At 45.2% G+C, this 72089-nt stretch overlaps 2 protein-coding genes across 7 annotated transcripts; both read right to left on the bottom strand.

Annotated features, from left to right (window-relative positions):
- Positions 1-38249: 38249 nt before the first annotated feature.
- On the bottom strand, positions 38250-38789 carry LOC136510873 (uncharacterized mitochondrial protein AtMg00810-like). Its single transcript, XM_066505181.1, has one exon. It carries the CDS (start codon positions 38787-38789, stop codon positions 38250-38252), a length of 540 nt encoding a protein of 179 aa, XP_066361278.1.
- Positions 38790-57249: 18460 nt separating this feature from the next.
- On the bottom strand, positions 57250-68666 carry LOC136513363 (putative disease resistance protein At1g50180). Of its 6 annotated transcripts, none has more exons than XR_010773355.1 (7): positions 67565-68666; positions 61921-64395; positions 61728-61844; positions 59001-61591; positions 57943-58871; positions 57709-57848; positions 57250-57566 (listed from the first exon to the last, which is right to left on the bottom strand). XR_010773355.1 is itself a non-coding variant. In XM_066507362.1 (3 exons), the coding sequence occupies exons 1-2, from the start codon at positions 68410-68412 to the stop codon at positions 61947-61949; spliced, it is 3297 nt and encodes a 1098-aa protein (XP_066363459.1). In that variant the 5' UTR covers positions 68413-68666; the 3' UTR covers positions 61660-61844; positions 61921-61946. The 6 variants fall into 6 exon arrangements, 1 of the variants encoding a protein (XP_066363459.1); XR_010773356.1 differs by having other exon boundaries at positions 57709-58871; positions 59001-59345; positions 60582-61591; XR_010773357.1 differs by having other exon boundaries at positions 57709-58871; positions 59001-61173; positions 61306-61591.
- Between the last annotated feature and the right edge of the window lie 3423 nt (positions 68667-72089).

The raw sequence follows: 72089 nt of genomic DNA, 5'->3' as shown, positions 1-72089 counted from the left end.
ATCTCTCCCTAAAAAGGTGTTGATAGAGCTAGTTTAACCCTACTCAAGCTGCTTCAGTAATGGTCAACGTTGTTGAGTCCACGAGACCTCTGAGCCCTTCTCCTTGGCCTCCTGGTTCGCACTCGTCTGATGGATGTGTTGACGAGATGGTAAAAGGGGAATTGCTCTATTCTTTGATCAAGGTAGAAACAGACCTCAGCTATTCCTACATAGATGGTGGCATTAGCAGTATGTGGAAAAGGATGACCCAAGATGATGGGGGCGTTTGGGTTTCGACCGGTGTCCTATCGACAAAATTTGGTTGGTAGTCTACCGAGGGGTATGCCCATGGTAGTAGATGAATCGGTGGAGGTGCGCGTGAGGGAACTAGATGGTGACATAGATGCAAGAGACAATGATTTAGATAGGCTCAGGCCATCAACTCGACGTAATACCCTACGTCCTATGACCTTGTTGTTTGTATTGTATATGATTCGATTAAAATGAGGGGGTCCCTACCCACCTTATATAGCTTGGGGGGTAGGGTTATAGATTGGTTATTTCCATTCTAATCGGTTTACAAGATAGGAAGTTATAGATCATATAATATCTATCATATCCGAGCAGATTTTGTCGATCATCGATAATCTTCACATTGCCTTGTCTTGCGAGCTAGGCCTCGACCGGTGGAGCGACCCGTGCATAGTCTTGTGGGTTGGGCCTCCCCTAGCGGCTCGGCCCATGTGGAGCCTTGTAGGTATCGGGGGTCACACCCCCACAACTAGTCCTTGAGCACCTTGCATCCGCTGAGTAGCACCATCTTGCGTCCATCTGAGCTGTCCAACTTGCAACAACTCATCAGGATCAGTCTTTTGACTAGTTTAAATAGGGGTCGAGTTGTTGAAGCAAGCATCCGAGCAGTTCGAACGAGTGTCTGAGCTGTCAAAGTCAGTGTCCAAGCCACTGAGATAGGCATCCAACCAGTTTAACGGGGCATCAAGCTCGGACTCACTTGAAGTCATGGTTTGCCATAAGGATGTAAGGAGCTCAAGTAAAAAAAATTGAAGTCTTGGTTGGTGAAGTGTACACACTTAAGTGCCAATTGCGATGGTCCTGACAACGTGGTCATCAGGTCAGAGCAGAGGCAAAGACTTGACGAAGTCGACACACCATGAAGAAGAAAAAGTACATGCACTGCAAGGTGCAATGTACACAATGTAGTCCCTGAGCCTGTTGGAAGATGATGAAGGAATCTTGTAGTAGGGTCAAAGAAAATATGTAGCCCCCATCATTGCTAGAAGATCGAGCAATTAGGGAACTGGTACATTCACCGCAAGGTGAAGTGTACACACTTAATCTCTGAGCCTGCTAGAAGATGATGAAGGAATCTTGTAGCAGGGTCAAAGAAAAATATCTAGGCATAGACGCATAATGAATTCTGTTGACCCAGCGCTGAGTCTAGAGATTTGTTTCGTTGTTCTGCATTCCACGTGATTTAACGTCATGGCCCACCTTACGCATTTGGCGGCCCATTAGCGTGCGGTAGTTTCGAGAGGGAATGCAGCGGGTCAGGCGTGGTTTCCCAAAATCCCTAGAAGGCAAAGGGTCAAGGGTAAAACCATTATAAAGTGCCACAGGTCCGGTGCACATTCTCCACCTTGCTCCCACCTCTTTGTCTCCTTCCACGCGCCCACATGACATCACCCGACAACTGCTCCATGATCTTAGCAACCGCAAGCTCGTAATCTCGCACCATTACTTAGATCTGCGAGATGTCCCCAAGAGAAGCTACAGCAGCTCAAGCAGGGCATCACGCGAGCTCAATCATGCCGAGGAATGGGTGAGCTCTGTTAGTAATGAGGCGACGCTCAACCAGTTGGTGGTGGACGACGTGCTGTAGGATAGGGTGATGGCGGGATGGCGTCCTACTCACAGTGAGAGCTTTCCTACCCCCATGGTGATGAATTGGTCATGTTTCAAGATTATTTCTATCATAGATTGATTGAGTGTTACTCCATTAGTCTTTGCAATATGGGCCCAAACTCAATCCTTCATATTTCTATCTTCATCCATTTCTGCAAAGCCTATCTTGGCATTCTCCAATATTTTGATCTCTTCTGCCACTTTTTTGTTTGAAATCTCATACGGATCTGGATCTAGGGTTGTGGGTAGCGCATACTTGCAGCTATGGGATGGGATGGTTGGGTAGTACATTGCTACCCCGTTGAACACAAACATGAAGTATTGGGCACAACGATGGTTCTACATGCCATAGGGGGGACATTTTGTGGCATGCGACATTGATTAGATTCCCATGAGCAATGCCAGGTGGTCAGAGAGACCTAGTGCCAGTGGAATGGAGCAGGTGAGGGAGCTCCTGGCATTGATTGGCCGAAGGAGTGTAGACGGGGTCATAGTGGCAGCGAACTTTACTTTTTGGCAATGTTAGCCTAGCAAGGAGAGGGCACACCCTACATATGAATTCTAGGGGATACTGATGGGACCTGAGAGGTGCCCGAGTCGATTGCCTGAGAGGAAGTCAAGTGGTGGATTGGGGTGTTGTTTAACCTCATAGGGCATTGCAAAGGTTAACAACCAGCAGAGGGCCTTCAATGTTGGGAACCTCCCACCAGCAGTAAGAGTCTTTGTATTAGTTTGGCCTAATTCCTTTTTTGTTGCAATTTACTCACTCATGCTCTTGAAGATTCGTGGGCAGGACTAAGCGGCATACTTCTTAGCCATGCCATCAACGGACTGGCCGAGGGGTGTTGATGCCTGGCCGAGCAGTCCCTAGCGTCGAGCTAGCTTAGGGGATGGTGGGGATAGCTCAGATGATAACGACAATAAAGATGGGGGTGAGCAAACATTAGATGTCCATGAAAAACTTCACAGGAAGTGGCCTACTAGCGAGGAGCTGTCCCTAAAGAGAAGGAAGACGACAGGATCATCTTGTCAAGAAGAGCGACCGGTGAACATTGGTGCTCCCGCTCACCCCCAAAGACAGCGAATGGTGGTTTCAAGCTCATCGAATGACGATGGGTTGGCAGCACCACCATCTCCGAGGGACAGGACGCCACCACCGGCCGTGCCAGCTGGAGCGGAGACCTGTGAGATGCAATGGACGTGGCAAGCCACAGCCACGATGCCTGGCGGTGTTCGAGCGTTGTTAGTGGCAACGTCTCATGTGGCGCTAGCATCAATAGCCTAGGCACCTGCTAAAGCCCCCAAGATCATAGTTACACCTCCTATGGTAACAGCGCAGGCGGCCACTGTAGTCCCCGAGACCGTGCGGATGACTCCAGCGGTGGCGATGGAGACGCCGAGCGGTTTGGGTGGTGGGCCGACAGGTAGCAGGCGAGGGCACCGGTTTTGAGCTGCACAATGAGAGACACAGTTGTAAGTACCTTGTTTACTTGCCATGTTGCCTCTGTATGGTAGTTTGCTTCTTTAACTTATTGTTTCTTGTTGAAGCACGGAGTCGATAGAGGAACTACAGCCATCGATTGCTAGCAATGAAAGGCATGCGGGGGAGCCGGTGGCTCCCCTCGCTAACCTAGCGCAGACAAGAGCATATCCAGTTGTCCCTGCCTTGAAACAATTAATAGTTGTAGGGCCAATAGGTTGTACTACGGGAGAGCCCTCGATAGCTGCACTGGCATCGCCTGGCAATGGGTTGCATGACAAGGGTGATCCTGGTGCAGAGGAGATGCGGGATGCAGCGGTGATGTCGAGTGGCCTTGCGGGGGCAACTATGGAGTCTACAGGGGACATGCTGAGTAGTGCGGTGCAAGGTCTACCCATAGCTACCGAACAAGCACCGTCTATGGGTGCATCAACAGCGGAGGCGATGATCGGACGCACTGCCCGAGCACAGTGGTAGTCAAGGAGGGCATCTTTGCTGTTGACCACCACTATGGTCGAAGAGATAGTACGAGAGCCCACCCTGCTGCCCCAACTCCTCCGCACCATCATTCAACATGGCAAAGAGTTTGAGGTGTTGGAGGAGAGGGAGGCGAGCTCAGAGGCAAAAAAGCTGAGGGTCGATCTGACTTTGAGGCTAGCCTACATTAAAGTAAGCTTGAGGGATTTTTTAGAAAGAAAGGGTCAGCTAATCTATTTGCCTGCTGTAGAATGTGATGAAGGTGTTCGAGCAGCGCTGGTAGGAACTTGAGGAGATGGCCCCGACGCTGGAAGAGAACAAGAACTTGCAGGGATCGGTGGACGACCTCCAGTTGTGCCTGCTCTAAGAGTGCCACCATAGGGAGGACCTAGAGGTGAAGGTTGAGGTGTTAGAGAAGGAGCGCTAGTAGATGGTGGTTGAGGGCCAATCGATGGCCGAGCAGCTTGGCCATAGCGTTGATCGTGAAAAAAGGTTTGGCTCAGAATTTTGCTTTGTTGTTATTAATGTTGTGACACATCTGTCTGTTGTGCGCAACATTAGTGATGGAGCTCAGCCTATCCCAGGAAGCCATTAGCCAGCTTCTGGAGGCGAAGGAGAAAGCAGAGGAGAGGGTTGAGAAGGCCATTGAGGACCATTGTCGTGAGTGTTTTTTCATGCAGTTTTAACTTGAGCGACCTTAGGCATGCATTTAACATGTAGTTGTGTCATTTGCAGAGTATCGACATCAGTCTCAAGTGCAAGTCCAAGTGCTCGTGGAGCAGGTAAAGACTCGAGATGATAAGTTGGAGATGATGATCGCGGGGATCCAGCCTGTGCTGGACTGCATCGGTCTAGAGCAACCCGACAGGGATGTCTACCTAGTGATGAGCCATACTGATACATCGTGGATTGTTGCTAGATAGCATGGGCAGACTTCTAGGAGTTCATGCACAGCGTGGCCCATGGAGCCATTGTCCATACGCTCAAGTAGCTGAGGTCACACTACCCTTTGGTGGATCTCCAACGGGTGGTGACCAGATACGCGCAGGGTACGAATGCGGAGAAGATTGCTAGGCTAGAAGATGAGGCGGAGGAGCCAATGAAGAGGTTGGCTGAAGATGTCGAGTTGTTTATTGAGGGGGAGAGCAATGCTCCATAGATTAGGAAAAACTCGTGTTGGATACTTGGCAATTTTTGCTGAATGCTTGTAGCTATGGTATGTTTATGTTTATATTTGATATAAACCATCCGATCAGTGGTGTGTAGCTAAGTCCCCAGCCCTAGCTAGCCTTTTAACCGTAACGTGAGGTGCTGGGGCCGTGTGCGTGTGGGAAGAATAGGGCATCACAAAGGAACCACTGCTGACCACCCATAACGCAGAGGGCGGACACTCATGCATGTGCAGGGAGAAGTCAGAGATAGGATCATTTCTAGAGGCGTCTGAGCGTCAACGTGTTTGATTGGGTATTAGGCATAGTTGGCATGTCGTCTTTGAGATGTTGTATGCAGAATCAGAATTACTTAGCAAAAAAGTGTGGAGAAGACAATATGTAGAAACATCAGTGTAAAAAACTTTATTAAATACTTAAATATGAAAGGTACATATCTTTGAAATGAATGCTTCAGGGGTAGAAACGTCTAAGCAGGTCGATGTGCCAAGAGTTTGGGACGTCTCTTTCATCCATAGGCACCTAGTCGAGTGACCGCCTTGATGATGAAGGGGCCTTCCCAAGGTGAGGAGGGCTTGTGCATCCCATCTATCTTTTGTTTCCTGTGGAGTACTAAATCTCCGACCACGAAGAATCAGTCATTGACATTGCAATTGTAGTATCTGCACAGGCCATCAAGGTATTTTGTCGTTTGAACATAGGTGACTAGACGTTCCTCTTCTTGGCTGTCTAGTTCAATGAGTCGAGCCTGGTCGGAGTTCTCCTCATTGTAGTTCTCCACCCTAGGAGCTCGTAAGGCAACGTCAGCAGGCAGTACGACCTCAGAGCCGTAAACCATAAAGTATGGGAAGAAGCTGGTGTTATGACTGGTCTAGGTCCTTAGCCCCCAAACCATGGCTGGTAGTTTCTTGAGTCATTTTCCTAGGTGCTTTTGTTCCTTCTCAAAGAGTAATTTCTTCAATGCATCTAGGATCATGCCGTTGCCGCGCTTGACTTGGGCGTTGGCCCTTGGGTGTGCAATGGAGACATACTTGACTGAGATGCATCTTTCATCATAGAAATCCTATAAGTCACTACCGGTGAACATGGACCCAAGGTCGGTGATGATGCTATTCGACAGGCCCAACCGGTGGATTATGTCATCGAGCAGCTCAGCTGCTTTCTTCGTTGTAGCTTGGACCAGGGGTTTGTATTCGATGCACTTGGAGAATTTGTCAATGCAGACATAGACCCAGCGGAAACCTCCCAGCATGAGCTTGAACGGTCCGATCATATCTAGTCCCCAACATGCAAAGGGCCATGATACAGGGATTGTTTGCAAGTCCTAAGCTGGGACATGGATTTTCTTGGAGAAAAACTAGCAGTTCTCACATCGGTGAATGAGTGCTTCAGCATCAGCTACGGGTGAGGGCCAATAGAAACTACCTCAAAAAACTTTTTTGACTAGTGTTCTAGAGGTGGCATGGTTGTCGTAGGTGCCTGCGTGAATCTCCTTGAGTATCTTCTTGCCTTCTTCCACGGAGACACATTTCTATAGTAGCTCACCTTTGGCAATTTTGTGATACAACCTCCCATCAACAAGGATGTAGTGCTTACTGCAGTGGGTAAGGCATTCTCTCTCTATGTTGTCAGTTGGGACATCTATAGTGGTTAGATACCTGATAAAAGGTTGTCTCCAATCGCTGCTAGGAGCAAGGACCGCTATGGCTATCTGCTCGGTAGGGGTTTTTTCTTCAACGGCTTCTTGTTCTTGCTTGATGGAAGGAACCACAAGGTCCTAACAAACACTCTAGCTAGAATGTTAGCCTAGGTTGATCCTATCTTTGATAGCTCATCAGCTGCTTGATTATTGGCCTAGACCACGTGGTGGTATTCGATGCCATAGAACTTATCTTCTAACTTTCTTATCGTGGCACAGTAAGCGTCCATTTTCTCATTGGTGCAATTCCAATCTTTAATGATCTAATTGATCACGAGTGCAGAGTCTCCATACACCTAGAGGCATTTGATGCTGAGCTTGATATCTATACGGAGACCGTGAAGTGCCGCTTCGTATTCAGTGGTATTGTTAGATGCTGGGAAGTGTAGGCGCAGGACATAGCGAAGCTTGTCCCCCGATGGCCAAATGAAATATATGCCTACCCTAGCACTGTCGAGGCTAATAGACCCATCAAAGTACATGGTTCAATGCTCGAGGTGGCCAACTAGGATAGGAGTCTGCATATCCATCCACTCAGTGATGAAATCAATGAGTGCTTGCGATTTGATCGTGTGGCGAGGCCTAAAATCAATGGTATAGGTGCCGAGCTCGACTGCCCATTTGATGATGCGGCCACTGGCTTCCTTTTTGAGACCAAAGGATATGGTCGTGTAGCAATAGGCACCGAAGGGCGTGATGAACAATGCCTTGATTTGGTCTTCTTCCTTTAGCGCGATCTGGTGATATCCAGTGTAGCAATCTAGAAAGCACAGGAGCTCACAACCGGCTATAGAATCTACGACCTCATCGATACGAGGTAAGCCGAAGGGGTATTTAGGGCAGTGTTTGTTGAGATCGATGTAATCAATGCACATTCTCCATTCTTTATTCTTTTTTCTTACAAGAACCAGGTTGGCAAGCCAGTCCGGATGGTACATCTCTTTTATTAAACTGGCGGCTAAGATCTAGGTTATGGCTACCCTAATAGCCTCCTTTTTGTCTAGCGTGAATCATCGAAGCTTCCACTTGATGGGCTTGGCGATCGCCGAGACATTTAAGGAGTGCTCGATCAGCTCCCTTGGCACACCAGGCATGTCCACAGGTTTCCATGCGAACACGTCGATATGCTCCCGTAGGAAGCTGACGAGCGCGTCTTCCTATTTAGGATCGAGGTCGGCCCTGATCCGAGCAGTCTTGGACTGGTCACCGAGGATGAGGATCACTTCTTTGAATTCCCTATAAATGGTTCAACCTCGGGTGGCCTCCAGGGTAGGGATCTCTAGGTCCTCCAGATAGATCACCTGTGAAGTCATGATGCAGTCCAACATATGAATGGAGATGTTAGTTGCCTCGGTGAGCATGAAGCTTTCCTTCTCATAGTTGTAGGCAATGTCGAGGTTGGCACACAGGGAGAGGACCCCCTGCTATGTCAGCATCTTCAACACTAGGTATGTATAGTGCGGCACGACCATGAACTTGGCAAGAGCTGGTCAGCCAAGGATGGCATGGTATGCCATGTTAAAGTCAGTGATGAGGAAGTTGACGTATTCGACACGGAAGTGCTTCGCGGTGCCAAACTGGACTAGCAATACAATCTGTCCCAAGGGGAGGGATGCCTTCCCAGGAATGATTCCCTAGAACAGAGAGTCCATGGGGGTGAGGTCTTTATTCTTGAGGCCTAGCTCCTTGTAACACCCTCAGTGTTACACCATAAATTATTTACTAAGACACATCATGAGCATCATATTTATGTGTTAGTACATGTGATGGAGTGCATAGATGAAGCATTGCAATTAAAACGATCAATAAAAGTGTTAAACAAAAAGTTACTCCATAACTCATACAATTAACAAGTAGGGTTATAAACCAATTTTTATTGAACAAAATCACTATAGAACACACATGTGACACCTAAATAAAGTTTGAAATATGACTTTTAAGATGACAGTGAAATATTTGTGTTGAAAAATGATATTACTAACTAATATTTCTACTAGCCTAAAAATTGCAAATTGAAATCAAGTTCAGCTCAAAAACTTATAAAATTTTCCAAGTTTGTCAACAGCTAGACATTGCTGTGTTTAGCAAATAATTTTGAGAGATTGGGTTAAGGGGTGGTGTAGTGTTATAGCTTGATTTGGTAGTCTCATATACCATCTTGAGTGTAGCTAAGACCATTTAGGTTTTGTTGCAGCGGCTTAGTCTCAGTGGGAGCTTTAAAAAATGTGCACAACACATCCTCGGCCTGTTTCCATGAGTGGGCGCAGCCATCGCTCCTAAGGGGCACGATGTTGTTGCATCGGTGTGTCTTGAGTGCGCCCGCGTGCTGTGCATGCTCGCCTAGCCTTGCCGGTCGTTCAGTTCGTCAGAGGCGCTATGGTGTGGGGCCGTTGCTGCTGCTCGCGCGACCATATGGCGCTGCCCCTATCCCACATGCTGCCACACTGCTAGCCCATAGTGCATCGTGATGCAACCACTGCAGCTGCTATCGTGTCATCCTTGCGCTGCGCCTCTAGCTCGGTTGGATGCTGCACACATGTGGTCGTGCTTGCCATCGCCATGCCATTGATGGCACTACGGTGCATGGGCCACGCTGGTCGTGAACGCATGCGCCTATCTACTAGCGCCTGGACTTGGGTCTCCATGGTCACGCCAACCACATCCAGCCAAGGCACGCACATGTTGAGCCACCGACTGTACCCCACTGCCCTCTCTCTGTTTCTCATCTCTCTACTGCTATCGAGCCGTGCCCATGTGCGAGCCAGAGAGCGATCACCTCTACTCAATTCCGCCCGTCTGCATCTTCGCCCTCCCATCTTCTCGCCGCTCGACCCTGTACAGCCATGATGATGCCCTAGCCAAGTGCTAATTTGGCTCCTTTCCACCGGCGTGCCATTAAGGCCACGCCTCAGCCATGACCGAGGGCAGACCTCCATTCCTCCGCTCGAGCCCAATTACTTGCGCCACTACATTTGCCTTGCCCTCTTCTTAGCCGTGCGCACCCCAGTTTAGTCACTACCACCTCTACTCTACTGCTGACACAACCGTGCCACCGTGGTACGCTGCCGCACACAGTCGGCCTCCCTCCGTCGCTCTCCGCTCCAACCCTCACTATGGCTTGGCTTATGGTAGTCCCTTGATGCTCTAATGATAGCTGGTTGGGACCGTAGCAGCTCTAGTTTGTCCCGCAGCCCCATGTCGCTACTAGGTGTAGGTAGTGGAACCCAGATGAGTGTCGACCCGACCGACGGGCCAGAGTGGACCTCTAGTGGCCGGCGTAGCTTCTCCATGCCGCTGCTCGCAGCGCCGCCATGCGCGGGGTCACAGGGGGGGTGTGCGGGAAAATTTCTAGAATTCTAGGGGGTTAAGCGAGAGTAGCTGTGAGTGATAGGAATAGTGATAGGACTCCGGTGTAGTTTAGGAAGAATCCGAGATGCTGGCCACAAAAGTACCTCACGCGTGGGCTCTCTCTCTGTCGCGGGTCGGCCTACGTTGCATGGGCCGGGTTAGCGCGCCATGCGTGCGCGCGCGCGGCACTGCACATGTGGGCCGTGCGACGAGATTCGTTTTTCATTTTCATAAGAAATTAGAAATAGTTTTCTAATTTAATTTCTGAGTTAATCTTTGGTAATTAATATAAAATCATGTAGGTGTCTAAAAATTATGAAATAAATTTTGTTAGGCTCCTAAAATTGTGCTCTATCGGTTGGTGTATTTAGCTCATGTTTATACGTGTTGACATTAGGAGCTATTAAATCATTTGAGGATTCTTAATAATATTAAGTTAATTATTGTAGGAATTTTTGTGGTAAATTGGTGATACCGTTAGTCCTGAAAATTTTATAGTAGCTTCATTGTATTATTATGTGCCCACTGTAATTTTTGTAGCCTTAGAATTATAACACCCCTGGTGTTATGAGCTTGCTTAGCACCGAAATTGAGGCCCAAGAGGGATTAGCCAATCAAGTTTTCGGGTTTTAAAATTTTAAAACGCAAATAAAATGATAAACGAATCTTATGTGACTCACTTTTGTGGACTCAACTAAATATCCCAAGTTAACTTAGTGCATAAAAGTGCTAATGAAAATCCTATCAAGAAAAATGGGATATGTCGTTTTAATTGTTTGGTATGAAAAATAATTTTTATAAACAAAAATAAAATACGACTTGTATATAGTACTTAAATAAAATTCGAAGTGTAAGTTTAGTAGATCAAAATGGAACTTGGATTTTTTAGAATAAATATTGTTAACTAATATTTTTAGGAGTTCAAAAATCCCAATTTGAAATTAAGATAAACTCTTTTCGTTAAGTCGGCAAATATTTGAACCTATGTTTAAAGTGCGAATTTTGTTAAATTATATTAAACAAACTAATTAAATAGTGCCTAAATATTTTGTTTCCATAAGATTAGTATAAAGTATGGACTATTGCATTAGATGCTTGTTGGGTGAAATAAATAGGGTTTAGACCTTTTTAAAAGTTTAGGCAAAAGTGTTAAGGATTGTTAGTTCAAACTGAACCCTAGATTTCTCTCAAGTCTAAAATTATAATGACAATGCCATTTTAGCATTCAAATCCTGAAAAATGGAATTAAAAACTAGTGTCATATTTTGGCTTGGTGATTTACATCTTGACGAGTGCTTTGCAATGGTATAAGGGTTAGTCGTGTTAGTGATGGTTTTCACTAGTACAGAAACAAGCTGTACTCTCGGTTGGGAAACCCCTTCAGTCCCGGTTTCCCAACCGGGAGCACGAATCCAGGACTAAAGGGCCCCTCCTTTAGTCCCGGTTTCTCGCTCGGGCCTTTAGTCCCGATTGATAATACCAACCGGGGCTAAAGAGGCCTTCCGGCCTAGCCACGTGGGTCGGCCCTTTAGTCCCGGTTGACAACCGGGACTAAAGTTTTTTTTGTTTATATATAACACCATAAAAGGAAAGATCAGCAATAATGATAAATATGTCATTGACAAAACTAGGGTCAACTGACAGCATTTCTTTATATAGGGAACGGTCTTAAAATTGGCACAAAAATATCTCTGTTGCTTAATAATGCATAATAGAAACACAAGTACTGAGAGCTATGTTGTCTTACAAATATTTTGGTGAACTGTGGGCTTCCTTTTAGACAACTTACATGCATCATATTGTTTCCAAGCTCGTTAACAGACAAGATACAATTAAAATAAATAGTGAACCAGCTACAGAAGCTTACACAAGCTAAACAAGTAAACAAGTTAACAGACAAGAGGCATGTCTATTTTACATTTTCCTCCACCACACTATCTTTTGGCCTAAGTTGTAGATTTGCTGGTTGCATACCTACATAAGAAAATAGAACAAAGAATTAACCAAACAAAACAAATGGTTTTAACAGACAGTTTGACATGTACCAAACTAGTAACATACATGAGGTGCTATACTAGTCAGTGCTTTCACAAAAATATCCAAATTATTGCTAAGAAATAAGACATTGTTTCAATCTGTAGAAGCATATAGACCATTTTATTTTAGAGAAAGACATACAACCAATAGAAAGAGATAACAGCAGTCATAAACGTATAATCCATTTGTCCAAAAATTGAATTACACCAACCAGATCAATGTATTGATTTTGTTTGGGTTAAAGAATTAATAAGTGCTGCCCCTAGCTGCTACAATTTGAATAAGCTACTGCTACCATTTGCTGCCCCTAGCTATAATAGCTGAGCAAGATCATCAGCCTATACTCTCAAGTTTCATGATGTCATTTTCATCACAGGCTGAAAAGCAAAGATTTTCATCATTTTAATTCGGAGATAGATGCATGCATCATAATAAGAGCACTTAGTTGCAGCCCAAATTAGGATATCTAATTTTTCTCAAAGACACAGTAGCCGGGGCTCAGAAACTAAAGATATTATATGATATAGTGTAGGACAAGGTTAAGCATAAGGTGCTAAAGTGCAAATAGAACAAAATATCTCAAGTACCAGCTTATAAGGTGCTAAAGTGCAGAAGTTCTCTAATGCAAGATATTCAAGATACTGTTTTCATAGCATCTCACCTAAAAAGCAACCAGGGTAACAAAACAAATAAGTTAAAATTGTATTTTAACTTTGTAGTAAAATCTTCTTATTACATTGCTCCAAGGTATGGAAAATTCAGAGATAAGCATTTTCTCTACAAAGTTAGGCAGTCCAGTTCCAGCAAAGAATGAAATATGATACTGATTCATAGCAGTCATTTGCATGAGAGAAAGGAAAAAGAAAGCAGTGCAAGACCTCACATCATCGCAGATCAGGGTCATCTAAATAAAAAGCTGGACAACTTCTCAACAAACCGACTACACCTTTATCAAGTAGTTACTAGAAAATTTTTAGAGCTCTATCATTGCCCAAGACTACTTATAGACAATCCTAGATTAGTTAATTTTGTGTTCCATCTCTAGCAAGTTTAGTCATTTTTCACTTTAGGAGTTCAATAGACAAAAAATATCTACACATACAGATAGCTAGCAGCTTGTCATACATCTGATTAAAAGTTAATATCAATTTGCATAATCTGGTTTACAAGAGCAAGTGATTGCAACAATTCTAGAACAAAATGTTTTGATTCATGGGTATTGGGCAGTGTATTTCTTACTTCTTACCTGAGCATCTCTAGTTCAAATATATTCTACAAAGCTTAGAGAATGCAAATAGATAGGACACCATTAGCTAAAGCAAGAGGAGCAAACAATATCCACAGTTCTAGTAAAGAAAATCAACAACTAGGAAATTGACAACCGTCCGTTCGTTGGAGTCAAGAACAGCTTCCTAGGATGGCAGGAGCCAACATCCTACGTGGCTCATCAATAACAGCCTACAACCACGCGATAGAGAAATCAGTCTGATCCGGTCGGGTGAAGAAGGCGGAGGGGAGGGGCGCCCGCTGGGGAAGAAGAAGGGGGAGGGGAGGGGCGCCCGTCGGGGAAGAAGAAGGGGGAGGGGAGGGGCACCGGTGGAGGAGAAAAAGGGGGAGGGGAGGGCCGATGCCACCACCACGCCCAGCCACTGGCCACCATCACCACCACCATAGCCACTGGCCGGATCCAGGAGAGGGAGGACCAGATCTGGTAGGGTGAAGATGGGGGAGGGGAGGGGCACCCGCCGGAGAAGAAGAAGGGAGAGGGGAGGGGCACTGATGGGGGAGAAGAAGGGGAGGGGAGGGCCACCGCCACCACCATGCCCCACCACCGGCCACCACCACCACCACCACCGCAGCCACTGGCTAAATCTAGGAGAGGGAGGGCTGGATCTGGCTGGGTGAAGAAGGGGGAGGGGAGGAGCGGCCGCCCGTTGGGGAAGAAGAAGGGGGAGGGGTGGGGCGCCTGTGGGGGAGGAGGGGCACTGGGGCCAAGGCGCCTGTGGGGAAGAAGGGAGAGGAGGGGTGCTGGGGCCGGGAGGGGAGGGGCACTAGGGAAGAGAAGGGCAGGGTGCTCGAAACAGCATAGGGTTGGAGACACCAACCAGGAATAAAGGTCTCTTTCTAGTCCTAGACGGAGCCTCCAGCCAAGAGTAGACTTTTACTCCCAGTTGGAGGGACCAACCGGGAGTAAAAGTTAACCTTTAGTCCCGGTTGGTAGCTCCAACCGGGACTAAAGGTCCCCTGCAGCAAAAGCCTGCTGCAGTAGCCGTTGGGCAGGGACCTTTAGTCCCGGTTGGAGCTACAAACTGGGACTAAAGGTTTCTCTAGTCCCGGGCGCGAAAAATACTTGGACTAAAGACAAATTTCGAAGTGGATCAAAAGTCGTTTCTCTACTAGTGTTTAGTCGCTAATTAAAAGTTTTAAATAATCTAAATTGCATTTAGGCATGGCTGTTGGGCCTTCTGGCCGTGGTCACCATGCCCTGGCTCGGCAATGTCGTGCCCGGCCGCGTGCTGGTCGGTTGCGGTCGTCCACGCCATGGCATTGGCCGGCCCTGGCCTAGCTGACCGCCGCTGCTGCTGCCACATTGTAGCGCTCTATACTGCTGCCGCTGTCACCACTGCGGCACTGCTACGTTGTTCTCTCTCCATCCCCCATTTCGTCGTAGCCTACGTTGTTCGCTACGCGCATCGATGTGCTATCGTGCCATGACCTCGGGACCGTGCTACTATCGCTGCTGCCGCTGTCGCATCACTATCGTCCTTGATGTCTGAACCATCATACACCAAGTGGCAAGAGGCCATACGGTCGTCTGATCATGCCACCACTGGCCAAGAGCCACAACGCCAGCATGCCACCACTCGTCGTTTGGTCACATCGCTCGTTCTGCTTCTAGCCAAGCACACGTCTCGTGCCAGTGTGCACACTCGCTATTGCACGTGTGCTTGTGTGGTAGAACCACTTGAAATAGCACGCTTACGGCGGCGCTCGTCTTCCACCAGACACTAAGCACTCTGAAAGCAAGCTATAGCGGACGGTATCTATCGGGCACACCCCAAGGGAGAACCTGAAAGATCCACATTTTCCCCAAGGATCCAATAATGAGAACGAGTTACAATACCAGTCCATTTCATACATCAGAGTTTCTTAAAAAGTACATTATTACAATACCAAATATCAGAGTGCGGAATGATAAACTGCGGAATTTTAAAAATGTACATCTAGCGATAGGGACGGGGATCCATCTGAGCCCACCAGAAGAATCCTCCACACAAGGTACTTCTCATGCATCACCTACAACAGGGGTAACTAAACCCTGAGTACACAATGTACTCGCAAGACTTATCCGACTAGTGGGAATAATTTCCCGACTCCAAGAAATATGATAAGCTTTATGGTTGACTGGTTTTTTTTGGCAGAAAGCAATACTAATAGTGAGTCCTTATTCATGTTTTATTATAGTCGTATTAAGTTATCATCTAGCCAGTCTATATAAGCACCTATTCTACTTTTAAGCAAGGGTTGAGCAATTAGTTTCATTTCTTCTCTTTTCAACTTCCAGTTCTTACTACGGTGCTAAACCGCAGACAAGCCGTACCGGATCGCCTGGCGATTCACAAATCAATGTGCCCAGCTGGGTGCCCCAAAAACACACGCCCTGCTTGTACCCTAGGCACAAGCAAGACTAACCCATCACTCTCCTATCCTGGGTGTCCAGGTCCCCGTCCAAACTTGGACTCCTAGCCCCCATTCCTGAGTCCCGGACTCAGTGTGGTGCAAGGACCTCCACCATCTCCGCCTCCAATCAGTCGGTCCGGAAAGAGTTGGATCCGCGACAAGAGAGCAACAAGTCTTCCCTATGCCCATACCCAAGTATGCGCTCAGGACAATAAATCTGTGACTTGCCTAGAGTCATATGCAATGACCGGTCCTTAATCGACACAGACAAGGAAAAAGTGTAACTGAGCTATGCCCTGTTGGCCGCAGGACACAACCCTTTACACCCACCAATACCCAAACCATATCTCTGCCCAGTCACCATTTACCTTTTCATAATTTTATCATGAGTGATCATATCTTATCACCTATTTGCGAGTAACGGCAGGTTACTCACGCTCCTGATATCCTGAGCATAGCAGCTACTCGACCTGTACTAGTAGGACTCATGGGTAGATATATTTATGCATGTAGTTTCCATAAAATACCTGTAACTTATATGCACATCACATATATATATTCAGTGATAATTAAAATAGAGGTTATGCACTGGGGCTTGCCTTGGGCAGGCAACAGGTCAGTAGGATCAGCACCAACAGGCTCCTAGGCTCCCTCCTGCATGAGGATCTCCTCCTCGTACTCCTCGATCACCTCATCATACTCCGGCTCGCCGACGGGCACGAAGTCTACCAGCCCATGATCTACATGCATGAAATGATGATGCAATGCGTAGGAATATAACAATCAGCAACTCTTAAAATAAAAGTACATTGATTTAACTACTAAGCTAGCGCTACCGACCACGGTGCTAAGCTATCTAATAGCAAGTTTGAAATATGACATTCATTATTATTATAGCAACTACAGGTGTTCTTACTTCTAATGCTAATTAACGCTATATACGATAAAGCAAGGGTAATGGCTACCCTATTTAACAACCTACTTTAGGGCTACAAAATCTACAGCAGGTACACAATAATATAGTGAGCCTACTGTAAAATTTTTATAGCTATATCCAATACCAATTTACCATAAAAATTCCTACAAATATTAATCTACATAATACTAAACCATCTAGCCTAAATTTATGAACCTACCATCATCATGGCTAACTATAATATAACTGCACTAACAGGTAGATGATAACTTTGCGAACCTAACAAACTTGGTTTCACTATTTTTGGACATTTACAAGATTTACTACGATTTATCAAAGTTCAGCTAGAAACTATATTGAATAAACATTTACGATCTACTGGAAAATGGAAACGCCATTCTATTGCACGGCCCACTCGGTTCGGCTCGGCCCAGCAAGCGGCGAGCGCGGCCCAGTAGGCGAGACGTGGACGCGAGCGGCACGAGTGCAGCCCAGCACCGGCAGCGCGGCAGGATACGAGCGTAGCAGCGGGCAGGCTGGCCCACGGCGGGGCGCGACATGAGCGCGGTAGCGGGTAGACCGGCCCACAGTGGGGCGCGACACTAGCGCCAACTGGCCTAGGCAAACGGATGCAAGCGCGCAGGCGGTGAGCATGAACGGCGGACCAGGCGCGGATGCGAGGCGCACGTAGACAGCGAGCGTGGCCCAGCACGCGGAGCTAGCCCAGGTGGTTGCGCGGACGCGCCCAACAGAGCAAAGCGGCGTATTTCAATGTATTCAAGAATTTATTTTTCTACAAGAAAATGGCCCTAAAACATGTGTGATGCATGGATGACGCGGAGCTGATGTCAACAAGCTAAGAGCAATAGTACGCACCGCCAGCTGCTCTGCTTGCGCGCGGTTGCTCGGTTCACACCGGCCGCGGAGAAGATGCTATACGATGGTAGAGCTTCGGATGAGGTGAGCAGAGCGATAAGCAGCTGGAGGAGAGGCTAGCAATGCAACGAATTGAAATGTTATGCCTTGGTTCCATGGCTTGGCGATGGCGCAGGTCACCCCGGTCTTAAGGACCTAGCGGAGCGGCACTTCAAAATTGAGGAATAGTGCGGCGCTACAAGCGGTGGGGTGGGGTCGGTTGAGCTATTGGCTACCTAGCGGAGCTGAGAATGTGACTAATTGGATCACGGCGCTACCATGATGGAGAACCGAAGGAAACGGTCACGTCGGCCAAGACGACAGCGGAGACAGGGGAGCTTTGTCATGGCTTGGTTAGGCACACTCGGGGCCGTCAACGCAAATTACCAGCGCACACAAATGACAGGGACCGCACGGCCGAACCCGTAAGCTGACAAAGCACGGTACTGCGCCACAACGGACGGTGTCGGACAAGGGAAGCAATAGCGCAACATGACGCTGAAGTGATGGTGGAGCAGGCGGCCATCTCATGCGCGTAGCTATGGCTGGTCAATGGGAGCAGTGCCGTGCGGTGGCGATGGATGATGCGCAGCGTGACCAGGGTACCGCGCGATGCGATGGCGAGGCAGAGCTATCAGGACCCGTGCGCAGTGCGCTTGCTTGCGTGGTGAGCGCCGAGCAGAAATGTCCGCCTGAGCAGCAACGCGAGGACCAATGCGCGGGGTGCTGGCACAGGGCTACAGTGAGGACTTGGCCAGCGCTGGCCCTGTCCAAACTAGGTGACGTGCACGCTTTTTAAAGCAGTCACAAAATCCTACCCAATGGTCCAAACACCAAACCAATTCTTTTAAACGCAAGAGGGTACGTAGGGCTATCGACCCAAGCCATGACATCACATCACTTCTTGGGCCGCTCGTTCTACAAAAATTTCCAAACGTAACTTTTGTCGACTCAATTACAGACTTAACGCGAAACGAATAAACCTCGATGGTTTTGCGTTGAATTATATTTCTGAGCTTCTTGATATACTAGCTAGCGAGCCTCGTCCTCGACTGCACATATTTCATCGTCGACTACAAAATATGTACTACAAACTTTATTACAGTTCGCATAAACGCTCTACAACATTTTTATCCAATAAAAATTTGCTTAGAATACTAACAATGTAAAGCGACATGAAATGTAACATTTGTTCCTTGTTTCAGACAAACGTGTCATGTGGCGTATATTGATATATACTCCAATTTACACACACGTATAAACAAGTATGATGCTCATGCAGTGTTTTAACAAAATAAGACAATGTAACACCGAGGGTGTTACAACTTGACCTCGCTAGTAGCCACCCACGCATCACCGAGGCAAGGACGAGTGTGTAAAAGCCTGACCCCTTCCTTGTCTCTTTCGCCCAATGCGAGTCGCATCCAGCCAGAGAGTCAAGGCAGTTGCTGTGGCATTTCCCTACCCGCGCTCTGCCCTCCTTGTGTGCCCATTTATGGAGACCGCCGCACCAACGGGACTCGCCGCAAGCCATCACCACCATCATGGATGATAGGCCGACGTCCCCTCCCACAGAGGATTCAAAATTTGTGCGCCTTAGTTCATTAGAGCTCATTCGTCACACTTATAGCTCCGCCATAGAGTTGTCTCGCTTAGCCATGTGCCCTGAGCCATAGCCAAGCTCCATTGCCGACCAATTTAATGTTTTTCCTCACCATCGGTCACTAGGATTGGTTATCTAGAGCCACTCTAGTGATCTAACTTTGCATCATTACTAGGATCGAGTGGCATGGCAAGTTGAGTGGTTAACTCCTTGAAAAATGTGTGTGAAAAGCTAACACACATGCACATGGTGGTGTACACTTGGTGGTGTTGGCACATTTGCAAAGAAGAAGAAGTTGGAGTTGATGAGGATCAACTCGATGAAGAAAAGGAGGTGAAAAGTGGTCACTAGAAGTGACCAGACATAAGCGTCAGGAGGACCTATGCGTTTGGTCAATTTTAGCCGCAACACGTTGGTTGGCCGAGGGGAGCGAGTTGACTGACCGGACTCTAGTCCAAGTGGTGACCAGACTCGATGATGGTGCATCCGGTCAGGCTATGACAAACGCTGACGTAAGCTGCTATGCGAGCGAGATGTTGACCTGATGCTAGGTGCATCCAGTCACTCCTGATCGGACGTGCCCGATCGCAAAACAGAGGCTCGGGGAGCTCTCTAGAAATGACCAGACTCAGGCGGTGGCACATTCGGTCTTGGCATAGTGGTGCATCCGGTTGCAACTTAACACATGGCGCGTGAAGTTACCATTGAGATCGGGTGGCTCCAATTGAACGCAAAGCGACACTTGGACAGCGTAGAGCGACCGGACGCACCCGGCCAGCGTCTGGTCATCCCAAAATTTGCCTAGTGAAGGGGTAATGACTACTTTAGCCCATGGGGCTATAAATAGAAGGGGGTCTTGGCCATGGCTGACAGAGAGCACCTTGGGGGCTTCGTGTCCACGATTAAGAGTGCTTGGGAGCCCTCTAACTCACTTGAGCTTGATAGTGTTCATCCAATCAAGTGAGTGAGTGATTCTAGTACGATTGCATCATGAGGTTGCATCAAGTGGCACTAGGTGATCAAGTTGCAAGCCGATGGTGCTTGTTACTCTTGGAGGTTGCCACCTCCTAGATGGCTTGGTGGTGGTTTCCGTCGAAGCCCGCAAGAAGCTTGAGCGGTGCTCTAGAGAAGAGCTTTGTGAGGGGCATTGTGCTCACCCCGCGGGAGCCACGAAGAGCAACTCTAGTAGAGCGAGACACGAAGGGCGACAAGTGGTCTGGCCGGGTCAAGTGCTAGGGCTTATGGTAAGCACTCCACGTGGGGGAATGTGACTTGTGGGTCACCACTAGCAAGAGGACCGGTGGCAACCTTGGAGCTTGTCTCAACGGGGACTAGCGTGTTGGCAAGCATGTGAACCTTGGGATAAAAATCACCGTTTCATCCTTGTCTTCTTGTTGGTTTACATCCTCGTTACACAAACTTGTATTTACTTCATTTACATTGTGCTTGTGTAGTTGCTCTTGTAATTAGTTAGCTTGTGTAGCTCACTAGTTACTTTCTTGCTTGTGTAGCATAGAAGTAGCTCCCTTGCGTGGCTAGTTTGGTTTGTGTAACCTTGTTAGTCATATTGCTTAGTTTGTGTAGCTAACTATTTGCACTCTCTAATTTGGCATTGGTTGCCTTGATTATTGAGCATTGCTAGTGAGCTTAGGTGGCTTTGTTCTTTTGCTTACTAGCATGTGTAGGAGCTCCCTCTTTGCTTGAAGTACTAGTGGCATAGGTTTGTGTGACCTTGCTTCTAGAATTGGTTAGGTGAGCTCTAGCTAGCCTGACACCTTTGTTGTCTAATTAGGATCTTTATAAGGTGCTTGTGAACTTCAATAGAGGGGTGCAGTCTTAGCTAGATCGATTATTTTAATTCCGCATTTGTTTCAGTTAGCTGACACGATTAAATTTAGAAAGGACTATTCACCCCCCCCTCTAGTCCGCCATCTCGACCTTTCAATTGGTATCAAAGCTAGGTCTCTCATTTATGGTCTTCACCAGCCTAAGAGGATGACGACTTATGGGCTAGATGTTGACTGTCCATACATTTTTGATGGCACACACTTTGCACGGTGAAAAATTTGGATGATATGCAATTTCAAGTTTATTTACCCTCAAATATGGTTAATGATAGATGTCGGCTTTTCTCATGTGTTGGATGAAAATAATATAACTCAAGCACAAGAGAAATGCCTAGATCTCGACACCCAAGCTATTGACATCATGTATAGTTCTTTGGATGATAGCATATTTGGTGAGATCATTGACATGAAGACTGCTCATGAGATTTGGAGTTATCTCAATGAGAAGCATGGGACGGTCTTCAATGATGATGATGAGCCCAAGAAGGAGGCACATGAGGATGTTGAGCATAGCCATAATTTAGTAATTATGGAAGATTGCTCCACCTCATGGTCAAGTGATGATGATGATGATCAGACCAAAAGATCACTTGACAAGATTGATGATGATGCCACAAGTGATGCCAATGATGATGCTACTCCATGCACACTTGATGGTGATAATGATGGATCATGCTTGGGCTATGAGAGTGATGTTTCTTCAAGCTCTCCAACTACATCACATTGCTTCATGTCACAAGGTGACACTAAGGTATCTAATGCAAATGTGATTGATCTTGATTCATATGGGGAGCTTCTAGATAGATATGGTTGCATGATCAAAGCTTTAGAAAAAGAGATGGCTAAAACCGAGAAATTGAAAAATGAAAACTCTTTTCCAAAGAACACATGTGAACAACAAAAGCATCTACTTTATATTACTACTTGTTCACATGAGGAGCTAAAATTGGCTCATGAGGAACTTAGTGTTGCTCATGATAACTTGGTACAAGACCATGCTTTTCTCACTAAGGAGTTGTCCAATGGAAAAACTAAAACTAGTGAGAGCTCATCACATGGGTCAATTGATCAATCACATATTGTTACTAACCCTTGTGATATAGGCAAGAAGCATGTATCCACCTCTTGTGATGATTTATTAGAAATGCCATGTGCTTCACATATAGATGCTTATTCTACTTCTATGTCTTGTGAGACTAACCTTTTGAAGGAGAACAATGAGCTCAAAAATAAAGTGAAGAATTTGAGCAACAAGTTAGAGAGGTGCTACAACTTAAAAGTCACCTTTGAGCACATGTTGAAGACTCAAAGAAACTATGGTGACAAGTGTGGCCTTGGCTTCAAGAAGAAGATGACAAAGGACAAAAGAAAGAGAGAAAGAAAGATGAAGAAGCTACAACAAAGAAAGCTCTCTCATACCATGTGCTACCAGTGTTATGAAGCGGGACACCTTGCAAATGGTTGCCCTAACATTGAGAAGCTCAAGAAGATAAAAGAAGAAGAGAGGCTCAAGCATGTGAAGTGCTTGAAGTGCTGCACTTGGGGTCATCTTACCTCAATATGCCCAACCAAGCATTTGGTGAAGCAACTAGAAGAGCCTCAACCAAAGCCACAAGTTGAGCAAGAGAAGACACCCCAAGAGCAAGTCAAGATCTATCATGAAGATGGTGGCGACTTGATGATGAAAAAGAAGAAAATAAGAAGGGGTGGAAAGGCAAGGCATCCAATGCAAATTCAAGATGCCAAGATGATGAGCAAGATACAAGATGAGAAGAAAGTCTATGCTCACATCAAGTGCTTCAAGTGTAGAAATACAGGACACTTTGCCTCTAAGTGTCCTACCAAGCTTTAGAAGAAGGCTCAAGCAATCCATGAGAGGCAAGGCAATGGGAAGCACCACATGAGCAAGGAAGAGAAGGCTCAATCAAAGAGAAAGTACTACTCATGTCGAGAAAGGGGACACATGGCACATTCATGTCCCCTAGGTAACATTTCTAAGCCTATTTCAATTGTTGATAATAATGTGCTTAGAAAGGATGGTAATGGTACCTCTATGGTTGCTATTGAAAAACATCCCGCTAGGCTTTGCCTAAGTATGTTGCTCCTAACTTGAGAGGACCCAAACTTGTTTGGGTACCATCAAAAAGTGGATGATTGATTGTAGGTACCATCGGCATTGGAGACTTGATTCAATTGATTTCATATTGATCATCATATGTTGAGTCAAGTTATGAAGCCTAGTGCAGATCCAAACCCAATGCCATGATAATTGAGTGAAGTCCAAATGTGCTACATCATACAAGTGCTATAATTCAAGTTGTTGATGATTCATTGGATATATTTGATGGCTTACAAATATTTGAGTTGAAGCTCACTAATTGGATGATCATAAGCTAACTGAGGTATATCTCTTGTTGATCATTTCATTTGGGTGCATATGAGTTGATTGAATTGGATAAATATGCAATGTTACTTTCTATGATCTGTTTGAATGGATAAATAGCTTAGTAATCAAGTTTGGACTGATTTGTGTTGAATAAGTTCATAAGATGACATTTAGTAAGTGGATTGAATGGATATATGTCTTGTGGAAGTATTCAAACAAGTTAGTTTCAAGTTTGATTCACATTTGATGAAGTATAGCTCAATAGTTGAAATCTGTCCTATATTGCAAAATCTGAGCCAGCTGTGATCTTAGCCATGTTTGAGTGATCAAAACTTATTGGATTGGCATAAAACTTGGTGTACATGCTCTATACTTATTGTATAATATTCTATACAAATTTCATGAGAATTGGATAATAAATGCTTTGGTTTTGGAGTATATCTTGTCAGCTATAGTGCAGAAGTTTTCAGCATGTATCAGTGGTGGAAGAATTGAAATCTGGTAGCAATCTAAAATTCAAATTAAGCTCAAATTTTTACAGCTGCTATATAACTTAGTTAAACATATCTCCACCAAATTTCATGGTATTTGGATCTGTACATTGGGATATATGTACTTTTCTTTGAAGGGTACAGAATCTGCCAGAAAAGTAGCAATTATTGGATTTATTTGGAGTCACTTTAATTGAAAGGTCCTCAAGTTGGAAACATGTTTACAAGTGTATGAGGTACCTAAGTTTGTTTTGAAAATGATCTAGAAGCATGACAAGCAAATAGTACAAGGGAATTTGATTGTGGAGTGTACTTTGCACACATTTGGTACTCAAATTGAAAGATCAAGATCAAACTCAAGATGAAGATGAAGTTTAAGTTCTAGAGATTATTGAACATCATTTGGTAGAAAGAAAATGGCTTAGACAAGTAGAAAGAAAAAGACTTAAAGAGGGAATCAAGGTTACTCATCAAGTTAAGTCCATCACTTGGATCAATCAATCAAGTTATTTCAGATGAGTATCAAGAATGGTTCTTAGAGAGAGAGGTCACTTCTCCCTAGTGTAGGGGCTTGCCGCCTATGTGTAGTAAACCAAGTGTGGTACTTGAAAGGCTAACATGGAAGTGGTGATCTGAGGAACATTTGAGATGCTTAGTTGAAGCAATCAAAAGGGTTGATCAAGAAAAGTAAGCAACACCCAAAAGAGAGCTAGTCATGGCATTTCAAGTGGTATTCTCACATTGATGCTCTGATGCAAGCATTGATCAAAAGATGAAGCAAGCTAACCACAACAAGATAGTGCACTTGATCATAAGTGGTATTCATTTCATATGGGTGAAGAATGGAATTCAAAATGGTATCTATTGGTCTTCACCAAGCTTATAATTGGACGTTGCGTTGCTATTGGAGTAATGAATTGAAATCTATGTGACTATCCTCTACTCCAACATAGCAGAAGTATCATTGTAATGTGCATGATCATTTCATCCCTTACTAGTATGCAATTAGTGCATATAGTACATGCTTCATAGGATCATGCATAACAAATGAAATGTTTAAATTCATAGCCTACCACTATTGCTTGAATGATTAGTTGATCTAGTGGTTAGTATATGAATTTGTTCATGAGCTAGTGAACCCAAGTACTTGATTTAATTTGGATTGCCAACAAGTGACATGTGCAACATTGGCAAGATAACCCTTGCAAGAGGTGTGAAGAAGCTTGTCATTGGCTCAAACCGGACTTGGAAGCTTAGGCAAATCAATTTAGTCAAGTCAAAATTAGAAGCCCATGATAATGATAAGAGTACAAGCACAAGACAACAATGCAAATGGATATGTAGTTTGTTTGTTTCAAGTGATATCTAGACTCAAGTATTTCATCAAGAATTCACAAGTGATGTCTAGATCAACTCACAAGTGATATCCTATAAGTGGTACTCATGAAGATAGCTAAGGTTCAAGTAATAATTTTTATTGATAAATTCAACAAGTGGTTCCATACTAGAAAATTCTTTCAAGTAGTATCACATCTACACATGGTATCAATCATGCAAGATGATGGTTCCATAAGTGATCCTCAACTTTAAGTGATCATCAAATGAAGAATGCATCCCTCACCTACAAGAGCTTAAGTTTATCAAATGGATGACCCATGCTATCACATAGGGGGAGGTGTCCCACAAATTGGTATCAAGGTCAAAGATCCTATGTGTGGTATCTCAAGAAGCTATACAAGTGGTGTCATTCCAACAATCTAGTAATGTCCATAAAAAATGCAACATTCAAGCCTCAACCATCTACCTCAATGCAAGCCTTTGCATCAATGAGAGGCACACCTTTTATGAAAATTGATGCCAAAGGGGGAGAGATTGTACAAAGATATGAAAGCTTTGGGAGAGATTGAGATAAAGAAGTAGAGGTTGGACATAGACATGGACAAAGAGGGAGTAACATTGAAGAAAAGAGATGGATCAAAATTCTTTGACAAGAGAAGGACACAAGTAGGGGGAGCAAGCTCATGAACTTTGATTGGTTGCATTTGATATATGCATAGTCATGTGCTTGCTTGCATTGCATAAGCTTTTAAATTCAATATGCATGCTTGTGTGGTGTATGCTAGTTGAAGAATTTGATTGATGAAATAAAAACTAGCATGCATAGGATGATAGCTAGACACTTGGTATGCTTTTCAAGTAATGCTAGTACCTTGCTTTTAATGTTGATCTCACGAGGTATCTAGTGATTTTATTTCCAAGTGATATCTAGCTAACCATGGTGCTAAGGATGAACTTAAAGGTGCAACTCCGATTGGTATCATGCTTCAAAGGTTTACTCTATACACCTTAGCATCATTTGGTAGTAATTACTCTCCCACAATTCCAATCTATGCATATGTGCGAGCTTCAAACCAAACATTCTAGCACATATGTAGGGGGAGCTAATACTACCATTTTGGGTTTATGGTACTTGTCTAAAATCATTTACACATGGTAAAATTGCTTGGGCAAGCAACATGAATTCAAAAGAGCTTAATTTCAATATCTTTGTAGAGTTGTCATCAATTACCAAAAAGGGGGAGATTGAAAGGTCCTTGATTGGTTTTGGTAATTGAGTGACAACCCTAGGTGGACTAATTGTGTTTATATGAGATACACAGGTGATTAGTCCATAGGTACATGTGTGTGAGCAACATATGCCATAGAAGTAGAAATGTCTCAGAGATGTTGCAAAGCTCACACATGTGTGATGAAGGAGCTCATTACACATGAGACATGACATTGAGTCATGTGATCAAGGTGGAGAAGATCAAGACATGACTTGGCTTGATGGACCGGTTACAAGCGTGAATGGCAAGTTGGAGGCTTTGGAGCGATGGACCACGTGGCGGTGAAGCTTGAGCAAGATTTGGCGCCGATGGACAAAGGCAACGGTGAAAAGCAAGTGAAGTCAAGATCGATGAACCAATATGATCACATGATGATATGAAGTGGATCATATCATTGTTGATCATGTTGGTGCATGTGTTGCATCGACATTGGAGGAGATGGAATGGAATGCGCAAGGCAAAGGTATATCCTAGGGCATTTCATTTCACCAGTCATTGGTGTGTAGAGAATTTGATGACTAGGTTTAGGATAGATGGCCATACTATCAAGAGGGGCAAACTTGTTTGTATATCGGTTATCTAGTACCACTCTAGTGATCTAACTTTGCATCATTGCTAGGATCAAGCGGCGTGGAAAGTTGAGTGGTTAACTCCTTGAAAATTGTGTGTGAAAAGCTAACACACGTGCACATGGTGGTGTACACTTGGTGGTGTTGGCATATTTGCAAAGGAGAAGAAGTTGGAGTTGATGAGGATCAACTCGGTGAAGAAAAGGAGGTAAAAAGTGGTCACTGGAGGTGACCGGACGTAGGCCTCGGGAGGACCTACGTGTCCGGTCAATTTTAGCCGTAGCACGCTGGTTGGCTGAGGGGCGGAAGTTGACTAACCAGACTCTAGTCCAAGTGGTGACCGGACTCAACGATGGTGCGTTTGGTCAGGCTATGATGAACGCTGACGTAAGTGGCTATGCGTGCGAGACGTGGACCTAACGCTAGGTGTGTCCGATCACTCCTAATCGGACGCATCCAGTCGCAAAAACAGAGGCTCAGGGTGCTCACTAGAAACAATCGGACTCAGGCAGTGGTGTGTTTGGTCTTGGCATAGTGGTGCGTTCGGTCACAACTTAACACATGGCACGTGAAGTTACCATTGAGATCGGGCAGCTCTGATTGAACACAGAGCGACACGTGGACGGCGTAGCGCGATCGGACGCTGGCCGGGTGCATCCGGTCGTCCCAAAATTTGCCTAGTGAAGGGGTAATGACTATTTTAGCCCATGGAGCTATAAATATAAGGGGGTGCTTTGTGTCCATGCTTAAGAGTGCTTGGGAACCCTCTAACTCACTTGAGCTTGATAGTGTTCATCCGATCGAGTGAGTGAGCGATTCTAGTGCGATTGCATCATGAGGTTGCATCAAGTGGCACTAGGTGATCGAGTTGCAAGCCGGTGGTGCTTGTTACTCTTGGAGGTTGCCACCTCCTAGATGGCTTGGTGGTGGTCTCCGTCTAAGCCCGCAAAAAGCTTGAGCGGTGCTCTAGAGAAGAGCTTTGTGAGGGGCATTGTGCTCACCCCACGGGAGCCGTGAAGAGCAACTCTAGTAGAGCGAGACACAAAGGGCGACAAGTGGTCTGGCCGAGTCAAGTGCTAGAGCTTATGGTAAGCACTCCACGTGGGGGAGTGTGACATGTGGGTCACCACTAGCAAGAGGACCGATGGCAACCTTGGAGCTTGTCTCACCGGGGACTAGCGTGTTGGCAAGCACATGAACCTTGGGATAAAAATCACCGTTTCATCCTTGTCTTCTTGTGGGTTTGCATCCTCGTTACACAAACTTGTATTTACTTCATTTACATTGTGCTTGTGTAGTTGCTCTTGTAATTAGTTAGCTTGTGTAGCTCACTAGTTACTTTCTTGCTTGCGTAGCATAGAAGTAGCTCCCTTGCGTGGCTAATTTGGTTTGTGTAACCTTGTTAGTCATATTGCTTAGTTTGTGTAGCTAACTATTTGCGCTCTCTAATTTGGCATTGGTTGCCTTGATTATTGAGCATTGCTAGTGAGTTTAGGTGGCTTTGTTCTTTTCCTTACTAGCATGTGTAGGAGCTCCCTCTTTGCTTGAAGTACTAGTGGCATAGGTTTGTGTGACCTTGCTTCTAGAATTGGTTAGGTGAGCTCTAGCTAGCCTGACACCTTTGTTGTCTAATTAGGATCTTTATAATGTGCTTGTGAACTTCGATAGAGGGGTGTAGTCTTGGCTAGACCGATTGTTTTAATTCCGCATTTGTTTCAGTTAGCCAGCATGATTAAATTTAGAAAGGACTATTCATGCCCCCTCTAGTTTGTCATCTTGACCTTTCACCTGACCATCACCTTGGCTAGAACCGTGGTAAGCTCCTGGTGCTCCCACGCCTCCCTGTTTGTCTTACCACCGCTCTAGCTTACCGGAGTAGCCGCGCCAACATCGTGAACGGTGTTGTTTCACCTGCCATTGTGGCCAAGCAGCTGTAGGGCCCTGCTAGTCACCAAACCACCTTCTAGGGTCCCCCTTTGTTTAGGTTTAGGTATTTGACCCCTTTCGGTTGCCGGCTAACCCTGGCACTAGCCAGCGTAACCGTCGTATGCCGTCGGTGCGCTGCGTTGTCGCGCATGCGTGCCCAGGGGCATACCCGTTGCAAAGATGAGTCTTTGCAGGGTGTTGAACGCAAATCCTCTCTCTGTTGGAATAGGGACACGTTGCATTGCGTAGTTCTTCTAGTATCCGCGGGCCTATTTGCAAGATTACCAGCGTGTGTGGGCTCCCCACCTTGGGCTATTGCTGGGCCAGCGATGCCGCGCGCGGCCACACCCCGCCCTAGGCCGAGTGTGCCACGGTGCCCTTTTCTTTCTCTAGTGAATTAGTAAAGATTTCTAAAATAAATTCTAGGCTAATTTTGTTATTTAAATATAAAATCATTTAGGAGTCCAAAAAAATTGTGAAACTAATTTTGTTAGGTTCCTAAAATCATAATCTATCTATTAGTGTGTTTGGTTCACATAACTCTAAAATATTTCAAGGTTGCTCTAAATACTTTAACATGCTTTAATATTATTAAAATATGAACTTGTAGAAATTTTTATGATCAATCAAGTGCTAGTGTTAATTCTAAAAATTTTACAGTAAGTTCCTAGTATTATTATAGGCTCACTATAATTTTTTAGCTCCATAATAATTAGTTTGCTAAGGTAGATAAATGAGCCCTAGTTCAAATATATATATATATATATATATTTAATCAATAAAATGCCGAAACATCTTGGGATCGTAGAACTAAAATATTTTCCAAGAAATGATGCCTTACTCAACCACGTGGACACATAGCCTGGTGCGTTAGCTGTTAGAGCTAGCTTGTTAGCTTGAGAGGCGTCAACGTATTTTAAGAGTTACAGTTGTCATTGATTAATTACGTTTTCTACGTTGCATCCACATATATCATAATAGGAACAACGATGGATTACGAAGTCATCTGGAGTAGCGGAAAAGATGGTGCCTTGATGATCGTGTCACCATGATGGAATGCTAATCCTTGTTTACATCTTGCCCAGGTAAGCCCTGGTGCATAACCCATATTATTCTGCACTTTATCTTATGCTTGTGCATTAAGTTTTAAGGAGTTGAATGAAAACCACTTGCATATATATATCCTTATCCTATGAGTCCTAGTATGTTAGGATCATATAGATTGCTATGCTATAGGATCCGGTAAAAGTCAAGTGATTACCTATCACTCGCGAGAGATAGGAAAGATATTATTATTTCTGTCACATGGAATATATATGAATGATAATTGGAGACCGAGCAGAATGGTACTTTGGATCTAGACTTGGTTAGGCATTCAAGCGAGGCTCGGATTGCACTTGTTCCGCCTGTGTCGATTGAGGACCGTCCGTTGCTGTGGATGGTAGTCAGGTCACAAACTTATTATCCTGAGCACATACTTGCTTATGGGAGCGGGAAGGCTCGTTACGCTCTTGTCATGGGTTTCGGCTCTTTCTGGACCGACTGATTGAAGGCGAGGAAAGGTGGAGGTCTAAGCACCATACTGAGACTAGGTCTCAAGTGTGGGGGCTTAGAGTCCAAGTTTAGACGGGGACCTAGACCCCATGATAGGAGTGGAATGGGTTGGCCTTGTTTGTGCCTAGGGTACAAACAGGGCATGTGTTTCGGGGTACCCAGCTGAGATACATTGGTTCGCAAATCATCGTTCTATGAGACGATACCGACTTGGCTATGGTCTAGCACTGTAGTAAGAACTAGAATATGAAAGATGGTAAAATGGTTTTGATTGCTTACCACCTGCTTGAAAGTAGCATAGGTGCTTACATAGAATGGTTAGTTAATGAACTAATGATGACTGCTAATGAAGTTGAATATAAGGATGCACATTTAGTAATGCTTCCACAGATGCAATAACCCACAAGCCAGATAGCCTTGCATATCCTTGGAGTCTTTTATTTTCCTTCTGTCGGGTAAGTCTTGCTGAGTACAATCGAGCACTCATGGTTTTATTCCCCTATTGTAGGTGATCGGAGGATACTTAGAGCTAGCTCTTGTGTGTGGAAACCTCCAGGTGGGCTTAGAGAGGATTTCTTTCACTCTACGACCGTAGTGTTTATTTATAACCCTCATGAAAGGTTTTTATAAGAAAAGATGTAAAATCTGCTAGCATCTCTTGTAGAAAAATGTCCACTATGTTAATGCTCCACCATGTCCTTAAATTAATCCTGCTTCCTCTGTAACTCTGATAACATTGTTATATTCCGCTGTTATAATAAATTGAGGTAATATTCTGGTACTATAATAAAATGATGTAAGAAATGACTTAAGAATGTTGTAAGCTTTATTCTCTCATTTATGATCCTGATGAAAAATGTGGATTTTTTAGTTCTTCCTCGGGGTGTGCTCAATGAAACTATGTAGTTTAGTGTCATCTCTTGGGAACTTAGTGTCTAAGGGAAGACAAGTACTTCTGGGAGGCATTAGATTAGGCGGTTCTGACACAAGAATAGACTAAGCATTAGGGTAGTTAAATGCCCTTTGTTTCAATATATATTAAAATATTAGTAGAAATAAAGATATACCCTTAAATTGCAAAACTCAGTGTTTGTTAGTTGAATCCAACACCTTGCTTGATGAAGATGAAAGTGAGCTTAGTATCTTAGTCATTAGAGCTAGTTTAGTAGCTTAGTTACACTATTTTTGTTGTTCGTGTCGATTAAGGACCATCCGTTGTTGTGGATGGTAGTCAGATCACAGACTTATTAACCTGAGCACATACTTGCTTATGGGAGCGGAAAGGCTCGTTACGGTCTTGTCGTGGGTTCTGGCTTTTTTTGGACCGATTGATTGGAGGCGGGGAAAGGTGGAGGTCTAAGCACTATGTTGAGACCAGATCTCAAGTGTGGGGGCTTGGAGTCCAAGTTTGGATGGGGACCTAGACCCCATGATAGGAGTGGAATGGGTTAGTCTTGCTTGTGCCTAGGGCGCAAGTGGGGCATGTGTTTCGGGGTACCCAGCTAGGATACATTGGTTATCAAATCATTGTTTCCATGAGACATTATGACTTGGCTATGGTCTAGCACCGTAGTAAGAACTAAAAGATGAAAGATGGTGAAGTAGTTCTGATTGCTTAACCCTTGCTTGAAGGTAGAACAGGTGCTTACATAGAATGGTTAGCTAATAAAGTAATCATGATTGCTAATAAAACTTGACTGTAAGGATGAACTATTAGTAAGGCTTTCCGCAAACCCATGACTGCTAACAAAAAGAAAACAGCAAACTAATATTGTCAATCATATCCTTGAGAGTTGGGAAACTATTCCCACTAGTCGGGTAAGTCTTGCGAGTACATTGTGTACTCAGGGTTTATTTTACCCATGTTGTAGGTGCAGCTTGAGGAGTAGCCATTGTGTGGAGGATTCTTCTGGTGGGCATAGATGGATCCTTGTATCATTTCTGCTTGATGTTTATTTTCATTCTGCTGTTTAATTATCGCACTCTGAACTCTGGTATTGTAATAAATAATTTCCAAGAACTCTTGTTGTATGAAATGGACTAAGTATTGTAAGCTCATACTCATTATTGGATTCTAGATGTTAAATGTGGATTGTTTTGAGTTCTCCCTTGGGGTGTGCTCGATGGAACTGTCTGATGTAGCTCACTTTCGAGGTGCTTAGTGTCTAGTGGAAGTCGAGCGCCTCCGAAAGCATGCTATTTTAGGCGGTTCTACCACAGTCCTCTAGAGATCTAGCGAAAAAAATGTTGAGGGCGCTCCCTCCATCGATGAGGACCTTCTGGAAGCGCATGCCCTTGATTATGGGATCCAGGACAAGTGGGAAACATCCTGGGTACGGGATGTCCGACCACTGATCGGCCCTGGAGAAGGTGATCAGGTGCTCCGACCAGTCAAGATAGTTTGGATCGAAGTCGGGACCATCATATGTAGTGACTGGCATGACGCATCAGGCTACGAGCTTCTGCTCTCGCTTGTCTTCAGAGACAGCCCTCCCACCAAAAATTGTAGCAACGGTCTTGGTGGGATCCTGGTATGTAGGGCCCTTGTTCTTGCCTTGCTCTCCACCTTAATCGTCCTTGGTTTCATCATCATTGCGCTGCTGCTTCTTTGATGGTTCTCCCCTGAGCACAGTCTTTAGGCCCCTACAATCCCCCATGGTGTGCTTGGCATCCTTGTGGATAGGGCATAGGCCATCCAGTAGCTTGCCAAAATATGTGTCGTAGGTGCGCTTGACACGGGTGTCAACAGTGTTGATGGAGGTATTAGGTCGGTGATGGTGGCTTTGTTGGCTTCTCGAGCACTCTAGATGATCGTCAAGCCAGGGGTCATGGTCATCGTGATGGTGATCACGGTCATCATGATGGTCATGACCATCGCAGCGGCGATCATGATCGTCGTAGCGTCTGTCTTCATGATGAGGGAGCGGGCAGCCCGTTTGGCTTCTTCGGCATCGGTGTATCCATTCACCATTTGTATCAGCTCACCGATGGTGGTAGGCCTCTTGCGGTACAGCTTGCCATGAAGTTACTCATGTCAGAGCCCTTTGGTGAAGGTGGCGATGGCCTCAACATCGATGATGTTGGGGATGGAGTTTCTTGTCTCCGAGAAGCGCTTGATGAAGTTGTGCAGAGATTCCCCGGAGGACTGATGAAGCTTTTTCAAGTCATACTTGGTGTCAGGCTGCTCGCATGTAGCCATGTAGTTGTTGGTGAAGACTTTCTTGAGGTCATCCCAAGATCGGATAGAGTTCTCCTGCAAGCTAAGGAGCCAATTATTTGTAGACTGGTTAAGCATGACAGGAAGGTAGTTTGCCATGACATCCTCGTCTCCACCCGTGGCTTTTACGGTGATCTCGTATAGAGTTAGCCACTGAGTGGGGTTGGCCTTTTCATCATAGGTATTGGCACCAATGACTTTGAAGCCCACTGGCCACCAGATGGCTTGGAGCCTCTTTGCAAAGGGGCAAAGTCCCAATGCACTAGCGGGAAGTGGTGCTTGGCGAGGAGTGAATCCTTCGTGTTTAGTGTCGAATCTTCGGCGGTGCTCCATCTCTGCTTCATAGCATGCAGACCTGCTATTTTCAATGTAGCCATGAGCATTCGCACTGGCATTAAGGTGATCGTGAAGGTCACAAGGGGCGGGTTGATTGACCTCCTGGTTACGGTTGCCACCTCGACCTCCATGGGGACATGGTGGACACTGCTTTGGCCTAAATAGGATTCATAGTTGCCCCTGGAACCTCTATAGAGGTAGGGGCCTCTAGCCTGAGATCTTGGTCAAGCCCTCGAAAAAATCATCAGGGCTTTCATCCAAGACATGATGAAGAGATTCGGTTAGAAATGGGGAATCCTCCGAGAGCTGATGAATAGCCACCATGTTGACCACGGGCGTGGGCTGACCGGGGTCAGTTAGGTCGATCACGTAAAGGTCAGTGATGTGATTGCGTTCGATGTGGTCGGCAAAGAGGTGGAGGGTGTTCTGATATGCAGATCTTGCACCCTCCAGCCCAAAGGGGTAGGGCCTCAGTGGGTTCTCCATCGGTGCTTCATAGTCATCCAAGTGAAGGCCAGTGGCAGGCAGTGGTCGGCGCCGCATGATGTGCCCTTCTAGAGTAGCTGTGATCACCAAATCGGAATCTATCTACCTTATATGGTGTGGCCGAGCAGGTCGCTCGGTCATTGCAGCTTGGTGATCTTAGAGCATAGGAAAATCGCTGCTCGCTCTATATCGATCTAGGACTGAATCCATGAGGAGCTGGCATTTTGTCAGGCGATCTGTGACTCAATCGATGGATGCGATCAGATCATCGTTGCTGATGGATCTTCTAATCCAGCGATGTGGCATCGGGACCAGAGATGTCATTACTGGTGTTGGTGTGATCGGTGTAGGGTGGTCCTGCACCGGCTCCATGATCTCCCCTTTGCCATCGAGAATGATGACCTAGGTCATGGATCCGACCATGAAGATCTGGCCTAGCTAGAGGGGGGCCATGGAGCTTGGGAAGGTGACCATCTTGTTCACCATGGATTCAGCACGCACACCCCCTCGACCAGTGGCGCGACCCATGCATAGTCTTGTGGGCTGGGCCTCCCCTAGCTGCTCGGCCCATGTGGAGCATTGCGAGTACCGAGGGTCATACCCCCACATGTCTAGAACTACAAAATCTACAGGCACATATGAATGCCCGATGTGCACACAGACGTTATCTATGATTCCTTCTACCCGATGAGTCAATCGATCTGCAAACCTCAACCACATGGTTGTATGTAGAAGGGGCCTGAATTGTAGAACATCATCGTAGATTACCTTACGTATGATGTTGACGTTGGAGCCGATGTCATAGATGATTTTGTTGAACTATCCTCGCAGATGATTTTGTCGAACTGTCGCTGGCCAATTTGTATAGAAATCACCGGGTGGCCAGGATATCCTTTTTTGATTAGCATGGAATCATCCAACCAACCTCTCGGGCATGGCTTCATGTAGAATCCTGGCTGGGCTATCTCAACGAAGTGCACGTTTTCTGATTTTTCATCGGTACTTTGGGATGTCTAGATCTCTGATTGCTTGGTGTGGATAACCTTCTGATGCTGAGATGCCGCACAGATGCGACAGTCTTGCACAATGTGGATTTTGTCCTTCGAGTTACCAAAGTCGGGATCATTCCTGTTATCCTATTTAGTAGACATTTGACCCAAGGATAGATTGATTAGGATACTCCTAACAAGGACCAAAGTGGGCCCTTGTGCCTTGTAGAGTTGTGAGTCGACGTTTTCTTGGTGCTCGAATACCAAACTCCCAAAGCAGATGGTTGGTGGCACATAGCAGGACATCGACATAGGCCAAGGAAATAGAAGAACTTCTCCTATTGCCTCGGATCTGATGGAGCTTGGCCAAATGGTTGCATCGAAAGCAATCGGATCTTAGACACAAGCGTTGTTGAAGATCGACATGATCACTCTTTGCATGAAATCCCCCTACCGATGTGCCTCTGTCGATGTTTTTTTACCAGTAGATACTCGGTTCTTAGCAAAACTCGCTTGATGCAAAGAGCAAACATGATGGAGACACAAGATTTATACTGGCTCGAGCCCCCGGAAGCAAGTAAAAGCCGTACGTCCAGTTGCTACTTGTTAGTATTACGATCTCTTCAGAATGGTGAGATGGCGAGTACAAGATGGCTATGCCTATGAGAGTTTCAATGATTATAACTGAGCGGATGGCTAGCTATTTATATCCAAGGCCTACTTGCCCTACAAGTTACATAGTCATGCCCTAGTTGGAGTCTTGACATAATCTTCAGATATCCTTCCTTGAATAGGCGAGTCCTGAACCTTCGGGTCTTCTTCGGTACAGATTCAGTAGCTAGCATATCCGGTAGTCAAGAATCCTAGGAGTATGGCATCGTCGGTTTCTTGTCTCCTTCCACAAGAATTCATCCTGACTTCCCATCAGAGTTTGATGGGGCCATGATCAGAAGCCACCGATGTTAGGTGACAAACCAAGGCCATTAGAAATCTGGCACACCAATCCACACACGCTAGGGCTTGGTCTACCCTGGTCCGACAATAGGAACCCCCCACCACCTTCTTCTCAAAGGTCCAATTGCGTCCTTTGAAGCCTAGATCAATGAGACTGTAGACGTCTAACATGTCTCGGAATCCCGCTATTTGGCTCTAGCTCCGCTCCTGTGCACCAACATGCTCGGAGCGATGGAGAACTTCATTGAAATCTCCAATGCACAGCCATGGCAATGGTGACGTTGCCCTAACGAATTTCAACATATCCCACGTCTTGTGTCCTTCCAGCACCTACGCTTCACCATAGACACACATCAAGCACCAAGGCTCACCCCCACTCTCTGTAACGATGGTGTCAATATGATACTGAGAGTACTATAAAATCTCCACTATAGTATTACTATTCCAAAAGATGCCAAAGCCACCATTGCGCCCTAAACTGCTTATAGCGAAAGCATTGTCAAATCCTAGAGTACTTTTAAGACCCTCCATCCATGATCGGTGGATTTGAGTTTCAAGAACACAAAGCACGGTAGGAGTAACCATCTTCATCAAATCGAGAAGCTCCTTGACTGTCGCAACGTTGCATAGATCGCGACAGTTCCAGCTAAGACAACTCATTGATCTAGGTGGTTCTCCAAGCAAGAGGCTGCCGCAATGTTGGTCTTCACTTGTTTTTTGGATGCCAGCAGCCTCGTCGCCGCCAGCCACATCACCTCCGGCAGATTGGTCCTATCTGAAGCGGCCATGACCACTCCATCCTTCTTCAAGTCGCATAGACTTAGGGTTCTGAGCAGCCTCTCCTCTATAGGTCCCCTTCTCATCGGCGTCCTTCACTGGAGCCAAGAATGACACCCTGCAAAGAAATCAAACGCACACACGCACACAACACGAACAGAGGAACACGGTGTTTTTTGGTGCCGCCTAGAACTATAGCCTTTTCTAGACTATATTGACTCAATATATACAGACTCCACTACACTACCAAAGCCACCATGCCCACTAAACCTGCGCACCACATGATCTCCTATCGGTCCACGCCATCCCATGAACGAGCTCATGTAGGGCATAGTCACCACTACGAAACAAAAGAAACGGAGCACCACCGCATGAACTCTGCAGGCGTCTGGCAGCTACAAAAGCACGATGACCGATTGTGATTAGGCCCACTTATTCTAACTAACAAAACACTAGATAACTAAGGAGACTAACCAAGTCTAGATTATGCAACAATCTCCCCCTAAGACTGACTCGGTTTACATCAAACTGGCGACGCCAATCTTGGACCAAAGTTCACTAAATCGCGCACGCCCAAGTGACTTCGTCAGAACATCCACGAGCTGCTCCTCGGTGCTCACGTGATCGACACAGATCTTCCCATTCTCCACACATTCATGAATGAAATGATATTTGGTGTCAATGTGCTTACTTCTGTCGTGTAAAACGGTATTTCTGCTCAGCGCAATAGCGGACTGATTGTCCATCTTTAGTAGCAACGGCTGGGCTTTGACGCCTGTGATGTCTCTTAGCAACCACACGAGCCACATGGCCTGACATGCTCCTGTAGTGTGTGCCATGTACTCAGCTTCACACGTCGATAGGGCCACCATCTTCTACTTCTAGGACTGCCAAGACACAGGCATGTCTCCGAGGAAGAAGATGATGCTGCCCATGCTTCTCCTCTCGTAGATGTCCCCCAAGTTGTTGTCACTGTACCCTATCAGCGAGTATCCCATCACCTTGTTATCGATGTCATAGCGCTTGGAGTAGACGATGCTGTAGTCGACTGTGCCAGTGATGTAGCGCAAAATGTGCTTGACAGCGACCAAATGCTCCTGACGCGGCTTCTCCATGAAGCGGCTCACGTAGCCAACCACATATGTGATGTCAGGCCTTGTATGTACCAGATAGCATAGACTCCCCACCAGGCTCCTGTACATCATCGCATCGACCTCCGGTGTTGAGCTCTTTGCCGAGAGCTTCAACCGAACCTCCATCGGTGTGTGACAGGGGTTGGATGCCCCCATCCCCACCTTCTCTAGTAGCTTCTGAGCATATGCAGCTTGCCCAAGCTTGATGGCATCCTCACCTTGCTTGACCTCTAGCCTGAGGTAGAACGACAGAAGCCCGAGGTCGCTCATCCGGAATAGACGCGACATCTGCTCCTTGAATGCATCCACATCCGCTGGCCTTGCTCCAGTGATGATCAGGTCATCAACATAGATGCCCACCACCACTCACGAAGTCGACGTGCCTTTGGTGTACATGTCATGCTCACTGGTGCATCTGGTGAACCCTAACTCATGTAGGTTGTAGTCCAGCTTCATGTTCCACACCCTCGGCGCTTGGAAAAGCCCATATAGAGCCTTCTTCAACCTCAAGACCATGCCTTCATGTCCTGCTGTAACAAACCCCGGTGGCCATTGGACGTATACCTCTTCCTTCAGCTCACCGTTCAAGAACGCCGACTTCACGTCCATGTGATGGACAAGCCAGTGCCGCTGAGCAGCAACTGCAAGCAGCATCCGCACGGACTCCATCCGTGCAACAGGAGCGAACACCTCATCGTAGTCGATCCCCAGCTGCTGAATGTACCCCTTAGCGACGATCCATGCCTTGTGCTTGATGACGACGCCCTGCTCATCATGCTTCAACTTGTACACCCATTTGAGGTTGATTGGGCAGTGAGCAGGCGAGAGATCGACCAGCGCCCATGTCTTGTTCTCTTTAATGGACGTCATCTCCTCCACCATAGCCTTTCACCAACGCGTGTCCTCGTGTGCTTCCTCAAATGTTGCTGGCTCGTCGTCACCAGTGGTGAGCAGCAGTTCCTCATTGACCACAAACTCCCGCTCTGCTAAGCCAGGAGTATCCGCTGGCCCGAGCACATTTTCCAGTGCTCTAAACCGTAGAGGCGCATCATCGTCGTGATCGTCTTTGATGTCCAGAGCAGTCGACGGCGAGACGAATTCCATTGGCACACCAGCCACAGTAGGGGCTCCAACCCCACTAGGTGTGCGCATCAGTGTCGATGGTGACCCTAGTGCAGGCGCCACATCGTTGATGCCCACCGCAGACTATGTGTCCACCATGCACCCTTGTTGTGGACTAGCGGCGACATCGTGGCAAAGCATGACAGTCGTGTACTCGATGTGGAATAGCTTAGTGTCCTGCTCGCTGGGCTCGCTGACACTGCTCCAATCCCATGCTCTACCTTCATCAAACACCGTGTTGCGCGAGATGGTCACATGCCTGGTGTCCGGGTTGAAGAAGCGGTACACCTTGGACCCTGGTGTGACAGAACCGCCAAATTTATACAAGATCAAGTACGGCTGTCCCCGCTTAACACATTGACACGCGCATACTCTCACTTATATAAACCCGGTAGTCCACCGAGTGTCACGCAGGACCTCGATAAATCAACATCACAACCAAGATCGCGTGATTAAGCAAATACACATCACATACGTAGAGTTGCAGCGGAAATAATATTACAAATGGTTTCACAAATAATAGTATAAGTTTGGGTTTCAAAACCGATTAGTGAAAACAACATTTGCTTTCAAAGGATTACATTAATATAAGTTCCAAATACATTGCTAGCATAAGTGACATCCTCAGACAAAAGCATGTAGATGAGAAGTAAATATAGAGTCACTGAGCCCACCGACAGTTAACCACCATCTTCAGCAGGCCAAAACCTCACCTGCAATATGGTGGGATAAACCTTGAGTACTCGAATGTACTCAGCTAGACTTACCCATCATAAACCAGAAATAAAGTAACACCAATGAGTATGCAAGGCTTTATAGGTGGAGGTAGCTTGACAATATTTTGCATAAAAAGTGATTAACTCAATTATACAATTATAATTCTGTCATCAAGTTAATTAGAACTATCCATCTCTAGATTAGCAACTATCCTATGCCAAACATGTGGTATATCATTTTAATAGCATACATTAGTAACCATAGCAGGTATTGTAATTCTATATTCATTCAAACCATCATGTTCCATAACACAGTTACTATGATGTTGGGACTAGCCAAGTTTCTCACTATCCGGCTAGCTAAGTGATAGGCATGTGTTCAATCTTGTCAGAAGCGCCAACAACGGTATGGTCCTTAATCGGCACAGACGGAATCACATGAGTCAACCTATGCATAGACTTCGCTCGGCCTTGATTTTCTTTTACCCCATGGTTCTGTTCCATGATAGCAAATATAGCCAACCATGCTCCGGTTTCCACCTATATCTCGCAGGTGACAGGAAATCACCTGACTTCTACCGGTCTAAGCATGGCTAAGCATATATTCGATTCTAGACCTATACAGGGTTAACGGTAGTATTTCTAGACAAGGAATTTATATGCATCAAGTGGTTTCAATCAACTCTTATAACCTAATGCATCAAGCATAAGCGACTCAAGTAGTATTTTGTAAAATACTAGGAGACTTTGAATGCTCCGGGGCTTGCCTGGAATCCAACACTAGGTCAGTGCTTGTTAGATGACACCCGCTTGGTGAGCATCTCCTGCTTAGGCATGTACTCTAGGGATCCTTCCATCTTTGGGAAAAGTCCACCATACACCGTCTTCGGGTTCGGTTCCAACCTCACGTCCTTCACGTGGTTCATCTAGCGTACCTAGATGAGATGCAAGATGCAAGTGCATGAATATGAAGAATGGTAATATAAGATGCATCATATAATAGCATTCAAGGCAAACACAAGATTATGCAAGACATAGACACCAATAGCTATTTAACTAACATCACACAACTAACTATAGAGAGCAAGCACATCAAGCATGACACAAGTTTAACAAGGTCACAAGTATCATAACTTGACCATCAACAAGGGCATAAGCCGCACTTAGCAACACATGGAGTAAACAAACACAACTAGCATATGTCTATTTCTGGACTGGAAACAACAGCTTCATGTTTGGATCATAACTAGAGTTATACAAATCCAATAGCCATGCAATAAGACATTCTGGAAAGCTTCTGAAATTTTCTACAATTCATCGTTAATCATCTTAGCATGATTCTCAAGTTAACTAAGTCAAATATACCCATTTACAGAAACTAGTCCACAATTGATAGAGAGCAGCCATACCTAAAACCTAACTTTAAACAGGCATAACTCACAAAATATTTGGCCAAATGCCAGAAACATTTAACACAAGATGTTTAAGTGAGTTATCTACAACTTTCTTATTATCATCTAGGTGTGATTCAAATCCTAACTAGATCAAACACTAGCATCTTTCAGATCTGCTCAGAATACAATCAAAACCTGACAGAAGACTTAAAAGTCATGTAACTCCTAAAATATCTGGCCTATGGTCTTACAATTTGAACACAAGCAAGATTATGAAATTTTCTACAACTTTTTTATTCACTACAACCATAGCAAACATCATTTACACCACGAAAATAATTGCACAAGCAAAACTGCAAATGCAGCCCAACAGCAGTGGTACAGAAAACTGATAGGAACTTCAGAGAAGCATAACTGTAGTTCTAGACCTCCAACAAACATGAAACATAACTTTTTTAAAAGCTTAGGAAGTTACCTACAAATTTTTTATTCTCATATTAAGATGATTCTATAGTTAGAAGGGTCAATTAATCTAATAATTGTATCTCTGTCCAAAACATAGATAGAAACTGACATGCCACTTCAAATAGCTACAAATGGAGTTATACATGTCCAATAAATATGGTTCTAGACTTTTTAGAAATCTTAGCAAATTCTAAACAACTTTGTTGTAAACACCTAAAGCTAATTATACTATTAAGAAGGCCCCACAGTAAGAACAAGGAAACCCTCTCTGGGTTTGGGCAGAAACAACCATAGAGATTTAAGCAAGTATAACTCAAGATCTACTTAACCAAAAATCATGATATTTAGCTTTTTGAAAATATTAATAAAAGTACTAGAACTAATGTATTTTCATCAAGTCATTATTCATAACTTAACTGAGCCAATTAATTCAAACATGCAGAACTATTCAGAGTAGGAGCAAGACAATATAGGGCATTTGTTATTTTTATAACTCTTAAAATATAAATCCTAAACCCCTGAAATTTTTATCAGACATCAACCATCACCTTAGTAGCACTCCACAAAAATTTCATATTTATTTGAGCAAAATAACTACAGTTATGAAAAAGACAAGACACAACTAGTAGTACAAACCTAACTGCATAAATTGATTTTTGCAGCAAAAACTTTAACCTAAATCATGCCATATTATAGATCTAGTGCATAGAGAATTTCACAAGGATTCCAAAAAGTCCACATTTGTTATTTTACGATTTTTCTACTAATTATTACGATTTTCCAAAGTTCAGCACAAAAATCTGCAAAAAGAAAAGATTAAACAAAAAAGGAAAATACTTTTGCATTAGGAACCCTGAAAATCTTAGAAACCAACAAAGCTCATATATGTAAATACATGTGTCTGGCTTTTATGCAAAGTGAACACATGAAAGAGCTTCTATTTACGATTCACCCCGTCTTCTTCAACCTCACGACGCCGGACGCCGTGAAGGGGCAACGTCGTCAGGTCAGCCAGCAAGGGGGGTGTCGGGGTTGGACCTGGGGGCGCTGGGATCCGGCCGTGGCCAGCCATCGGCCGCGCCTGACCCTGGATCGGCCAGCTACAGCTAGCAGCAGCCTGGCCGCGGTAGCAGGCGGCACCGGCGGCGACGAACTGCGGTGGCGGCGAACTATGACAGAGGAGGGGCTGCCGGTTAGAGCTTGGGGACTAGAAAAACAAGGGCGTTATCCAGGCGAGGTTGGATCAGCTGTAGGTCCTAGGAATCGGAGGACAGCATGGTTGCTATGGTGGATTTGCGGCAGCGGCAATGACTTCTTGCTGTCGCCGTGTCTGGCTCAGCAAGGGAGAAAGAAAGAAAAATGCAGAGGAAGGGAGAGGGAGAATGGAGAGGGCAGGGGAAAACATGGCTCAAGTTCGGCTTTCATGCACCTGGGGCGAGGTGGCGACAGGCGCAGATACGGGAGGCCACGCGGCGCGAGCGTTCTGCACGGTCGGCCAGTTCAAAAATTATGAAGGAGCAGCAATACTACCTCAAACATACCACTGAAGCCCCATTTTCCTCCCATCATATCTCCTAAACAGATCGATTATTTGATCAACCGATTACATCGTTACGTAGAGCTACGTGTGTACTACAATATTTCTGAAGGGAGTCTCATCTAATTCTCAATGGTTTCCAAATGATAATTCGCTAAAGATAGGTACACGAAAACTGAAATACGAAAATTCAGTCATCCAGACTTAGCCGATTTTCGAACCCTGAAAACAGCACTGGAATTGATATTGTGAGCGGCATTTGACTAAGCTAGGCACTAATTTAGCTCTTGAGCATTAAACAAAGTTTGTTCTACTCCACTCAAACTTCAACTTTTGTTTAGGTTCCACCGCCATGCAAACACTCTAAGCCATAGTTCAAACCAAGTCAAAGTAGCATCACGGTAAAGCTTAAATTAGAGATTTAGACCAATTGCGGCATTTTCTTGACCTCTGCTCAACACGAACCCTTCATGACTTTTGTTGTAGAGTTCAATTAGAGTCATTTGGGCAAGGTTCCAAGGTTTGGTTTATGATCTAGAATTCCATTCACTTTATAAAACAATTCAGGCAAGGACATAACTTGTCATTTCATGTGACTTCTTGATTCCAAACTTCACGAAACTTTTCCATGTTCAATATAGATGGATATTGATGTGAGACACATGAAACAAGTACATCTAGCATTACTCAAGCATACTTTTTAGAAAGGGCAGCATGTAAGCAATGGTGCATGGTCCAAGTTTAAGTGGTGGCTCACTTTCATATGTTTGACCTAACATCTCCAACACCACTTAACATGCCATGGTTGAGTTTAAACCCATTGCTTAATTGGTGATAAACACCTGGGGTGTTACACCTGACTCGTACCCGATGAACACCATCGGCATACTCCGGTCATCCAGCTTCAGCTGATGCCCGCCGGCCACCTTCACATGTGCCACACATCCAAACACACGGATGAAGTGAACTGAGGGGTTTGCACCATACCAGACCTCGTACGGAGTTTTCCCTTCGACGCTCCTCGTCGGCGACCGATTGAGGATGAAGACAGCCATGGCAACCGTCTCCCCCCACAACCAGCCTAGCATGCCTTTCGCCTTGAGCATGCTCTTGGCCATCCCAAGCACCGTCTGGTTCCGCCTCTCCACCACGACGTTCTGTTGAGGAGTGTACAGCGCGGTGAGATGACGGTCGATACCTTGCTCGGCGCAGTAGTCGATGAACGCGCGTACCATGAACTTGCCCCCACGATCTGTGCAGAGCGTGCCCATCCTCCTTCCCGCTTCAGCTTTGGTGCGCGCCTGGAGTTGGATGATGGCCGACGCCGCTTGATCCTTTGACGCCAGTAGCACAAGCCACATGTACCAGCTCTTGTCGTCGACCATGAGGAGAAAACTCCACTTCCCTCCTGGTGTCTCCGGCGTGATTGGCCCACACAGGTCTACGTGCACGAGCTCCAACAGACACGATGCGTGATACCTGCTGGCCGTCGGGAATAGACGTCGTCGCTGCTTGCCCGCTAAGCAGCTGTCACAGATTTGGTTGACGTGGTCAATCGGCGGCAGACCACGCACCATGCCACCCTTGGATAGTGCATGAAGCCCCTAGAACCCGAGATGTCCCAACTAGCATGCCATTGCTAGGCCATCTCAGTGCTCCACGCGGCAAGGCACACTGGCTGCGCGATGTCGATGTCGAGGAAGTACAGCCGGCTTGCCAAACGCTTCACCATCACCAGCAAATGGCTCCTCTAATCCCAAATCTATAGGATCCCCTTCTTGATCCGTACCTCATGATCATCCTCGTCGAGCTACCCCAGGCTGACGATGTTTGCCATCAACTTGGGAATGTGGTAGACGCCAGACAGCAGACAGTGTTCCCCGTTCTTGCACTTGAAGAGGACCGTGCCATGGCCCTCGATGGCGACCACGGAGTCATCACCAAACCGCACAGTGCCGCGGACGCTAGTGTCAAGCTCGAAGAAGAATGCGCGTTGGCCCATCATATGATTCGTCGCGCCGGTGTCAAGGATCCAGCGCGTGCACCCACCGTCGCCCTTCTCGCCGAGCTGAACAAACAGCTTGTTCTCATGGAGGTGGATCTCCTGCGCAACACCTGAGGGTTGAGGCACTGCGGTGCTCGGTGTAGCCAGAGCCACCAGCGCAACGGGAGTCAGCTCCTTGTCTACGAAGGTCCACCGTGCATTGCCTCCTCAGTCGATCTGAACCAACAGATCACCATCTGTAGCTGGGGGAGTCGAACTTGTCGGCGGCGGCATTGTTGGGGAAGGAGTATAGTCGAGGGAGGCCACACCCAACATCAGTGCTCCCTCCATGGTCTCTTCCTAGGCTTGGGCCACATAGGCTGCTTCGTCACGCTTCTTCTTGCGGCACTCGCGGGCCTAGTGCCCGGTCTTGCCACAGTAGGCACACTCATCGCCGACGAGCTTCCTCTTCTTCCCATCGCTGCCGAGGGAAGACTTGGAACTGCCACCGCCTTCTTGGCCCTTCGGCGCTCCGTGGCCGCGCCCACGCCTCTGGTTAGACGATGGAGGTCGTCCACCTCCAGAAGCGCCTACGCCCAAGAGTTGCAACCGGGACACAACCCACGCCACAAGCTCCTCCTCCGTGTGGTTGAGGCGCATAGTGGATGAGCCTGAACCTCCCCTGAGATCGTGCCCATCGTCTGCCGCCTTGACTCTGCCCGTGACCTCTTCGATCAAGAGCTCATTGATGTCGAGGAGCGTCTCAATTGATATCATGAGTTGCCTATACCTCGGTCGTGTGACGTGGAGGTATTTGGCCACCACCTTCGGCTCCGGTTTGGGATCCCCAAGGATCGCCAGGCGCTGCACGAGATTAGACAGGCGTAGGGCAAAATCCTCGACAGACTCACCATCACAGAAACCAATATGCTCGTACTCTGCCCGAAGACTTTACGCTGTCGACTTCCGCACCCGATCATCACCGATGCGCATCGTCCGGATCGCTTCCCACGCCTCCTTTGCCGATGGCTTGGTCGCCAGTGTCGGCACCATCTCCTAGGGCACGCCGGAGCAGATGGCCTCCAGCGTGGAACGGTCATCGTGGAAGTTGACGTCCTCGTCCTCGATCGCATCCCAGAGATACCGAGACTGTAGCTTTAGCTTCATGAGCAATGACCACGAGTCGTAGTTGGTTTTCATGAGTTGTGGCCAGTTGTCGGAGCCCGAGTCTCCCGTACGACGCGCTCAACGACGGCTTCCCGTGGATGCACTGGGCGTGATCGGCGTCCACCATGGGTTTGTGAATGGCGCCGCGGTGAACGGCTCCGAGACGGCGATCGCTGCGGCGTGTGGCTTCGTGACACCATCGAGACAAACCCGGTCCCTCCTCTAACCGGCTCTGATACCAGTTGTAGATCCCCTTCTCGCCGATGTCCTTCGCTGGAGCCGAGAACGACGCCCTGCACAGAAATCAAACGCACACACGCACACAACGCGAATAGAGGAACATGGTGTTTTTTGGTGCCGCCTAGAACTGCAGCCTTTTCTGGACTATATTGACTCAATATATACAGACTCCATTACACGGCCAAAGCCACCATGCCCGCTAAACCTGCGCACCACACGATCTCCTATCGATCCGCGCCATCCCACGAACGAGCTCATGTAGGGCATAGTCACCACTACGAAACGAAAGAAACGGAGCACCACCACATGAACTCTGCATGCGTCTGGCGACTACAAACGCGCCATGACCGATTGTGATCGGGCCCACTTATTGTAACTAACAAAACACCAGATAACTAAGGAGACTAACCGAGTCTAGATTATGCAACATCCACATCATCGCCTTCCTCCACCGTCTTCCCGCAAGAAGCTTCAGTCGCCATTGCCACACTTGCCAAAACTCGCCGCTCCTGTCGTTGCCCACCCTTCTGCCAAGGCCGGGTAGCCGCGCTAGGTAGCCCCATAGTCGGCCCGAACAGTCAGGAGGAGAAGGATGACAGGACACCGGTGCACAGATCCTCCCGTGGCAAATCGCCGTGGAGTCGCTCAAACCCTAGAAGCCCTAGGTTGGGAACATGTCCGTCGTTGCAGCACTGACTAAAGGAAATGCAGCTTCCCAAGCTGTTGTAGCAAAGATTCTATCTATTTTAGCTAAAACAAGGGAATCCTGGTTATTGGTCCAGGTAAACCTTTTGTTGCTAGCACTTAATTCTATTAAAGCCCATTTATCTACCCAACTATTGAAACTGTCGGCCCATCTATGATTTATCGAACCATTACTTTTATCATTTACAAATCTTATTACTAAATTAAAATCTCCTCCAATCAGAATTGGGCCCAGCCAGACTTTCATCACAGATTCTAATTCATCTAAGAAGGCTTGTTTCTGCTCATCATAGGCAGGCCCACACACTACTATTTTTTTTATGGAGCTGGAGGGGGTTTTAGGCCCCTACTGAAATTTTATTGAAATTTAAAGGCAAATAGCCACCAAAGTACAATCAAGAAACAAAAAAAGTAAGGAAAACAATCATAAAAATTATACAAAAGCTTCTAGCCATAAATCTATATGAGGGTGGTATTTTGCTTTTGCTCTGAGAATAATCAAAGCAAATTCCTTCTTGAAGACTTGTTTGCATCTATGCACTGAATGATGTATGTTCCTGAAGATTAAGTCATTACGCATTGACCAAATAGACCAGCACATAATGACCAAGATTTCCATGTAAAAGGGTAGCTGCAACTGGGCTTTCAGGCTTTCAACAATATAACCCACATCTTGACTGTTGGGGACAGCTAACTGCAAACTAGACCAGCAGGCTAATGAAAATGGACAGTAAAAGAGAAGATGGAAGAGACCTTCGTCAATACCCAGACTGCAGAGGACACAATGATAATATGGAAGAGTCATGTTTCTTCTCCGAAGCAAAGCCCTGGTACTTAATCGGTCTTGGAGAATTAGCCAAAAGAAAAAATCTCTCTTATTCTGATAGCAAGATTTCCATAGCCATTTGAAGGCTGCATGTGTCTGTCGATGGCCAATGAGTTTCCTATAAGTCTTGCTTGAAGAAAACAATACAGATCCCCAGATGTAAGACCTCTCATCAGGGCTGTCTTGTAAGTTCAAATTTTGAACTGAAGTACTGAGGGTTTGGAACTGTGCATAGGCTTCAAGTAATAGGGGGAGATGGAATAGCTCATGAAATTGTTCGGTACTTGCAGCCATAGAACTTGAAATGTTATGGTTCTTTACAAATGAAAATAGTTCTGGAAAAGCTTTCTCTACAAATCATATCATTCCACATGTCATGCCAAAGAAAACAGGATTTACCATCTTGAATAGTTACCATTGCAACCCCTTTGAACTGAGTTAAAATCTTAAGATTATCTCTCCACCAAAAAGAGCCTCTGAAAGTTATACTTTGAATTGGAAGCTTGCCTCCTGCATAATATTTGTCCCAAACAAGCTGAACCCAAGGGATTTGGACCTTGTTATAAAATTTATGAAGGTGTTTCATCAGAAGGCTTTCATTCTGTACTGAGAGATTAAGGACCCCCAAACCTCCTTCTTTGGGTAGGGTTACATGGGCCAAGCTGCCTTTGGTCGCTTCTTATTATGGATATCTGAGCCCCTCCATAAACAATGTTTTCTATATTTGTCAATTTGCTTGATGACAGTCTTGGGAAGTAGGAAAGTGCACATGGCATAAGTTGGGAGAGCTGTGAGAACTGCATTTGTAAGTTCAAGCCTACCAGCTTCACTCAAAAAGGATGAGAAAGCCACAAATCTTCTTTCACATTTTGAAACTAAAGGCCAAAAATCTGCCATAGTTGGTTTAGTAAGACCAAGAGGTAGACCAAGATATGTCCAATGTTTCTTCTAAAACATTTAGAGGAACCATCATAGATTTGTCAAAGTTGACTTTCAACCCAGTGGAGTCAGCAAAGGAGGACAGAATGTCTTTCAAATTGTTGAGCTCATTAATATCACCATTCATAAAAATAAGAGTATCATCAGCATATTGTAAAATTGGAAAATCTTCATCACTTAACAAGGCCACAGGAAGGCTGAGTTGATTATTGCTCCTTGCACTGTTCAAAATTGTCTGAAGGAAATCAGCAGCTAAGACAAACAACAATGGGGAAAGGGGATCACCTTGTCTAACTCCTCTCCTGCAATGGAAAGTTTTACTAGGCACTCCATTCAAAAGTACTGCTAATGTGCCTGATTGAAAGATTGATTTCATCCAATGAAGCCACTTAGGAGGGAAACCCTTATGTTCCATAATCTTCAGCATGAACTCATGTTCAACTTTATCAAAGGCTTTTTCAAAGTCAAGCTTCAAGATTATTATCTCTTTTCTTATTTGATGACAGGTGTGAAGATACTCTAAAGCCCAAGCAATACAATCTTGAATTGTTCTCTGCTTAATAAAACCATACTGGTTTTTATGAAGGAGAGAAGGCAACTTACTTTGGACTCTATTAGCCAACAATTTGGTTATAATCTTGACTGAGGTGTTCAGCAAAGAAATTGGTCTGTAATCAGCAACCCTGATAGCATCATCCTTTTTTGGTACCAAAGTAATATGAGACCCATTTAAGCTCTGTAAACAAACTGAACCAAAATGGAAAGCATCACAGAGGTTATAAAAATATGAAGAAATGATAGACCAGCAATCCTTGATAAAATCTGTGTTAAAACCATCAGGTCTAGGGGCTTTATTAGAAGGAAGATGACTAACCACAGCATCAATCTCAGCTCTAGAAAAATTATCAACAAGACTAGAGAGATCTGGAGCATTTGTGAAATGGGAAGCCAAATTCAAAAGGAGAGAAGTAAAGTTACTTGTGCCCAGCCTTTCTTTAAAAGAGAGCCAAATCAGGTTTGCCTTGTCTTGATGACTGTGAAAGGAATTACCTTGGACATCATCTAGCTGTGTGATGAAATTTCTCCTATGCTTGATAGTAGCATGTGCATGGAAGAATCTGGTGCTAGCATCCCCCATAGTCACCCACTTAATATTACCCCTTTGCTTCCAATATGCTTTTTGCTGCTGAAGAAGAGTGATAAGCTTACTTTCAAGCAACTTTCTGAAATTCCATTCAATGATGCTTAGATCTCTAAACTCTTCAAGTAGATTCATGAAAGTGAGGATCAATTTGACATTATTAATATTTTCTTGTAGGCTGGACAATGTTTGCTTCCAATCTTTCAACACTTTTCTCAGGTTCTTGAACTTAGCAGTAAGTCTCTTAGCTGCATCTCTGTGGTGAACTGGTTGGTCCCAAGCTAAGTGTACCTGATTCATAAAATCCTCACGCTGTAGCCAAAAATTTTCAAACCTGAAGATACATCCTTTAGGAATGTCAGTGGAAATATTAATAAGACATGGCACATGATCCGAGCTCTCCATCACAAGAGTAGTGACATTTGTATTAGGATAAGAGAGAGTCCAACTAGGAGAGGTGAAAAACCAGTCAAGTCTCTCTAACAGAGGAGGGTGCTGCTTATTCGTCCAAGTAAAACGTTGACCTCTCAAAGGTAATTTAACAAGACCCAAGGCACTAATTGTTTCATTGAACATTAGCATATCAGCAATGTCTGCACCTGGTTTATTCCTATCCAAGGGGTTCCTGTAAAGGTTAAAATCACCAACCACTAACCAATCTACATCATCAGGCATGTTGATATTCTGAAACCACAGAATAAAATCTTTTTTCCCCAGAGGTGTACAGGGTGCATAAATATTAGTAAGAATCCAATTGGCATTATTATGAACCGAGGAGAAAAGAACAGATGATGCATAATCATTTTGGAACACTAAGGAACCAGAAAGGACAGAGCTCTTCCATACGATAATTGAGCCACCAGATGCTCCGTTTGAGGGGAGGAATTCATAACAGTCAAAATAAACTGGGCGAAACTGATGGATGAAAGTAGAATCAAAATGAGAACGCTTTGTTTCTTGTCACCAAATTCCAACAATGCAATGATCCAGTGTGATGCACCAGAGTCATCCCAAAAAGGGAATCAAAAGAGCAAGGGTAAACCCTACTGTTATCGCTGCCATACCAAAGGGCATACAATTTCAGTTTGTACAGCAGTTCTTAGCTGTGAGATTTGCTATGGGGATCATGTTAAAAAAGTTTGTCCAAATTTAAAAAATCTTCATTCTACTGCTATACCATGTGGTTATGCTGTTCAAGGTCTAGGATTCTATTTTATACCTGTTGCAGAAAATCCAAAAGTAGTATCAAATTATAAATCAGTTGTGGTACGTGTTCTAGAGGGTTCTCTTACTGCAGATCAATTGGCAGTAGAACTTGACAAACTACTACCCGGAAACAGTTGGGTGATTGAGGAGAAAGGCAATGATGCCTTTACCACTAATTTACCTTCTGCTGAAGTGCTCAATCACATGGTGAATTGGGGTCCGATGGATACCAAAACAGTGAAAGGAAAGATTCGTTTTGAGAAAGGGGCTGAAAATGATGTCTTCAAATATGAGATTGATAAGGTTTGGGTACAGTTTCGGGGACTACCAAGGGAACTGCGAGAGTTCCCTATCATTTGGACAATTGGCTTCATTCTAGGTGTCTCTCGAGCAGTTGATACTAAATTTACAAAGAAGTATGGCAGAGCTAGAATGAGAGTAGCCGTGCTGGATCCCGATCTCATCCCAGATCTTGTAGATGTAGTCATTGGGGACTTTGTCTATGAGCTACAATTCAGACTGGAGAAGGATATGTCTGATGGTGAGCCACAAGTCATTGACATGGACTCTACCATGGACGAGGATAAAGCACCAGAGGAAAAAGGGCCGGAGAACATGGATCATGACGGTAAAAAGATGGAAGACCCGCCAGCTGGTCAAACATCTGAAAAGCAGCCTGATGCCTCAGTTGCACCGAGTGGACAGCACCAGAGTAAGGCTACCACTGTTGTTCTTACTGAGCAGGAAGACCTTGCAGCCGCTGGGACCCAGGAGGTTTTTATGGGTACTGCAGAGGTACCCCATCATGTTGATAAGGAAGGCAAAGGTTCCAACTCTGTTAGGAAAAGTGATGTAGTTAAGCCTGTGGTGCCACTTACCTAGACTGGGATGACTCCAGATGGATCTGCAAAGTGGAAAGCTAGCATGTGGCAATCCAAGATTGACTCTGGCACTTTGAATAAGACTAAAGCACTGAGTGGTGGGGTAGTGTCGCCAGTGAGAGCTAGTAAAAGAAACGCGTCTACTTCAGAGAGAGACTCGTTGGAGAAGGCAACAAAGTTAAAGGCGCGTAGGAACATGGATTCTTCTTCTATCAAAGGTAAAGAACAACCACTTTCTTTTGATGTTTTTGATGATTCTTCTTTACTAGCTTATACTAGCACACTAGGTATATCACTTGGGGCTAATGAACAGGAAGTTACATTGTCTTTGCAACATCTTAGAGACATAGAATCAACCAGAATGTCTAAGAGTAACTTGTTAAAAGTAGATAACAGTTCTTTGTTAGGGGATGCTTCAACTGTTTGTTCAGTAGATGAGGACCTAGACTTAGATGCTTTAAATCTCATTTGTGCCAAAATCTCTAAAGACCTAGGTGATGGCGGCTGTGACCCTTTGTGTCTATAGACCCCCATATCACATCTCAAGAAGTCTAGGTCCAAAAACAATAAGAAAAAACTAAAAAAAGAATCGCAATGAAAGGAATTTTCTAGAATAGCAACGGTTTTGCTGACACAAAAAAATATAAATTTCTTTCTGATTTAACAAAAGAGAAGAACCTAGAGTTCATAGCTGTATCGGAAACCGGCAGAGCCAATTTTCCATAGTCCACTTTGAATAATATCTGCGCTGGCAGAGATTTTCTTTGGCATTGCATGGCTCCAAGGGGTCGGTCCGGTGGCATGATTCTAGGGGTAAATCTCTTAACCTTTGACATTGGACAAATAGAAGAGGGGGACTTTTTAATTCGGTTTAAGTTGAGACACAAGGAGGATGATTTTAAGTTCAATTTAATCTCAGTGTATGGCCCAGCTCAAGCGGATCTTAAATTACATTTCTTATCCGAACTAGTCCGAGTATGTTCAAAAGAAACATTACCTCTTATTATAGGTGGTGATTTTAACATTATTCGTAGACCGGATGAGAAAAACAATGACAACTATAATGATAGATGGCCTTTTCTGTTCAATGCTGTAATAGATACTTTAAACCTTAGAGAATTAGAAATGGCAGGAAGTTTACTTGGGCGAATAATTTACAAAATCAGACCTTCGAGAAATTAGATAGAATTCTTGTTTGTACGGATTTTGAGTCCAAACACCCTGTTTCTAGTGTCCGAGCATTGAGCAGAGAGATTTCTGATCACACTCCATTGTTTTATAGCACAAATAGCCCATCTCCGGCTTACCAGCCACAGTTTAAGTTTGAATTGGGTTAGTTGCTCAGGGATGGATTTTGTGACATGGTGAAAGATGTGTGGCATAGTGTGCTCGTCGAGGGCAGCCCCCTAGAGAGGTGGCAAGCAGAACTCAGAAAGCTCCGCCAATACCTCAGAGGATGGGCAAAAAATGTGAGTGGGGCCTACAAGAAAGAAAAGAAGACCTTGTTAAACAAACTCGATGAGCTAGATAAAAAGGCAGAGAACTCTTTGCTTGATGAGTCGGAACTAAACTTAAAACACGTGTTAAATGAAAGGCTTGCTGAAATACTTCGAGAAGAGGAACTCAAATGATACCAAAGGGCAAAGGTTAAGCACCTACTGGAGGGTGATGCTAACATAAAATATTACCATTTGTTGGCTAACGAAAGACATCGGAAAGCTCGTATTTTCCAGTTGGAGGACGGTCACACTGTAATAGATGGTGATGCTCAGTTGATGCAGCATATTACCAATTATTACAAGAGTCTTTTTGGTCCTCCGGAGAATTCTTTTATTGAGTTAGATGAACACTATGTTCATGACATTCCACAAGTCTCCGAACTGGAAAATGAGCACTTGACAGATGCCTTCTCGGAATCAGAAGTAAGGACAGCAGTGTTCCAAATGGAACATAATAAGGCACCAAGCCCAGATGGTTTTCCACCAGAGTTTTATCAGGTCTTCTGGGACTTATTAAAAGATGATCTGATGGCTATGTTTATGGAATTCCATGAGGGAACCTTGCCTTTGAATAGTATCAACTTTGGAACGATAATTTTGCTACCAAAAAAGAAAGATGCGAAAGTGATTCAACAATACAAACCAATATGTTTGTTGAATGTTTCTTTTAAAATCTTTACCAAAGTTGCAACTAATAGATTATCTACTGTTGCCCAGAAGATTATTAGACCAACACAAACAGCATTCCTTCCAGGTAGAAACATTATGGAAGGCGTAGTAATAATTCACGAGACAATACATGAAATTCACTCTAAAAAACAAGATGGGATAATTTTCAAGATAGACTTTGAAAAGGCATATGATAAAGTAAAATGAAGCTTTCTACAACAAACTTTAAGGATGAAAGGTTTCTCACAAAATTGGTGCTCTTGGGTGAAGCAGTTCACACAAGGAGGAAATGTAAATATTAAGGTGAACGATCAACTTGGTTCATACTTCCAAATGAAGAAAGGTTTAAGGCAAGGTGACCCAATGTCTCCAATACTACTTAATATAGTGGTAGATATGCTGGCTATACTGATTGCTAGAGCAAAGGAAGCAGGTCAGGTAGAAGGGGTCTTACCTCACCTTGTCTAAGATGGCTTGTCCATCCTCCAATATGCGGACGACACAGTAATATTTATGAGCCATGATGTTGAAAGAGCGAGAAATATGAAGTTAATTTTAAGTACTTTTGAGCAACTCTCAGGGCTTAAAATTAACTTTCACAAGAGTGAGATCTTTTGCTTTGGTAAGTCAAAGGATCATAAGGTGTTTTACTCGCAGCTGTTTGGATGTGGGGTGGGTAAGTTTCCTTTCCGTTACCTTGGTTTACCTATACACACAATCGAAAACAGAATTGAGAAGAAGCTTAGTGGTTGGAAAGGCAAGTTGCTTTCGGTAGGAGGTTGCTTGGTTTTAATAAACTCGGTGCTCTCTAGCTTACCGATGTTTATGATGTCATTTTTTGAACTCCCAAAAGGAGTTTTGGAAAAGATTGACTGTTTAAGATCAAGATTCTACTAGCAAAATGACCAACACAAGCGCAAATATAGGCTGGCTAAATAGGAAATTTTGTGCCAACCAAAAATCTAAGGTGGCTTAGGTATTCAAAATTTGGACATACAAAACAGATGTCTGTTAAGTAAATGGCTTTTCAAATTGCTAAATGAAGATGGCATGTGGTAAGAATTATTGAGGAATAAATACATAAAAGATAAGACTCTAGGGAGTTGTACTAAAAAGCCAAATGACTCTCATTTCTAGAAAGGCTTGATGAATGTTAAAGATACTTTCATGGGTTTAGGTTCATTTAGAGTGAAAGACGGATCACAAACTCGTTTTTGGATTGATGCTTGGTTGGGTGACCAGCCACTAAAAGATAGATTTCCTGAGTTGTTCAATATTGTGAGAAGAAAACAAGATTCGGTGGCAACAGTACTTGCTTCAGTCCCACTTAACATTTCCTTTCGCCGCAATTTAGTGAGTAGGAATCTAAGGGACTGGCTTAGAATTGTTGCTTCTATACAAGATGTGAACTTACTGGGACAAAGAGACACATTTGTTTGGGCTTTACATTCATCAGGTACCTTCTCGGTTAAATCTATGTATGCCAAGTTAATTAACAATGGTGTCAGAGTGTCACAAGATTTATGGCAGATTAAGATTCCTACGAGAATAAAGATATTCTTGTGGTACCTAAAAAGAGGTGTAATCCTAACCAAAGATAACCTCGCAAGACGTAACTGGAATGGTGACAAAAGTTGTTGCTTTTGTCACTCTACAGAGACTATTCACCACCTTTTTTTCGAATGTGCTTATGCCAAATTTCTGTGGCGCGCTATACACTTATTATTTGGAATAGCACCTCCTCTCAACATAGATGATTTATTTGTTACTTGGTCTAAGATGGGTGGTGTTATTTATAACTCATTGTTATTAACGGCAGCAGCGGCTTTATGTTGGACAATTTGGTTAACAAGAAATGAAGTGGTTTTTGACAAATGCAAACCAAAAACTTTTTTGCAGGTGCTCTTCAGGGGAACCCATTGGCTACGGCAGTGGGCAAGACTGCAGCGGCGTGATGATCTATGGGACCAGCTGATCCTTGTTAGGCAGCATTTGGAAACTTCAGCCCTGCATTTCTTTAGTTCCAGTAAATAGTTATCTACTAGGTTTTGTGGTCTTTCTTAGTCAGGACTTCTCTTCATGTTTTGTTTCCCAAAGTCTGGATGTGAGCTTCTCAACCTTGAAAGTGGTGTGCTGTGAACTTTGTAATAATAGGCCTGATTCTACCTCGGTAGATGAAGCCGGATATAAACTATCCTTTATCTAAAAAAACGACATCACAGCTATTTTCAGAGATACGATCTCGGATAGCGTTCCATTTCTTATGTGAGTTAATACCACGGATGTTCCAACTTAACACTTTCCATATTGTCTAATAGCCATAAAACAAACTTTGTGACAGCAAAAGAAAGTATCTTAGATAGCTAAGATAACTAAGCCTATTTGTTGCTCTTGGAGCTGGGCCAGCATCTTCAATGCTCCTAGGTGCTTTCTTGGCTTTGGCACCTCCCTCAGATGATTTCTTGGCCTTCTTGGGTCGTTCCACGGCTGCCTTCTTGGCCGGCCTATCACTGAGCGCTTCCTCGGTCAGGGAGGCAGGGTCAAGCTTGCAAAATGAGCTTCCAAGGTCGCGAACTACAGAAACAGAGAGAGGGGGGATCAACAGAGCAACCAACACAGTTACGGTCCTTACACAAATCATTCTTAAAACCTTTATTTTGACTGTGCACCCGTACACTTCGTCTAACTTTGGCATCAGAGATGATTACAGTCTTACCACGCTTAGCTTTTGTTGGGGCACAGGTGGGACAGGATCAAAAGCTGGTGGTGGCGTCATCACACCCTCCTCCTCGTTGAAAGCAGTTGCAACAGGCTTGATTAGAGAGGCTCTAGAGTCATCGGCTTCATCCTCTAGATCTGGATAGTGGACCTCAGGAGGGTCAGTGCAAAAAAATTCAGAGATAGTAAATGAGGGAGAAGTTGAGGGAAGAGAAAAGGAAAAAAGCTTTACGATTGTGGCCCAAGCAGGAGAGGTCAGGAGTTGTTGAGCCCATTCAAAAGTGCTAGGCTTGAGCATCATCAAAGTAAAGAAGTCCACCCATTGCGTGGGGATGGAGACAGTAGGCAGGGACCTGTCAACAGAGGACAAATATTTGGCCCAGCACCTAATTGCAGCAGCACATGGGCCTTTGGAAGAGCTTGGGGACAACAACTGCATATGATCCACTAGAGGCACAAAGGTCTGAACAAATCCTAGCTAAATGTTGCCCATGTCTACAGCAGCTGGAGCCTGTGGGACCAGATCATCAAAAGGTACCAGATCTTCAAGTGGCACTTCATCAACTACAAAATTCTGCAGATTCTGTAGGTTTGGGACAAACACTTCCGGAGCAGCAGCAGGTGCTGGAGGAGGTAGGATCTCTTCATCAGATGAATCAGTAAGATCATCCATTGCTAGAACTTGAACTCGGTTCTAGGGGGCATCTTGCACCACATCAATTTCCTTGGCCTGGGCTTGAACCACCACTTCAACAGCTGGGAGCACCACATCATGCAGGTGGGCTTCTTCAAGAGGTATTTCAGGTGCCTGAGCAGCTACATTTTGGCACAAGGCAGGCTCAGGCTGCAAAGGTACGAGTGGAGGGGCCAAATCCCCTTTGACAGCTACTGCATCTTCATTCTGGGCTTGAACAGGTTGATGTGGCCAGGCATTCCAGCCCATGGCCTGGAGATGCTCCAAAATAAAAGGCGCCAGTGGATCAGCAGGTGGTGGGGGTGCTCCTTGGCCAGGCTGACCAAAACTATGGTAGAAGAACACATTGGGATCAAAGTCATCGTCCCCTGGTGGAAAATCCTCATCCTGAGCACCTTGTCCAAGCATTCTAGTGAGCAAAACTTCACATTGCACTGTCCAGCTGTTGGATACAAAATCAGTTCCTTCTGTAAAGACAAAGAACCACGGTATATCATCTAAATCAGATACACGAACTTTGACAATATCATCTAAAACTTCACATTGAAGCTTGAATTCTCAAATGAATGAAGCTTGTAGATGTGAAACCCAATCACCTGAGATGAAACAGAGAACCAAAAAACTCGATCGCCGAAGTGCGGACTCTCAAATCACCGGCTGAACCACCGATGACTGATTGGAGGATGAAGGCCGCCGAGAGCTCATTCAACTTGTACTTGCAACGGCCAAATGAAAGAACCAGGAAGAATTCAGCTGATGAAAGAGATGGAGAAGGGCAAACTGGGAGACCAAACTTGCGGAGAGTCTCTGCTTCAACGACTTTCCCCGGCCTGAAGTTGAGGCCATGGAGCTCCATGGCTACAGCAACTCAGAGGAGGCAGCCATGGCATAGGACGAGGAGGGAGATCGCCGAGAACGTCATTTCTGGTTTCTAATGCTACCTGCCTACTCCATACACTACTATTAGTTTCCAGGTGAAACCAGTTTTCTTACAGGTCAATCATAACACTAACTAAAAAGGTAAGGATTTCACCCACTGCCATATTGAACAAATCTAAATTTGCGGATTCCTCCCGCTGAACCCTTTGCTTCTAAGTGAAACCAATTAAAAAGGGGTGTTATGAGTCAAAGATTTTAAAAGTCCATCAGAAAGATTTTTTTTCTTAGTCTCTATGATACCTACAAAATCTAAGTGGTGATCTCTGATTCTGCTCCTTAGCGCAGGGATTCTATCAATTTTTCCTAATCCTCTGATATTCCAAAACATACCTATCATTTTTATTTTACTTCTTCCTTTTTCTAGGCCCTACAGTGGACCAACCCCCTTCCTGCAGCAGCTTCCAATCTTCCCTCCCAAAAGATCAAGCAAATTAAGCAGCAGGCTGCTGCTACTCATATTATCGGGTAAACACAAGCAGATTAATTGAGTACGCAGTACTTAAAAAACATAAGGTAAATTGTCTCCCAAATATTGTCATACTTCTTGCGAGGTCATGTCATGTACGACCACCATCTTCTCATATATATATATATATATATATATATATATATATATATATATATATATATATATATATTAACAAGTGGTACATTTTTTTTGAGGGAGCCGCAGCCCTTACATAAATCTATATCTTTTATAAAGATAAATTTCACTAGCAATTTATATTGCCATACACTAGAACATCCCACTCTTTTATAAAGATAAACCCCACAAACAATTTATCTTGCCATACAAAATGTCCATATCAGCATCCACTAGAACATCTCACTAGCACATTCAACTATCTCAACATACAAAGTATTCACGTCAGCATCCAGTAACACATCCAACTAACATACGTCATTATGTCTTCATTCTATTCACATTAACAAACCACATCATTTATTAACATATATTTAGTTGTCCACGTCGAAATGCTAAAAATCATCCACTGACACATATTATGATATTTATTCAATCATATTAGTAAATATAAGTAGTATAATTTCATCCGATCCGATTCCCGCAGCAACGCGCGGGACATTCTTCTAGTTTTATTTTAAAAATAAAGGACAAGTTTAAGACCTATATTAATCTGAATATTAATAATCATGGAAATATAGTAAGGATATGGAAATTAATTAAGTGCAAGGTACACTCTAAAATGTAAAAACTTACGAAAGTTGGATTTTCATACCGTTTGTTGATCATGTCACCTTCGCTGCATACGAAGCGTAGGACGGTTGGGATGGATTTGGATCACGCGCGTAAGCGCTGCCTCCACTTCTGCCCAAACCTGAGGTAGCAAATAGTCGAGACCAACATTGATTTGGAAGCCGAGGTTTTGGCCTTCTGTGGCGCACAAAATGATGAATCACTTGGAGACTTGGCATAAAGGGATGTGCTGCTGCTTGCTCTGCCTTTGAACTAGGGGTCTTCTCCGTTCCCATTGAAAAAAATATCAGAGGCACTAAAGGAATTGGCGGAAGCCGTGACCTTTGGCTCGGCCGGCCTGCATGTTTACAGTGGCGTGGAATACCCCCACGCGTGGGCTTACAGGAGATTGGATGCAATCCGTAATTAGCCGGCAACTTATACTACAAGTAATCTATATAATATACAATACAGGAAATATCTCAGCTAACAATAGAAAGAAATATGCTAGCTACTATACAGATCGCATCATCAGATTTGTTATTCTAACACCCATTACGAGGGGCCGAGCCACGATCGGAGACAGAGGGAGGGTACTGATCTACTCTTTTAAAGTGACCATCTCTTTACACATCCTAGAACATGTAGAAAAAAAGAAAGCAAATACGTATAATATGCTAATGCTGCCAATACATGATGGAGTTTTTGGAGGGGTCGTCTGTGCAACCCCTCGTCACAAACACAGGGCATGGGTCAATGCAACTCACCATCAGAAACAGAGGACATGGAGATGTTGTCTAGTCCATTCCATCAGCCTGTTCGTTTAGCTGTGGCTTGTCGTAAACGATCGTAAATTTCTAGCCGGAACAGTATTTTTCTCTCACACAAACCAGCCAGCAGTACTTCTTCACGAACCGGCAATGATATGAACCAGCCACCCGAACAGGCTGCATATTTCTATATTGTTGACACCTGAATTGAATCACACACCGGCAAGGATCCGTGGTGGCACACGACTTATGCCGGTTAAGCCGATTCGTCTCCCATTCTCACCTGAAACAACTTGTTCATTGAATTTAAAGCTGCTGAGACATCTCCACTTGGGCTGAAGCGCTAGGCTAGACATATTATGTAAGTTCGTATTTTTCTTGATTTGTTTTATAAAAATACACAAGACACTTGCACTTGCCTGGCTCGTAGGACCGTAGAGGTGGCGTCAGCAATAGTTTTATATCAAATGCAAATAATAATGGATCCCATCCCCACAAGGGTTGGTGCCCCTCGGCCTCTGAGTTATTGCCCCTTTCTGTTGAATACGGAAATTAATAACTGAGAAAACATGGTTAAGATTTGGAAACATATGTAAAGTTGGATTTTCATACCGTTTGGTGGATCATAGTCATATAACTCAGAGGAAATGAAGTGTAGGACGGTTGGGATGGACTTGGACCGCACGCCTTAGTGCTGCCTCCAAGTCGCGTTGATATCCCCAGGTATCCCGAGGCAGTGGAAGGATACAAACTTCAATCTTGCGAAGCGAAGAGAGGTATTCCAAGCCCAGGTTGTCGCAATAACGATGGTCCTCCCGCATGGGCATGGTCCGCACACTGACTTGAAAACGAAGAACCTGGAGGGTTGGCATGAAACGAGGTGCCTCTGTGCTGTTGCCACAAATGGAGCCCTTATTCTCATCATTGGAAATAGAGGTCATGGCAATGGGGTCTTCTCCATTCCCATGACTGGAGCCAAGACTGGAGATCGGGGGTTGTTCAACCACTTGTTTAGATGACCATTTCTTTACAAATCCGAGAACATATTGAAAAAAAGCAAGCAAATAATAGGCTAGTGCTGCCAATCCATACTGGAGTTTACTAGTATGTTGGAAGGGCGGTGGTATGTCCAACTCCGCATCAGAAACAGAAGCCGTGGGTATCTGTAGCTTACCATCCCCATACAACTCATCATCACACATAGAGGGCCCGGGTCTCTGCAACTCGTCATCAGAAATAGAGGGCATTGGTCCTGGGAACTCATCGCCACTCTCACTCTCCCACTCATCATCACTACTACTGTCACTCTCCCGCTCATCATCGCCGTCACTCTCCAAATCGTCAATATCGATATGAAATGAAACTGTCCTATCAGCTTTATTCTCACAAAAAAATACCATTGACCTCGTCAACCTGCAGCACCTCAGCTTCGAGAAGTAGACAGCATCAGTGTCACTAAAGTTGGTTATTGTGATTGAGGACCACAATTCCAGCTCAAGAAAACCGAGCTCTGGCAACAAGCCGAGGATTTTGAGGTCATACTCATCCATGTATTCCACCTTCAGGTTCAGGTGGGAGAGGTTTCCAAGACACGAAGGATTGATGCATGATGGTAGCTTAAAGAATAGGACATTATATACAGCCAAATGTTGGAGATGGCGCGGGAGGACAAATTCTGTTGCTTGCCACCTGGGTTGATAATCACTATCATAACCAATAATTGTAAGATGCTGGAGCTTGTGGAGATGGCGTAGAGACTCCCCAAAAGTTCTTTCCGTCTCCTCATCATCGAACAAAATACCACTAGCATGGAGCACCCTGAGTTCCATCAGGCTGCCCAGATCCTCAAGCCACCTAGCAGTCTTAGGATACGACCCACCAGTTACTGCCAACTCCTCTAGAGATGTCAGTGTCTCCAACGAAGGTACCTCAGCATCAAAGGCATCATCAAATGTAATGCGGAGGCACAGCATCTGTCTTGGCAGGCTATTGCTCGACGGTAACTCTAAAATGTTAGATTCCCACAAGTCCAGCGTCTGCAAGAACCTTAGAGCTCCTATTTTTTCGGGGATCTTCTCGGTCTGGGTTCCCCTTAGACTGAGAAACCTTAAATGAAGTAAATGTCCCAGGTGCTCAACTCGGACACGATGACAACCATCCATTGGATTGCAGTTTTCTATAGCTACAACACGTAAAAGTGTGAAGCTAGAATGTGGAGCCCACGTCTCAGTAACACACCCAAGGGCAGTAAATGATCTCAGTTTTGGCATTTCAATATGATTTGTTTGATGTGTGTGCCCAATGGTCCTCTTGTGGTTGGCTAACCTGCGTACATTGCTAGTACGTAGCAATGTGTCTTGGTTATCATCTACTACGGTGAAAAAGTTCTCTTCTCGGGACATGGAACGGATGAAATCAAGCACCATAACAGGAACACGACAACTAGTGATGATGTTGTCATGATAGTCAGACTCTACCGCTTCGATCATACTTCTGTTTACTAGTTCATTGAAGTATCCCTCTCCAATCTCAAATAACCTTGATTCCTGATTACCGATAATAAAACCTTCGGCTACCCACTTCCAAACCAATGAATCTTTAGGGATAACATAATCTTCTGGAAATCCACTAAGATACAACAAGCAAATCCTTAGATGTGAAGGAAGGTCCATGTAGCTAAAGGACAATATCTTCATAGCATGATCGGCTTCCTTGTTACCTCGACAAAAAACAATAGTTTTATATAGTTCGTACCATTCTTCTCTTTGTTTTCCCACTAATAAACTAGCCATTACGATAATAGCTAATGGTATACCATCACATTTCCTTATAAATTTGTCAGTTATGTCATCTGACCGGTTACCACCATATTTCCCTTCATGACCATATAGCCTTGTAAAGAATAACTCTCTGGATTCATCATAAGGAAGTGGTTGTAGCTTGTAAACATCACCGGCTATTGTTGCAACTTCCAAGTTACGAGTTGTTATGATTATTCTACCTCCAGAATTATTGTCACCATCAATAGCCAATTTGATTGTTTCCCAAGAATGTATCTCCCATATGTCATCAATAACAATCAAATACCTATCCACACAAGAGTAGGTAAAAGTTTTTGAATTAATGATTAAGTTTTCTGTAACATACATTTAATTGTAAAATGAATAAGCATGACAAAGAAAATGATTACTCGCTCACATTACCAACAAGTCACATTTTAGATATATATAGACATGTTTTGCAAAATATAATTTTGAGTATTACATGTTTGTAGATCACAGCTATAGCAGTATACTTTTATGAAATTGTATTTCAAAACAAATATAATTGTATCACTTTCAAATACGAAAACTTAGTGTATAAATAGTTTGTTATGAAATATTTGAATGATTGGCTTAAATAACAACATTTAGATGTGACTTATATGTTACTCCATCCGTTCCAAATTATAAGTCTCTTTGACTTTTTCCTCGATCATGCAAAAGTTTTGTGCGTCTTTGTATTCAGCTAGAGTAAAAGTTTAATACAACACGCCTTAGCGGCGCCCTAGGGGTCAGAAGAGTTATACATGGACGCTCAGATCCTACCTAGTATACTGAAAGCTATATTGTTACATATTGGACACTGATCAACCAGAATTGTGGTGCCGACTAGGAGGACTATGCCCGGGCTTCCGGGTGGCGGCGGCACTGCTTGCACGCACCCACGTCGCCGTCCGCTGGGAACAACTCATGTGGATGGCAACGACATCCCACTGGTTAGTCCTAGGCGCTTCAAGACAAGGTGCTCACCTCGCTTGGACGTTGGGACATGTGACATTTTCTGTGCCACTATCCGCTTGCTCCACTTGGGGAGCGCGGGGCGGTACATGTCTATCGTGGGATGTATCATCTTCGGGTAGCTCTAGGAGTGGCGGCTGCCTCGCCTTTGTGACTCGCTTGGTGAAGCGCTTGAGGCGTCTATCGGCATAGGTCATCGGAGAGGATGGAGTGCGGTTGACGGCATCCATGGTAGCCACAATCGCCGCGTCTCCAAGGGTGGCAGCCCCTACCAACACTAGGTTAGGGTGTGCCTTAGCATCCATGACGATGGGTTGTCCTCCCATGGTGGAGTGACCTGTGGTGGCCCCTGCAAAGGTGACGACGAAGAAGAGTCCGTCGCCAACTGGGTAGTCTTGGTGTCCACCAGAGATGCGTCCACTTCCTGAGAGGCGGCCACTGGAGCAGTCGAGCACCTTGGTGCTGGTGCTCCTGCTGGGGGATCACGATGAGCAAGGCGACAAGCTCCTCCAGTGTTGGGTTGACCCACGCGGGAGGCCCCACGCACGCGCACAACTCCAATGCCAGTGGATCTAGCTCGGGGAAGCAGCGTACAGCGACAGCGACAGCGGTAGCGGCGTTGTCGTCGTAGTCAGCCAGTGTGCCTAAGTTGACATCCCTCGCTAGCTTAATTCGACGTCGCCACGTTTGTCTTAGGGTTCCGCTAGTGCCCCTCGTGGCACCCTGTGCGGCCCCATCCGAGCTCGGTGGACCGCCATGGGGCGCTTGCTGGGATTCCGGTGGGTTGCCCCACGAGCAAAGTGTCATGGCCGGTCGTTACCCTTCGCCACCGATGTCGTAGCATGCCTTGATTGCTTGTAGTTCTTGGTGAGGTACCGGAAGCTGTAGCAGCGCAGGCATCGTCGTAGCAACCAACAAGTCGCTACTCGGTGAGAGTAGGAAAGGTTGTTGAAGCATCTGCCGTGAAACTCTGTGGGGATCTTCCAGGCCTACGGAAGCTGCTTTGGGTCATGACAAGGCTCAGCCGAGACGACCGCAGGTCCCATCTCCTGTCGGGGGAGGATCTCATGCCACCCATCGACATTGGGGGCGGAGGCCCATCCACAGCGGCCGAGGCGTTGGCGGGCGGGGACGCAGCCATCCACTAGCCGAGCAGGTAGGCCGCACACCAGCTGTGGGCGTGGCTAGAAGCGCTTCATTCGTCTTCGCTCAATTCCTTGTCGGCGAGTGCCCGCTCCACCTTGCCTTTGCCCAAGCCTGTGTCGGCCTCCAACTGCTCCGCAACAGCCCGAACCCTCGGTTGAGCGAGGCTGGGGTTTCGCTGGATGCCGAACAACATCCAGGTAGGTGGCTACAGGCTAGTTGTCATCGGAATCCACGGTGTCGGTGTCATCCATCCATCAACGGTGCTTAGAGCGCCCTCTCGGGGAGCTGCTTGGGTAGAATGGGGTCGCAGCCAGTGAGAGGGAGGAGCTGGCCGTAGGTGTCGCGGCGGCATCCGGAGAGCCCACAGGCCCTAAAGGCCTGGCCTTGGACCCGGATGGCACGGATCTGAGCAGTTCGACGGCAACTGGAGGTTTGACACTACCGACGCTCCCTTCATCGTCCAGCGTCATCGATTGCAGGCTGCCCCAAGGCCCGGCGCACGGCGGTGGGGTCCTGCACGCCAACCCTGGCTCGGCGTGGCACCGCAGCCCACCCCCTGCGCAGGCACGGTGCCAGGGCCACGAGGAAGCGAGGTGGAGGCGGCCTCCATTGCAGGCGCGGCAGCCGGCGGCGGCGGCGTCACCGACGGGGCGTCCCCGCAAGGTTGAGCGAAGGAGGGTCGCGGGGTGGAGTGAGGAGGGGGGAGAGGAGGTGGACACAGGCAAGGAAGGGGTGGGCGTCGGCGCCGGCGACGGGGCAGAGGAGCATATCAGGCTAGGGTTGGGGCGCATCCAGTGGAGGAGGGTCGCCGGGGGAAGGGAGGAGGAGGCGAGCGGGGGAGGGGTGGGCGCCAACACCGGAGAGGTGGCCAGAGCCACTGTCGGCGGTGGGGCGGAGGGACCCGTCGGTTAGGGTTGGGAGCAGAGCTCTTCAGGCACAAAGAGTTTTCCCTCAAATCCCCAGACAAATCAGTGACAATGCTACATAAAGAGCATGAGAAGAGTATATATATAAGTGGCTAACGGTTGTCCGTGACTTGCAGCTCACTTCTCTTTAATTTTTTTTTATAAAGAGCATGAGAAGAGTATATATATAAGTGGCTAACTGTTGTCCGTGAATTGCAGCTCACTTCTCTTTAATTTTTTTTTACAAATATTTTACTATGTATATCTAGATATAACATATCTCTAGGTACATAGTAAAATGAATATTAAAAAAGTAAAAGCGACTTGTAATTTGGAACGGACGGAGGAGAGAGTACTGAAGGGAGGGAGTACTATTGTCGGAGTATAGGAAATACGAATCCTGAAAATTGAATGGCTAATGCGTACCTCTTATTTTTGAGAAAGGAATGGAGCTCATCTATGAGTTGCCTTTCATCCAGTACAGCGGTACTGAACTGGAGATATCTTTGCTTATCAAGATCAATGAGAATGTCCTTGAAAACTTTCTTGAAGTCAGGAATCCGGCCAACAGGAACAAAAGCCCAGCAATCATAATGCCCTTTAAGCTTATCATAGACTGCTTTGGCAAGAGTGGTCTTACCAAGCCCAGCAACTCCAACAACTGAAACTATCTTCATCATATTCACATTAGACAAGGCATGGTTCGGCTGTAGGGACTGCAGCTTAGATATGAGCTCCTCTCTTGACTCGTCGATGCCAACTATGTTCTTGGCTTTCTTGTACATGGCATGAAGGCGGTGAGGGTCAACGGTTGACATTGGTGCTGGCTTGATCACAGCGATATCGTGGACCTTGTACCTGCGACACCGCTCCGTCACCTCCTCGAGATGTCTCATTATGTTCTTGACATCGATGCCGATCTTACGGCGCGCCTTGCTCTTCTTCCATATGTTGGTAACTGTTTTGAGGGGCTGCTTGCTCTCTTTCTCGGTGGAATCCGGGGCCTTATGGACCCGCACGAGGAAGGCGTCAAGAACATCCTCCATGTCGTATGATGACTCCCTGACCTCGCGTGCCCAGAGCTGGACCTGCTCGTCGAGGTAGTCGCAGGGCACCCGAGACACCAAGCTGAGCGCGGCCTGCGCGGTCTGCAGCTCCAGGGTGAGGGACTTGACGCGCTCTTTCGTGCTGGTCTGCAGGTTGTACTCCTCGCTGAGCAGCTGGTAGAGCTTGGGGATGAGGCGGCCCAAGGTGCCAATCACCGTGTCGGCCATGATTCACAGGCGCTCTATTCAGTTGCCTGTTGTCGCTTTTCTTGGTGGAGGGAGGCGTGTGGATCTGCAACTGACCATCGGGGTGACACGCCTAAGAAATCAGAGTAGTGGTGGTGTTCTTAGTTCTTGCATCAGACAGTAGGGAGGGAGGGAAGCAAGACTGCAAGAGGGGACATGATCTGCAATGTGGAGGATGGCCGCGTTGACGCAAGCGGCCGGCAGGAAGACAAGAACTAGCTAACTAGTCTTCTGGACTCTAGATAAGCTCATACGGTTTATGCGAGGATGGTGCGTGGTGACCGATGACCGCGGTGAGTCCGTGGCGCGTGAGTGTGCGAGACGACTTGACTTGAGCGAGTTGTTGCAGGCTTCGTTTGGCCCGATCGAGTGAGGGAATTTCCGAGAACCTACTCTTCCTACGCGTTGCGAACGCGGCATCTACCCATCCTACGCGTTTCATTCGACGAAAACGGTACGGATATTTTCCGACCGTATTCAAAATTGAATCCGTGAGGGGTTGAGATCTGTCTGTATCCGAGTCCGGATATCCAGCATCCGATATTGTATCCGTATCCGAATACTCAAACCGAATATTTATGATGTCGATATCCAATCGTATCCTATCCGACATAGTTGACACTATCCGTATTCGAATCCGAATTCGGACAGAAATATAAAAACAAATGTAATATCGGTGATATCCGTCCGTATCCGATCCGTTTTCATCCCTAGCTGCTCCTCAAGCCGCCGCAGTAGCCCTCCATTAAGGGGTTTCTCAAAAAAAAAAAAAAAAAAAAAAATCGAACTGGAGTCCGTAAACTCCGAGACGACGCTCCCAGCCGTGATGCGTCGCGACAGATGATTTAGGCTCCGGCTTCAGCTCTTGCTGCACCACGTTCGGATGAGTTCGGGCCTATTTGGCAGAGTTGTGCTCCGGGTAAAGTGATTCTGAGTGATTCTCTATTAGAAGCGATTCTGTCAGATAAAATTGTTTAGCAAGTTGTCTATGAAGTGATAAAAGGGAGGATTTTGTTGGAATTATCCAAAGTACCCTTATCTGTCTGAACTGAAGTATGCCCAATATATCATGTATAGACAATCACTACGTAAAAAACGATTTTTAGCAACGGAATGAATTTTTTTTAGCACGGTTGGTAATGAAGCCGCCCCTACAGTGGCGTGCTCGGGAGCCCAGACACCAGCCGTCCCTACAAATAGAACAACAGGGACGACTGGTGATACGAGCCGCCCCTACAAATGGGTCTGATTTGTAAGGGAGGCTCACTCACCAGCCGCCCCTAGCGTTGCTATTTGTAGGGGTGGCTGGTGATTGAGCCGCCCCTATAATTGCCTCCGTATAAATACCTCCGATTTGTAGGGGCGGCTCAATCACCAGCAGCCCCTACAAATGACCCACGTACAAAACAACTGCAGCATCTTCTTTCTCCTTAGGTCACTCACTCCAACCCGTGAAAGAAAGGTGGGGAGACATTGGGCACCTTCCAAAAATTACTCTACTAAGGGGGGAAGGTTTTGGTCTCAAATCCTTTGGTGGAGAGGTTGTAGAAGGTAAGAGAATGCTATTCCACACTTTTTTTTGAAGTTTTAATGGTTGGTTAGTGAGTAATTAAAGTTTTATTTTTCTCTCTCTTCTATGGTGCTTGAGCTACTTATGAAGCAAATTAGACCCAAGTTTTAAATGTACTAGGGTAAATTAGGGAGGGGGAACAAGATTATACCCTTATTTGGTCCATGTTTCTTGATTTTAGTGAATAATTAGTTAATTTTATGCATGTTTCATGTGCATGTAGATTTAGATCTAGGGTTTGGTTTTTTTATTAATTTTATTTTTATAAATTTATGTTTGATAAAATTAGACTAGGGTTTGTACGAAAGATGTTGGGTAAATTATAATTGTTGCTAATTGTTGTCTTTGAAATTGTTTATTGTAATTAATAAATATGTATTTTAATTATTTATGGATAAATGGGTCATTAATTAATTTTCCTCTACTATGGTGTGTTTGTATGCTTCATGTAATTATATTAGATTTATATTCATATATCTGAAGTATATACAATTATTCTCAAGTAATTATTAATTTGATTTATTTTTATATATATCTGAATAAGTAGTCCTTTAATATTTGTTTTGTTGTTGTTGTAAAAGATGGAGTACAGGAACTCTTGGATGTATGGTTCGTTAAGGTTCAAGGCAGGTTTTTTTGAAGAGGTGGATAAATTTATTGAAGCCGCAAAGAAGCATGCAACGACATTGAAAGAGAATAAGGATACAATTATTTGTCCCTGTAAAGATTGCAAGAACCGTATAGCATGGACAAATGTGACTATCATCAGATCACATTTGATTATGCGAGGATTTGTTGAGGACTACACAGCGTGGATTCATCATGGTGAAACGGTTATTGTTAACGACGAGGATGAGGAGGAATACGACGACGAAACCATAGAATCCCTGTCCCAATATTCAGCAGAGCTTGATGCACGAATAGATTTCTAGTTTAGCAATGAACAAGGTGGTGATGCTGGTGGTTGGGATGGTAACGACGAAGGTGGTGCCAATAATGATGGTGGAGCACGTGTCGGGGATGAAGATGATTTGGAGGACATGATTCAAGCTCTTGGACCAGAGATTTTACTAAATAGTCCGAAAGGTCTAGAAAATTTGGAAAGGGTGACAAAAGCATCGAAGGAGACTGTGTATGGTGTTTGAAAGCATCTAGGCCCTTAGTAGGGTTTTGGTGATTAATGACAATAGGTGATTACTGTGACTAACGTGTGTTTTGCAGAGACAATTAAGTTAGGTCACAGTAATGGAGATTGATTGGGTAATCATGGTGGTCATGCCCCTACGATGGAAATCGTTTTGGTTTTCAAAGGATGGACGACAAGGTTAAGGATGGACTAGTTCTAAGTGTCGATTGGAGTTGGAGAGACACTTAGAGTAGTTTAGAACTTTGTTTTTCCTTTGGCCATACTATTAAGGGGGATATGGACAGGTAGCTTGACCTAGGTGAGTCTAGTGAGTTAGGTGTGGTGCACACTTGCGAATTCTAGCACTAGGTAGCTCCAAAATAGCCCTTAGATCTATTGGAGCAAACTTCATTCACGTATGATCGACAGTTGGAAGTGAATGGAGGGTTAAATACTGACCGGACGCTGGCTTTGGTGTGACCGGACACTGGCGCAGAGTCCGATCAGTTCATTTGATCAAGGTGAAGTCGTCTGGAAGTGACCGAACGCTGAGAGGTGAGTGACCGGACGCTGAGGGCCAGTGTCTGGTCGACTCTAGTAAGGTTTCAGAGAGGAAAAATCATGACCGTACGCTATCCAACGTCCGGTCACCATTTGATCACTGGAATTCAAGGTGAACTGATCGGAGCATCCAGTCAACATGACCAGAGTGTTCGGTCACCCCGCAGAGGCATATAACGGTTCGTTTTTCAGCCATACTTATAAATACTTCCTCCATTCGTGTGTGGGGATACTTTTGCTCATTCCAACAGCTGAGAAACATCTTTGTGAGTGCCAAGAAGAGCATGGTCCTAGTGAGGTGATTGAGATTTAAGAATCCTAAAGAGAGCCCTCATTAGTGAGATCAAGAGTAGCAAAGTGTGGATCCACCCTTCTCATTAGGCTTGTCGTGGTCAAGTCAGA

The sequence above is a fragment of the Miscanthus floridulus genome, chromosome 16, assembly GCF_019320115.1.
Source record: "Miscanthus floridulus cultivar M001 chromosome 16, ASM1932011v1, whole genome shotgun sequence".
Lineage (NCBI taxonomy): Eukaryota > Viridiplantae > Streptophyta > Magnoliopsida > Poales > Poaceae > Miscanthus > Miscanthus floridulus.
Note: the sequence above shows the minus strand (reverse complement) of the source record. Positions and strands in the feature narration are given on the sequence as shown.

Excerpts from the sequence above, each read along its gene's own strand:
- LOC136510873 (XM_066505181.1), bottom strand. The coding sequence starts at position 38,789 with ATGTCGCGTCTATTCCGGATGAGCGACCTCGGGCTTCTGTCGTTCTAC.
- LOC136513363 (XM_066507362.1), bottom strand. The coding sequence starts at position 68,412 with ATGGCCGACACGGTGATTGGCACCTTGGGCCGCCTCATCCCCAAGCTC. Across the intron at positions 64,396-67,564 it reads TCCTTTCTCAAAAATAAGAG|GTATTTGATTGTTATTGATG; the intron begins GTACGCATTAGC and ends TTGTGTGGATAG.